The sequence below is a fragment of the Rhinopithecus roxellana genome, chromosome 3 (genome assembly GCF_007565055.1).
Source record: "Rhinopithecus roxellana isolate Shanxi Qingling chromosome 3, ASM756505v1, whole genome shotgun sequence".
NCBI classification, from domain to species: Eukaryota; Metazoa; Chordata; class Mammalia; order Primates; family Cercopithecidae; genus Rhinopithecus; species Rhinopithecus roxellana.
Genome location: NC_044551.1, coordinates 50,694,534 through 50,766,622, shown reverse-complemented (window position 1 = coordinate 50,766,622; position 72,089 = coordinate 50,694,534).

Here is a 72,089-nt window from a genome sequence, read left to right as displayed (position 1 = left end):
ATGGGCCTAATGTGTTGCCCTCAATAGAGAGAACAGCAGAAATAATTTTATGACCATTTTAGATAATGCACAGTACTGGTTTGCCTTGATTTTTCATATGTGCAGGAATGTTTACCACCAGCACAAAAGTTCTGTTCAGAGATACTCGGTAATGTTGCAGCATCTTCACCGGCCCTGTCATCTTCTGATTTAGATTGCTGCCTACAAATCATGGACTATTGGTATAGGAATACATAGTAGATTCCTTTCTAGACACAGGTATACCCCATTTTATTGTGTTTCACTTTACTGCACTTTGCAGATATGTTTTATTTCTTTTTTATTTTCTTACAAATGAAGCATCTGTAGTATCCTTGCATCAAACAAGTCTATCAGGGACATTTTCCCAATAATATGTACCTACCTTGTGTCTTTTTGTCACATTTTGGTAATTCTCACAATATTTCAAACTTTACATTATTATTATATTGGTTTGGGTGATATTTCATCAGTGATCTTTGTTATTTCTATTGTAATTATTTTGAGGCATCAGAAACCACACCCATATAATATAGTGAACAGTATCGATAAAAGTTGTCTGGGTTTTGACTACTCCACCAACCAGCTCATCCCCTGTCTCTTTCCCTCTCATCGAGCCCTCCTATTCCCTAAGACACAACAATATTGAAATTAGGCCAATAAATAGCCTTACAATGGCCTCTAAATATTCAAATAAAAGGAAGTCACATCTTTCTCACTTTAAATCAAAAGCTAGGAATGATTAAGTTTGGTGAGGATGCCTTGTTGAAAACCAAGATAGACTGAAAGCTAGGCCTCTTGCACAAAACAGTTAACTAAAATGTAAATGCAAAGGATAAGTTCTTGAAAAAATTGAAACTACTACTGCGGTGAACACATCAATGATAAGAAAGGTATGGAGACAGTTTCAGTAGTCTGGGAAAAAAGCAAACCACCACAATATTCTTTTAAGACAAAGACTAAACCAGAGCAAGGCCCAAACTCTCTCCTATTCTGTGAGGGCTGAGAGAGGTAAGGAACCTGCAGAAGACACGTTGGAAGCTGGCAGAGATTGGTTTATGAAGTTTAAGGCAAGAAGTCACATCCGTAACATAAAAATGCAAGAGGTTTAAGGCAAGAAGTCACATCCGTAACATAAAAATGCAAGAGGAAGCAGCAAGGGCTAATGTAGAGCCTGCAGCAGGATATTCAGATGTTCTAGCTAAGATCATTGATGAAGATGGCTAACCTAATAGATTCTCAATGTAAAGAAAACAGCCTTCTGTTGGTTTATGATGCCGTCTACATGGCTACCTTCATAACTACAGAATATGATGCCATCTACATAGTTACCTTCATAGCTACAGGATCAATGTCTGGCTTCAAAGCTTCAAAAGGCAGGCTGACTTTCCTGTTAGAGGCTGATGCAGCCGGTAACTTGAAGTTGAAGCCAATGCTCACTGGGTGTTCTGAAAATTTTAGGTTCCTTAAGAATTATGTTAAATCTACTCTGCCTGTGCACAACAAATTGTACTACAAAGTTTACATGAGAGTCCATATGTTTACAACATGGTTAACTGGATATTTTAAACCCACTCTTAAGATCTACTGCTCTGGAAAAAATAAGATTCCTTCAAAATATTACCGTTCATTGACAATGCACCTGGTCACCCAAGAGCTCTCATGGAGGTCTATAAAGAGATTAAGGTCGTTTATGCCTGCTAACATAACATCCATTCTGCAGCTCATGGATCAAAGAGTAATTTTGACTTTTGAGTCTTATTACTTAAAAATACATTTTGTAAGGCTATAGCTGCCACAAATAGTGATTCTTTTATTGGATGTGGGCAAAGCAAACTGAAAACCTTCTGGAAAGGATTTACCATTTTGGATGCCATTAAGAACATTCCTGACTCATGGGAAGAGGTCAAAATACAAATATTAACAAGAGTTTGGAAGAGGTACATTCCAACCCTTTTGAATGACTTTGAGTGGTTCAGGACTTCAATGGAGAAAGTAATTGCAGATGTGGTAGAAATAGCAAGAGAACTCTAGTTAGAGGTAAAGCCTGAAGATATGACTGAATTCCTTCAATCTCCTAATAAAACTAAACGATGAAAAATTTGTTTCTTACAGATGGCAAAGAATGCAGTTTCTTGCATTGAAATCTACCTCTGGTGAAGGTTCTGTGAACATTGTTGAAATTACAAAAGCAATTTAGGATATTACATAAACTTAGTTAATGAAGCAGTGGTAGAGTTTGAGAAGATTGGCCTCGCTTTTGAAAGAAGTTCGATTGTGGATAAAAATGCGATCAAACAGCATCAGAAGCTACAGAGAAATATTTCCTGAAAGACAGATTCAGTTGATGTGGCAAACTTCCTTGTTGTTGTCTTTTTTTAATTGCCAAAGCCACCTGAACCTTTAGCACACCACCCTGATCAGTCAGCAGCCATCAACTTAAGGCAAGACTGCCACCATCAATAAGACTTTTTGAAGGCTTAGAATAGCATTTGTGAGCAATAAAGTATTTTAAATAAAGGTATGTACAGTGTTATTTAAGACACAATGCTATTGCACACTTAATAGACCATAGTATGTGTCAAAATCACTTTTATATGCACCGGGAAGCCATGCAATGTTTGCTTTAGTATACCAGTCTGGAACTGAACCCACGTTATATCTGTGCTACACCTGTATACGTGTACATATGTATATACAGAAAAAGCACATATATATAGACCATATATATAAAGAGATGTGTGTGTATGTGTGTGTGCAATGGCATTGTGTCTAAAATAACACTGTGCATGCTTTCATTTAAAATACTTTATTGCTTAAAAAATGCTAACAATTTTCTAAGCCTTCAGAAAGTCTTTTTTCTGGTAGAAAGTCTTGCTTCAAGCCTGATGGCTGCTGACTGATCATGATGGTGCTTGCTAAAGTTTGAGGTGGCTTTGGCAAGTTATATATATATATTATATATAAATTTATATAACCATATATAATTTTATATAAATTTATAGAAAATATATAATTATATATAATTAAATGTTTAGTCTTTGAGTTATACTATCCACATGTCAAGCATTCAATTGTCACATGTGGTTCAAGGCTACAAAGAGATACAGAATTTCTTTCATTGCAGAAAGTTCAGTTTGACAGTGCTGAGCTCATCAAATAAAAGAAGAGGGGCAGAGAAAAAAGAGATAAGTTTTTAGGCTAGAGTTTCATGAAACAGCATCCTTTTCGCAGAGAATTGAAAACATTTTTCATTAATGAAACATAAATTATAATGTCAAGGTTAAAGGGAGATATAATTGAATTTTTAGCCAAAGGCAAGATTCCTTTTATGCCACTCTAAATAACTTAGAATTTATAGTCCAGGCCAGGGCGTATTTCTACAATAATGTTCCTGTAAGCAGGAATCCATGAAATATTAATTGGTGCTCAAAGTAAAGAAAAGATGAAGAGCAGGAAAAAGTTTAAAGACAAAACAAACATGAGAATGAATTTTCTCTAAATCTAGTTTTTTGCATCTGACCATTCACTTGAGCAGATGACATATCGTAAAAATCACAATCTCAAAACTTATCACTTGAATTTATTCTAAAGCTTCAATAAAAATTTGATGTTTGCCCGAATAGAATAACCCCACTCTTTACTCAACTAGTAGTAAAACCCAGTCCAGAAAAAGAGCATTTGGAAATAATGAGTCCCTAAAGGGTTCTAAGCGGAAGAGTGAGCTGCTTACTGAGCCTTCCATTCATGAAAATTCACGTGGCAGCTATGGTGGTGCAGGGGGTGGGGGAGATTTGTGAACACTTTGTAGAGGCAAATATTTTTCATTGTTATTTCGTTAATCTGTGGAGACATGACAAAATAATCAGAACAAGAATATTGTGCAGAAAGCAAACAGCATGAATTTAAGAAAAATGTTAGAAAATAAAATTGCACAATCTGACTGATAAGATGTGCATGAGGAAAGGAGAAGAGTCTAACGGGACTTCCATTTTTGGCTCAGGAGGACAGCCACTCACTTTTCTGAAATAGAGCATTATAGAAACATCAACAAATGTTACGGGAAAATACAGCCATTTATTTTGAAAATAAAATGATTTTCAAACACTTGTATATATCCTGGTAGAGCTAGGTAGTCACACTCACTTCCTTCCACTCTTTTTCTGTCCCAAACTGATACAGGTATAAGAGTTTTTCCCTCAATTCTTTTTTTTTTTTTTTTTATTACTACGTTATCACTACTTAAGACAGTAATGGGCATGCCAGATAAGAATGAAAACTGGGAACAATAGAAGGGCTTTGCATCAAAGCATTGCAACATATTTAAAATGTCTGACCTTTTTTATTTTTTGCTTATCTGCTGAACAACAGTCTCATATTAGTTGTTCTTTTATGGCCATCTGCATTGACTGATAAACCTCTTCTATTTCAGTTTATTCTCCTAATTCCCAAAATCATGTTAATTGATTATGTAGCATAAACTTTCTTTGGTTCCATCTTCTTCTAAGCATAGCAGGACTTTATGTGTTGCTTGTCGATTTCATCTAGGTAGATTTTCAACTACAGATAATACCCTTCCAATTAGTAAAAGAAGGCATTTTGTCCTAACATAGTTTTAAAATTTCTGAGATGTTTTGTTTAGTTTTAGAGTTGGCATTATGTCCCTTTCTGATTCTGTGCTATATCTAAATATCAAACCTATTTAGATTTACAAGAGATATTTTCAGGTCAATTCTGACATGTCAGTTTATCAATGCATACAAAATACCAAGTCTGCCACTATCAAGTGGACCCTCGGTGACAGCTGCACAAAAACTTCCAGAACTAATCATCTGGCATCATTCTGTTTGGTACTATAGCCCACAGATTTAATAGCTATAATTAAGTTTGTTTCTTAGGAGAATAGAATTACAGACACTTATTTTGTCCCTTATGATCCAACTGATTATGCTTCATCAAGTTTGAATTTGTTTGGATGTAATAGGAGTTTTCTCAGCTGGTGAATTTGTGTGTGTGTGTGTGATAAATTAGTAATTATACACACTATTGCGACTCCCGGCAAACAGTTAATATTAGACCACTTGATTTATTTGTTGCTATGATCATCCCATTTTTGTTTGCTGGTATTTTAAGTCATTTGTTTTCCTAATGAGGTTAAAATTTTTCCTTTTAACACCAGTTTATTGAATGTGAATTGCTTCTTTTATTTGTACATGTTAGTTGGGTGGCAATTGAATGTATACAAATAAGCTTTTATAAAGGCTGGATTTCCCTACGCTTATAAAGTGGTAATTTAAACTTCATATAGTGACAATAAATACTCATGATTCTTGACACATTTTTTCATTTTAAAATGAAGTAATTTTGCTTCTCTTTGTCTAAGTGTGAAGATGCAGAAATGTCTCTAGACAATGTAGCTTTTCTCTCTCATTTATATTCCTATCTACATAAGATGCTTATTCTAACAATCAAGAGACATGTCGGTTCTGAGAACACGTTCAAAATTTTATGTGTACACATATATGTGAATGACTCTATGTTTGTGTATGCAAAAACTACAACCTGTGGAAGACAAAAGAAAGTGTTGAGTCAATTTGCTACAGTGGACTCATATAAAAAGCAAACAAAAGTTAAATGAATTCATTTCCATCATACTAATTCCACAAGAGAGAAAATTATTCTTTCTGATTGAAAATTTAAAATGTTTTCTAGTCTGGATGGAAGAAATAATTGTTACTCTGTTTCCATAACCCCTTTCCATGCTTCCTAAAAATGTTATAACTGGCTACTGTCAGTTTACCTCCCCTTCTAGATGTGCAGGTACAAGGAGGCATAAAATCAACTTCATTTAGCAGCATGTCAAAGTCTAAGCACAGATATAATTGTCACTAAATAAATTGTTTGAGAAATGTGGTCCGCCTCGTAGACAGATTTTAAAAGATATTGAAGATCCAATCAGGTTTATGTTGTCATTTGGATGACCGAATAACATTTGGTGACATGACATTAAACTCCTTAATATGGAGGTATATTAAAAACAGGCACATCAACCGAATTCAATGTTATGTGTCACTTGTGTTGAATGTTTTAAAAAATATATTATGGGTCTTATGTAAACATTCAAGTCAATATAAGGATTTATTTTCATTTTTGACTGTGGTCTAGTGGTAAAATTGCAGCTTATATCAAAAAGTTCAGTTTGTATCCTGCAGCTAATGTAACATCTCTTTAGTTACATTGGCTGGCAAACTTTGTGTTTCACATCTTAAAATCCATTGTTCTGGGACTCAGATTTGTAACTAAACTTTCGATTTTCTGGAAAACTTTCAGAGATTTCAAGAGAACCAGTTATCAGTACCATTCAGTTCATTCTTGTGGTGGTTGACATTGGGGGAAAAATAGCATACTGTGAAAAGAAAACTTTGTTTTTTTCCTCAAAGTCTGTTCTCTTCAATTTATCTAGGATAGCCAGTAGGTACATCTGCAAAGTAGAAGAACAAAAAGACAATTCATCTTGAAACCTATCTTCATTTTACACACAATGAAGTACCTTGCTTTCTGAGGTGTGTATTTATTTATTTATTTAGACAGAGTCTTGCTCTGTCGCACAGGCTGAAGTGCAACAGCGCAATGTCAGCTCGCTGCAACCTCCACCGCCAGGTTCAAGCGATTCTCCTGCCTCAGCCTCCCGAGTAGCTGGGATTACAGGCACGGGCCACCATGCCTGGCTAATTTTGTATTTTATTAGAAATGGGGGTTTCTCCATGTTGGTCAGGCTGGTCTCAAACTCCCGACCTCAGGTGATCCGCCAGACTAGGCCTCCCAAAGTGCTGGGATTACAGATGTGAGCCACCACCCCTGGGCTTTTTTTTTTTTCTTTCTTTCTTTTTTTAGATGGAGTCTTGCTGTGTTGCCCAGGCTGGAGTGCAGTGGCTTGATCTCAGCTCACTGCAACCTCTGCCTCCAGGGTTCAAGTGATTCTCCTGCCTCAGCCTCCCGAGTAGCTGGGACTCCAGGCTGCCTACCAGACCTGGCTAATTTATTTTTTATTATTTTTAGTAGAGATGGAGTCTCTCCACATTGGTCAGGCTGGTCTCGAACTCCCGACCTCAGGTGTTGCACCCACCTTGGCCTCCCAAAGTTCTGGGATTATAGGCGTGAGGCTTTCTGAGTTTTATAGATGACAGACTTATTTCTTACTTTGGTTCCCACTCTTTATTGATGTTTTTGGATTAATGATTTTGTTGTAAATTATCTACTGACTTTGAACTTTATTCCTCCTCTTATTACCTCCTCAGTGCTGGTGGGAGCTATCTGTTGAATATTCTACACTGGTCAAAGCTCAAGTTTCCCCCACCTCCAACCCCAACTCTACCTATGCCATTCTTCCCTGGAATCCTACCTGATGGTAAAACTGGATAATAAAGTGATATTTGATTAATACTTCTTCATTACTGACAACAGTATAATAACCTCTGGATTTTTAAATGAACTTTTTCTGATCTAATTTAGTGTTCAGGGTGTTTATTTTTTCTCTGGGTTTCTTAGTAATTTTTAAAATTTATTTTCCTTTGCTATATTAAATTTAGCTGCTATTGGTTGTTTAAAGTATCTTTCGGAGGAAAACAGTATAAATTGAGAATAAAATATATAATCATATATTTAATTCATTCTCCCTATCTTTATTGATCATATCCTATTTCTAAAATATAGTATTAGATGTTTTGAAAAACACTGAGATGAATAAATCTTGGGATTATGTTTTAAAAAGCATATATACCAGTTATAGTGATAGAAAACTGATGTAAATAATAACAATGTAAGGTAGAAAGTACATTGAGACGTATTTAAGAAACTCCCAAAAAGTAAAGGTGACTTCAGACTTGATGAATTTTGAAAGTCATCTTTAGTCAATTGGAACTTAGGCTGAGATTTTAAAACCAGGCAACTGTATACAATTATAATCTCATGAAGGAAGGAACATGGGAGGCTTTCCCACCAAATGGATATTGTTCAAGTTGAGCTGAACTTCAGGATATACGTTAGTGCAAAGTGTAGAAGTATAAGTCACTATCAGATTATGTAATACCTGTTACAGGAAAATTGCCCATTGTAATTTGGCAGTGAGTATCAAATGCATTTTAATAAGTATATTGACATGGTTGTTTTTCTTAAAGCAGCTTATGATGGCGTACAACAGTTCTGACAGGAGCTAGAAAATAATGAGACTGAATCGAAGGGAGTTGAAGTAGCAGGTCTTGCAAGCACCCAGCCCAGCAGCAACGAAATCGTGCTAATTGAGAGAAGCACAGGCAGAAGCCGATTACTGGGGGCTACACCTATGAAGAATGTGCAAAAGCACCACAACAAATGATCTAGTCTTCTGCAAAATAAGAATAGCACATAAACAATTTGGTAGAGTGAACCGTAACAAACAAAAGGAAAATGCTGTTTGTTTTTTTGCCACATCCCTGTTTTAGATTACCCGTCTTCTATGCTTCTATAAGAGTACCTGTTTTTCTTATTGTAAAATTTATTTTCCTTTGCTGCAAGTATCTGTTTATTTCTTGAGACAAATATATACGGATCCTAATTCCTGGACCTTGTGCATGTTACTTTACATAGCGCTATGATTTAAATGTTTGTCTTAAATGTTTGTCCCCTCCAAAATTAATGTTGCAATTTATTTACCACTTTAACAGTATTAAGAGGTAAGATATTTAAGAAGTGATTAGGACATAAGGGCCCTGCCTTCATAGCTGGGATCAAAGTATTATAAAAGAGCAAACTGAGTTCCTTCTTGCTCTCTCACCCCTTGCCTTTTGCCATGTGATGATACACCAAGAAAATCATCATCAGAAATCAGAACCTTGGTATTTCCAGGCTCCAGAACAGTGAGCCAATAAATTTTTGCACATTATGAATTACCCAGTCTGTGGTATACTCTGTTATAGCAGCTCAAACGTACTGAGATATATGGCAAAGGAGACTTTGCTGATGTCATTAAATCAACGTTCTTGCAATGGAGAGATAATTCTAAATTACGTACAAAGCCTTGATGTAATCATAACAACCATTGCAGGTGGAACAGAGAACTGAGAGTCAGCAGAGAGGGTGATATGAAACAGAGACCGGAATAATACATTTTAAAGATGGAAGAAGGAGCCACAAGCCAAGAAATACAGGTAGCTACTTTTATCTGAAAAAGGCAGGGAAATAGATTCTCCTATCAGAGCCTCCAGAAAGAGCCAGTCCATTTGACATCTTTACTTTAACCTAGTAAAACTAATTTTGGACTTCTGACTTCCATAACAAGATAATAAATTCATGTTATTTTAAGCCACTTAGTGTGTGGCAACTTTTCACAGCAGCAATTGGAAATTAACACCCCTCTTTAACTTTCCACATCCTTCATTATACTATAAACTTTGTGAAACAGAATAAAAGTAATTTCTATCTCACTCATTTTTTAAGTTTTAAATCACATTATCTGCAGAGGCTGGCAAAATGCTTGGTACATGGTATGTATTCAATACTCAATGTATCTTTCATTAATTAAATGACCATATTTATTAAGAATAAAGAGACACAATTAAAATTCAGAACACTGGATTCAACAATGAGTTTCTTTTAGACATAACTCAGCTAAAAGTTATTAGGGATATGGTAACCTGAGTTGTAGAAATGTTAAAAAATGAATACTGGTATTCACAAAACAACAAACTAAATATTTTTATTTCAGTAGAAAAATTAAAATTTGACTAGTTGCAATTTTATAAATATATGAAGTTGATAGATACACTGAAACTCTCACTATTATTATAACTGGGAATATTTTAGCAGATTATACAAATTATGCAGCAACCAAAATTTCCGCTTAAAAGAGAGGATAATAAACAGGTGAAACTCGTTATTCTAGATATGAGTTTTATATCCAGAATAATGAGTTTTATATATTTATAATAATATTTTCTATGTAAATTTGGATATGTCAATGATATCCACATACAATTTGGGATGATTAATTTATAATAATAAGGAAAATAAGACATGGAAAAATGTACCCCTAAACAATGAGGCTGTTCTTCGAAGGTTATTAAATAATATCAAAAAGATGCACTGATGTCACCTTCAAAAGGAAATGGAGTTAGAGGGGTCACTGGCCATTTGTTTTGCTCCTTTTCAACATTCAGATGAGGCCTCAGACATGGAACAAGAATAGTATCCACACACAGCACTGCTGTTCTGCATGCATAATGTGATTTATAAAACTTGCTTCAAATAACAGGGAAAGGGCCCAGCACAAGGGTAATTACAAGCAGGATCATCTAAAGAATTTACAAAGGCAGGAAGCGTGCAACTGAGAATGCATAGGTCCATCAGTAACACAAATAGCACCACGTGAGACAATGATGTACAAATTATGAGGCAGAATGAACTTATTTAACAGCACCTGGGAACTTATCCAGGAATATTTTATGTTTTCTCTGAAAGAACATTAATGTGCATACAAAATAGGGCAATTTTCATGACAAAGTCCTAAATAGAGAGAACATTCAAATGTCATTGAATTATGCCTCCTTTAAAGCTGAAATATAAAATATCCTTTCAATTTTTTGACTAACAAAGTGTATATGATCTCTTTCTAGTTTCTTTGATAGACTCTTATCATAAAGGCACCCATTTTAAGACATTATGAAAAATGATGGTGATTGTATTATAGCAACTGTAACACTGTATTTATTTAATTATACAATTACTGAACTTGTTCAATATTAAAAAGAATGCCACAAACATCAAAGGCTGAAAAATTACTTTCCATCCCATATTTGAATACCAATATATGAATTAAATTTTAAAAATACTGCATAAATTTAGAAACAAGCACTCTTATTTCTTTTTGATATCATATTTAAAGTATGTTTGCTTTTACATGCATAAATTTTGATGTAATTTTGCTAATTAATTAGTATGCTTTCAAAAGCATATTTGCTTTAAGACTTTTAGAAATGTTTATCTTTTCAGAAATATTTTTTAAATGTCTTTTATGTAGGGCTCAAGAAGCTAATGGAGCTGCATACAGTCCAGGTTGTATACACAAAAATGAGGCAAAAAGTCCACTTAACATCAATGAGTTCCATAGATTTCTATGTTATCTATTAGTTCTATAACTTGTAGCCATGTTTGTAAGCCCTAATATGGCAACTACCCTTGACCACATCAGAAACATTTAGGGCTTATGAGTTAAAGATGAGAAATAAAAAAATTCAGAGAAGTCTAGAGCTATGAAAGTTACGCAAAGAAAAATAAATATATAAAAAGTGGCAAATAACTGTGCCCATAGTGATCTATGCCTATATAAAAGTGTTTTCCAACATATGGAAAATATATATCTAATATGTTGGCTTGTTGACTGCTGCCATTTAGAAATTTATATTTACTCTATAATAAAGTAAAATTGATTTTTTTCATAAAAATATTGAAAAATCAGGTTTTCTTTTTTTTAAATTATACTTTAAGTTCTAGGGTACATGTGCACAATGTGCAGGTTTGTTACATATGTATACACGTGCCATGTTGGTGTGCTGCACCCATTAACTCGTCATTTACATTAGGTATGTCTCCTAATCCTATCCCTCCCCACAATAAGACCTGGTGTGTGATGCTCCCCTTCCTGTGTCCAAGTGATCTCACTGCTCAATTCCCACCTATGAATGAGAACATGTGGTATTTGGTTTTCTGTTCTTGCCATAGTTTGCTGAGAATGACGGTTTCCAGCTGCATCCATGTCCCTACAAAGACACAAACTCATCCTTTTTTATGGCTGCATAGTATTCCATGGTGTATATGTGCCACATTTTCTTCATCCAGTCTGCCACTGATGGACATTTGGGTTGATTCCAAGTCTTTGCTATTGTGAATAGTGCCACAATAAACATACGTGTGCATGTGTCTTTATAGCAGCATGATTTATAATCCTTTGGGTATATCCCCAGTAATAGGATGGCTGGGTCAAATGATATTTCTAGTTCTAGATCCTTGAGGAATCGCCACACTGTTTTCCCCAATGGTTGAACTAGTTTACAGTCCCACCAACAGTGTAAAAGTGTTCCTATTTCTCCACATCCTCTCCAGCACCTGTTGTTTCCTAAAAATCAGGTTTTCTATGAATGGTGTCCCTGAATTTAAAACTGTCTTCTCCATACACTTACATTTCCCAAGTCTTCGTATCTCCTGCTGAGACTCCATTTCTGAGTCTAAATCTGAATTCCCATATTGTTAATAATCTACATGTCCAAAGGAGACTGGGTAACTTTATTTTGTTTTTGTTTGTTTGTTTGTTTGTTTTTGAGATGGACTCTAGTTCTGTTGCCCAGGCTGGAGTGCAGTGGCACAATCTTGGCTCACTGCAACCTCCACCTCCGAGGTTCACGCCATTTTCCTGCATCCCTCTCCTGAGTAGCTGGGACTACAGGTGCCCACAAGCACACCTGGCTAATTTTTTGTATTTTTAGTAGAGACAGGGTTTCATCGTGTTAGCCAGATGGTCTCGATCTACTGACCTCGTGTTCCGCCCACCTCGGCCTCCCAAAATGCTGGGGTTACAGGCATGAGCCACCGTACCCGGCCTGTATTCCTAAAATCTACTGTTTTTCTTCCATTTTCTGCATCACTAAATGGCACAAAAGCCAAGAAATTACAATAGACTCTTTTGCTGCTCTTTTTCTACCATATCCAATTGGTCATTTCATTTTTATAAAATTATCTCAATGTTACCTTCTCTCTATCTTCAGATCATTTTCTTAAGTCACAGCAATCTTGCTTCCCACTATCGTTCTAGATCTAGCATGGAATGGACTTCCATCTCTAAACTTATCCTGACTCAGTAACCCCTTTTGATCTACTGCCAGTGATTTTTGAACCTATAGTTATGATCATGTCAGTCACCTGCTTAATAAACTTTAAGGACTTTCAACCATCTTCAAAATAAAGTTTGTGTAGGAGGAATATGTTAAATCAAAACATTTGTGTTTCAGGTAATTCTTAGTTCCTACCTGATTTAAGGGTTTTTTATGCATCAAATAAAAGGTATGCCTCATGGGGTTGGCTGAATTTGATTGATTATGAGGAAGTTAGTGCTTCTCTATGAACATCAAAATAGTGTTGGGGTTGAGTATTAAAAGTATAGGTGAGAAAATAGGTTCCAACAAATGATCTTGATGTTTTACCGTTCTTTGTTAAAGAAATTTCTCACCCAAAATGGGATTTTCATGTTAAGATCCAAACCTAATTGCCCAAGATCATTGAGAGTTTTGTTGTTGGTTTTGTTGTTTGTTTTGCTTGGTTTCGTTTGCTGTTTTAGTCTATTAAGCAGCTAGATAGAAGCCTTCCAGGTAATCTAGCTATCTAATACACTCTCATTGAGTCCCCTTGGAATGACGATTGTGTGGCAGGCAGAGACCTTATTCCTCAATGAATGGTCCAGCACCATGGTTACCAACGTTTCATTCAGAATTTGTTAGAAAGCCTGGAGCCGGCTAATTAGGCTACAAAATGCTAAGCTCATCAAGCTTCTGCCTCTATCTGGAATCTTACGATTTGTCTCCTTGGAATCCAATCTTTTCATAGATTTTATTTCCCCAATCATTCTTTAAGCCAACCTTTAAGGAATAAAAACTCCTCACTAAACTTATGGTCTGTGTTTTTACAGTATCTACCCATTTGCACTTCCCTTCTTTCCATTCTTTCCTCTGACACCTTTGTTATGTGATTAATATCTTCACCTGCCCCACCCCAGGGAGTATGCTGGGACTTTGAAAAGAGGGAGTCCACAAAAGGTGAGTTGATATTCCCCCAGGGCCTCCACTCCTGAGGAACCACACAGACACTATAAGGAAAGACACTGCCTTCTATGCCGGGCTTTTAGTGAGAGGTCTTCATGGTTTATGTCTAGGATTCATGGCTCTAAGAAAAGCATTGAAAAAGATGAAAAATAAATGTTTCTCCTTGGGGTTTTAACAGTTTTAATTTAAATAGAAAGTCACGAATTTTTCAAAAGCAATTATCTTTCTTCTGTTGTTTAGCCACGTTTTTATCATTCAAGTCTAAAATAATGAGGCCAAGGAGTCTCTTGTAGATTTCCCAGGACTCTCATCCAACGTAAGTCCCTAAACTCTATCTAGAATTTTTAGATAGTGAGAAAGTCAGGCTGTCTCCAGGCAGTCCCTTCGTATTGGCTAAACAGAATGCCCCCACTTTGGAATTGAGGATTGGGCTTAAAGAACTAACAAGGGGTAGTTGGAACAAAACAATAGGACAGTCTCAGTAAGAAGAGAAGTGTGCAGAGGTAAAGTAAAAGGAAGAGTTATCTTGTCTATAGGAAAAATAAACTATACTCCCTACACTCCCTACACTATCCTCTCACTCTCAATACTTCACTTCTGACACCAGATGTGTAGAGTTTTCCTCACACCATCAATCCTCCTACCAGCCATGCAGAATCAACAGCAAAATTAAATTAAATTGTAAGATGCCAGCTCCATGTCTTCCAATTCAATTTAATTCTGATAGCAATCAGAGTTAGTGCAGACCCCACAGGTTAAGCACTCAGTCTTGCAAGATTCCTCCTCTCCGACTTCAAATCCCAGCTACAAGTAGTAGTATATTTGTCAGTTCTTGCATTGCTATGAAGAAATACCTGAGGCTGGGTAATTTATAAAGAAAATAGGTTTCATAGTCTCATAGCTCTGCAGGCTGTACAGAAAGCACAGCAGCTTCTGGGGAGGCCTCAGGAAACTTACAACTATGGTAGAAGGTGGAGGGGAAGCAGGGACATCTTACATGCCTGGAGCAGGAAGAAGAGAGTGGTGGGAGCTGCCACACACTTTCAAACAACCAGATGTCATGAGAACTCTATTATGGTGATGTGGTTTGACTGTGTTTCCACCCAAATCTTACCTTGAATTTCCATGTGTTGTGGGAGGAACCCAGCGGGAGGTAATTGAATCATGGGGGCAGGTCTTTCCCATGCTGTTCTCGTGGCAGTGAATAAGTCTTGGGAGATCTGATGGTTTTAAAGAGGGAAGTTTCCCTGAAAAGCTCTCTTCTCTTGTCTGCCACCATGTGAGACATGCCTTTCATCTTCCACCGCAGTTGTGAGGCATCCATAACTATGAGGAACGGTAAGTCCAATAAATCTCTTTTTTTTTGTAACTTGCCCAGTCTTGGGTATGTCTTTATCAGCAGCGTGAAAACAGACTAATACACACAGGAAGAGAACCAAAGGGGAAATCTGCCTCCATGATCTAATTACTTCCCACCAGTTTCCACTTCCAACATTGGGGATTACACTTCGAGATGATATTTGGGTGGGGACACAGATCCAAACCACATTAATAGATTTCCAGATAATCCACAACTTCTGTCTAACTTGGCTACAAAGCAGAGTTGCCTGAGATCTTCTTCTCATGCTCAGTAATTTGCTAGGGCATCTCACAAAGCTCAGAGAAATGCTCACATACATTCATTGGTTTATTATAAAGAATTTTATTAAGAATACAGGTGAACAGCCAGATAAAGAGATTAATAGGGCAAGGTATATAGAAAGGAGCTCAGATCATCTATGGCCTCTCCAGGTATACCACCCTCCAGGCACCTCCATGTGTTTAGCAACCTGGAAGCTCTCCAAATTCTATGCTGCTTAGTTTTTATGGAGGCTTCATTAAGTCAACATGATTGACTTAATCATTGGCCACTGCTATCAACTCAACCTCCATCCTTTCTTTCCTCCCCAGAGGTGAGGGGAAGGAGGGTAACACTTTCAATCCTCTAATTACACAGGTGGTTCCCTTGACAACCAGCCCCCATCCTAAGGCTATCCAGGAGCTGCCAGTCAGGAGTCAACTCATTAGCATTAGGGGCTGTGTGTCAGGAAGTGAAAATAACACCAAAGTTATTATAAATCAAAATATCACATATTCTACATTTTTCCTTTGCCTTTTCATAGTATATGTTGGTATCATTTCTGAACAATCAAAGATTATCAGTAGAGGGAAAGACATTGACAGGTAATGTGAAAAACCTGAAGTCTTACATTGTTTAACCTGCAATTTTTCTATCACTTGATTTAGGGTTTTGTTATTTTTATAAAGGCAGTCTCAAAAACACTGTACATTATATTTACAATATTAAAAACCCTTCCCAGACACATTTTCATCACATTTGTCCCCCTTGATGATTTCAGTGGAGGATGAATATAATAAAATTAGCACTTTATGGGAGAGCTCTTTGGGGTGAACATATGAAGATATGTATAATATGCTAACCAGCATGATTAGACATACTTTAAAAGTTATTTAGCAATACATCAATCATTTCGACCAGGCTGGAGTGCAGCGGTGTGATCCCAGCTCAATGCAACCTCTGCCTCCTGGGTTCAAGCAATTCTCCTGCCTCAGCTTCCTGAGTAGCTGGGGATAGATGATTCTTAATACTCTTGGAGAGTAACAATCACCGGCAGAACTTCTTAAATATATCCATGAGCAGACCTAGGCACAGAGCTACAGAATCAGGAGTCCCGTTATTCCATTGAGATTTTAAGCATTGTCTTTGTTTGCACATTTGCAAACAGATGTAGGTTTGGAAGTATGACCATTTTAACTCTTTATTCCACTTAATAGATTTACTTATAATTCCAGATTTATCTAAACATTTTAAGTTTCTTCTTATAAAGAATAAAGGATTTGATATAAATATATGTTATAAATTGTTTACTTAAATAACATGAAGTTTTGGAAATTGCTTCCTTATATTATCTTTTTAAATCTTCTTTAAACCAACAAGCACACTTGACTAGGAAGTTATCTTTAAGTATGCAGGGCTCATGTTTTCTAATATTTTGGAATTGTTCTCATGGTTCTTCATAATTTTCTCTTGTTCTCCATATATAATCACAAGGTAGAATAAAAAGTTAAGGTTTTGGGGCTAAGAGGATCTAGCTCTGCTAGAAAATCATCTGGCTTGCCCTCAATTTCCTCTGTGTAAAGTGTAAGCACTTGAAAATGAGGGGTTTTTTCTAAGTTTTGTGTGGATAGTAACCCACGTCTATCATGAAACTTCAACAAATGTGATGAAAGTAACTTGGCTTTCAAAAAACATATCTCTAAATCAAATTGGTACATATGCTGCCATTCAGCTGTCATTTCTAACAAAATATTTTAAACGAAACTTCTTATTTTGCTGTCAAAACTAGCTCCTCATTATGGCTTCCTTATTTCTGTCTGAGATCTTTTCTTTCCATCATTCTCATTCTACATTTTGGAATCTGCCCTCACCCTAAGTTGTTCTCACATTTTCCATACCCAGTTGCCCAGCGCTGTTGATGATTATTTATTAGTATTTTTCAACTATTTCATGACTTTATTTTCTTTACCCCTGCTGCTATAATCTATCTTAATGGCTACTATATACTACTCCAAATTAAAATGTCTAGTCAATAGGAAACATACTTCACTTGGAGGCCGGCGCGGTGGCTCGTGCCTGTAATCACAGCACTTTGAGAGGCCAAGGTGGGCAGATCACTACGTCAAGAGATCGAGACCATCCTGGCCAACATGGTGAAAGCTGTATCTACTAAAAACACAAAAATTAGGGCCGGGCGCAGTGGCTCACACCTTTAATCCCAGCACTTTGGGAGGCTGAGGCAGGTGGATCACGAGGTCTGGAGATCCACCTGGCTAACACGGTGAAACCCAGTCTCTACTAAAAATACAAAAAATTAGCTGAGTGTAGTGGGGGGCACCTGTAGTCCCAGCTACTCGGGAGGCTGAGTCAGGAGAGTGGTGTGAACCCAGGAGAGGGAGTTTTCAGTGAGGCGAAATCGCGCCACTGCACTCCAGCCTGGGCGACAGAGCGAGAGCCCATCTCAAAAAAAAAAAAAAACACACAAAAATTAGCTGGACATGGTGGCTTGCACCTGTAGTCCCAGCTACTCGGGAGGCTGAGGCAGGAGAATGGCTTGAACCCGAGAGGTACAGGTTGCAGTTAGCCGAGATCGTGCCGCTGCACTCCAGCCTGGCGACAGAACGAGACTGTCTAAAACAAACAAACAAACAAACAAAAAACTTCACTTATAGGCAGTCTTAATGAAATACTAAGCCCTTTAGCCTAGAATTCAAACATTTCCATAAGCACACCTCTCTAAGCTGCTCCATGAAATAGTTACAATGGTTAATATAGAAACACTATTATTGCCAATGTGAAGATGAGAAAACACTTCAGTTAAAAAACTTGCTCAATGCCATAATATATCAACAAATCCACTAAAGAGGATTTTCTTTAAAAAAAAAAAAAAAAAAAAAAAAAAACGGCCGGGCGCGGTGGCTCAAGCCTGTAATCCCAGCACTTTGGGAGGCCGAGACGGGCGGATCACAAGGTCAGGAGATCGAGACCATCCTGGCTAATACGGTGAAACCCCGTCTCTACTAAAGAATACAAAAAACTAGCCGGGCGACGAGGCAGGCGCCTGTAGTCCCAGCTACTTGGGAGGCTGAGGCAGGAGAATGGCGTGAACCTAGGAGGCGGAGCTTGCAGTGAGCTGAGATCCGGCCACCGCACTCCAGCCTGGGCGACAGAGCCAGACTCCGTCTCAAAAAAAAAAAAAAAAAAGAGAGAGAGAGAGAAAGAGAGAGAAGTAAAGACTTTATTTTGGTGAGGAGTTTGTAAACCAGAAAAATGCAGCCTTCGGTACAAAACAAAGGTGCATTCGAGAGAACAAGGAGAAGGACTGTCTTTATTTACAGAGAAGTTTCTACTCTGGTTTACTTATGCAAATGAAGGATGCAAAATTGTTTAGTTCTGATTGGCTGATGCTTGTTGAGTTTTGACTGCAGATGCAGGTCACAGTCTATTGATTGATTCAGGCTGCACAAACAGGAATAGGTAGCTATGAAAGTCCCAAAGTTAGGTGAGGCCTAGGGGTTTTCCAAGAACACAGAGTATGTGTATGGCCTCCAGTCACCAAATGGCTGCTTGGCTCTATTTGGAATTTAGGCCCACTTAGCCACTTAGGGTCTATCTTGAAGAATTGACTCTTTCAGGGTTCACACATATTATTACCATCAAAGTGATGATTCCAAACCAGGCTAGCTGAGTCAAGTCTATACTGTTAACTACATTAAAATGTCACCATTGGCCGGGCGTGGTGGCTCAAGCCTGTAATCCCAGCACTTTGGGAGGCCGAGAGGGGCGGGTCACAAGGTCAGGAGATCGAGACCATCCTGGCTAACATGGTGAACCCCGTCTCTACTAAAAAAAATACAAAAAACTAGCTGGGCGAGGTGGCGGGCACCTGTAGTCCCAGCTACTCGGGAGGCTGAGGCAGGAGAACGGCATAAACCCGGGAGGCGGAGCTTGCAGTGAGCTGAGATCCGGCCACTGCACTCCAGCCTGGGCGAGAGAGCAAGACTCCGTCTCAAAACAAACAAACAACAACAAAAAAAAAAAAAAAAAAAAAAAAAAACAATGTCACCATCTTGGGCTTTTCTGCCTCTGAATGCTTGTTCTTTCTAGAATGTTTATCTCAGTCCCTTCAGGCATGTATAGCAAAGCACTGTAGACTGGATCACTTATAAACAACAGAAACTCCTTTCTCATAGTTTTGGAGTCTGGGAAGTACAAGGTCAAGGTTTCAGCAGATTCAGGGTCTGGTGAGAGCCCACTTTCTGGCCCATAGATCACATCTTTTCACTGTGTCCTCATTTGACAGAAGGAGGAAGGGAATTAGTTCCCTTTATAAAAAGACACTAATTCCACTTATGAAGGCCCCAATCAAGATCTAATTACTTCCCACAGGCTCCATCTCCAGATACCATCACACTGGGAATTAGATTTCAACATATGAAGTTTGGAGGAAACTCAAACATTCATTGTACAGCGATGTCCTACATTTAGCATGCACTCTGCTTATTACCCGCTATGCAGACATGTATATCCTTTAAGACTAAGTTCAAGAATCTTTCTCTGGTCTGTCCTGGTCATTTATGACCTTCATTACATGTTGTCTCCTTCTTTACATGTTATCACCCATTTCAATAGGAACCCCTTATCACTTGAAAGTTATTTTTTATTGAAATGCAATTAAATTGCTTGTATCTCTTACCATCATGTAAGGATAGAATATGTGTCATATCACCAAAGTGACATGCACAGAGTGACATGCACCAAAGTGACATGCAGAAAGGGCTCTTTGATAAAAATGTTATAAATGCATGAATTCACATGTATTAACACAGGTATAAAATCTACACTTAAGATTTAAATATATGTTTTGCCCCTATACTGCCTATCTTGTTGTAAATAAAAAATATATATCTAGATAAAGTTTAAAAGTCTTAGTATGCATTTGAGAATTCAGCCCTGTTCTACTTCTAGATTTACAAGGAAAATTATTTTCTAACATACGAGTGATTTAGGAGACATAAATGTCACCTTGTTATTTTGTAGAGCAATAAATAATCACGTATCTACAGACAGTAACATGCTAGGCAAATTTATACTGATTATTTTCTTCCTTAATTTACTATTAATGTTGAGTTTTTCTAAGAAACTCAATATGTTACTCTCTTGAGAATGGTTAATAAAAAGTCATAAATAAATTTTCTTACATAATATTGTTATAATTTCTTGACAAATTTGTATCAATAAAAATGAAAAAATATATATGCTTGGTTAAAAGAACAGTGAGTAATTTAAAATAGCTTACTATGTAACTAGAATAATTGTAACAATTTATTCACTGTAAGGAACTCAAAATATTTTCTCCTACTCATTTTAAATATGAGGGAACTATTAACAAAAAGTTAAATAATATGCTTGAATTTACCTGAAATAAACCAACTTAGAGCAATTCTTATTTAGAAATGCAATGGTGTGTCATGACATTATACCTCACTATATTTCTAGTCCTAAATCCAATTTTGAATTGTTTTAAACATCTTCATAAAATATTTTTTTATTTCCACTTAATTACAGAATAGGATGGATTTAAAATACTTGCAATGACAGAGTTTAGAGTAAAACTAATTAGATACATTGCTGGTGCATTTCAGAGCAACACTACTTAATTGGAGATTACATCATTACAATTTTGTTTTAATGTAATTAAAGAATTTTGAATAATTTTAATTGAAATTAAAACCACTATATGTAGATGCTAATGAGATTTGTTAATCCCACATTAAGGCTACTGGGAAAATGCTATCCCATGTACAATCATGCACCATATAACACATGTATGGGGTACTCTCATAAGATTATAATATTGTATTTTTACTGCATCTTTTCTATGTTTTGATTGGCAGATGCATATCATTGTGTTACAAATGCCTACAGTACTTAGTACAGTAACTTGGACAGGTTTGTAGCCTGGGAGCAATAGGCTAAACCACATAGCCTAGGGGTGTAATAGGCTTTACCTTCTCGGTTTGTGTAAGTACACTCTCTGATGTTCACATAATCGTGACATTACCTGATTACAAATTTCTCAGAAAGTATTCCTGTCATTAGGCAATGCATGACTGTACTTTGTTTGACTACAACCTATAATTTTACTTTTCCCATGCTAATGTTAAAAACATAAACAAAACAACTAGAAATTTTTATTAAGCTATACTGATTTAGTTGGCTGACTTCTTTATTATTTCAAGAAGTCATCTTCACATTTATATACATCTTCTTCTTTAAATGTTAAAAACTAATCTATTCAGCTCTTTGGGCCAATCTACCCTCCATATTCTATCTTCATATTCCATTCCCTCATCTCATCTGCATGCCAATACTAAAAGAGGCTGTAAGTGAGTCATGGGGTAGATTATGTTTCTTAAATTAAATTTCAAATATCTAAGATCACGTTTTTGAGAAAATATGTGACTGAGTGAATTTAATTCTTCTACACTTCTACTTTGACTTAAAGGTAGACTTCTTAAACATTCTTTTGCCTTACATATGTGAAACACCAGAGTTCAAGAATTCATAGTTGAAATTTCACAGAGAAATAACAAGCATGAAAATGTGGCTGTGTGTGAAGGCAAATAGATCATGAGGCCAGCAGCCTGGAAAGGTTACCTTTTTATGACTCTAGAGGACAGTAGGTAAGAGGAAAAAGAAGGGTACAATATGCCAGGTACTCATTCAAACAAATCTGAAAACCACTGGAATTGGATAAACTACCATCAACAGTGTTGGATGCTATAAGGAGATGTTCAAGACTTCTGTGGAACAAAGCTTATTATGAAATTATTTTTTTCAAGGCATATGCTGATGTCTCTTATTAAAATAAACCTCATGTTTGATATTTATCTGTGTATTTCCATTACTCTCAAGCACAAGTATCTCATCTTGGGTGATGAATCCCACAGAATCACGGATAATTGACAACTTTTCACATAAAGAGCAATTTTACATAGTTCAACCTCCAGTAATAAACAAGTTCATATTTTCACACCTATTGTCATGTAAATAACAGTCTTCATTCACTCTGTTTAGTTCCTTACGTCTTAGTAACAGATTATCATATTCCTTAATGAACAGTTGAAAGGTCAATATGAAGATATTTTAACTGAAAAATGATGATTAATTGTCAAGAGAAACAGATAATGCAGTCTTGTTAACATAATACGAAACAAACAAAAAATTCAGTTGACTCAGATTAAGGTTTTCGGCCAACATATGGATTAACTGAGACTATTAAGGTGTTTCTATTTCAACCGTGTGTGTGTGTGTGTGTCTGTTTAATCAATACATCAACGATTTCTCTTAGTGATGTTTTGGAATCTATATTTAACATTCACAATTGCCTTCCATAATCATTTTAATTACTGTAGATATTCTGTTTCTAGTTTATAATTTTCTTGTGCACATTCTGCAAGTTTCTATTCTTCTTCCCCCTTAAAAAATTTTTAGGCCTTTCATTTTTTTCCCTTTCCTCTCAGTGGTATTTCTTCTATTAAAAATACTAGATTGACATTATTGGTGAGTTACACTTCTAATTTTTCTCTCTGTGCCCAATAGTCTAAGATTATTCAATTGTGATAGCACCATTTGCACCAAAATAAATTCATTTGGGCCTAATTAACTTCTGTTCATTAAAAATGACCTTGTTGCAATTAAGCAGGCATTAATACAGACTCAGCTGTCCCAGAGATAAATTTAGAAGTCCCAAAAAGAGAAGGGATCTTTTAGACACTCTGAGCCTTGCAGTCATATGACTCAGACAATATTGAATTCTGATGGCATTATTAAAATTATCATCTTTAATGAGACGATTCATTTGTCCAATAATGCTAATGACTGCTTTTCAACAGTGAACACTTTAATATTCACAGAGTTCTTCACTCTCCTTATGATGTCCGTGTCCATACTGCCTCTTATGATAAATATGTATGCTTCATTGAGTATGCAGAAATCACCAAGTTCCATAGTAAAATGTGTTGAATTATATTGCATTAAATACAATACATTCTCCTTTGGAAAGAAAAGAAGTTTAAAAAATGTATCAATTAATTGTCGATGTTTACATTTAATCCTCCTTCATCAGCAATTACCATTCTGTTAATCTAGAAGAGGTTAATTTACAGAGTAAATAGTGTACTAATGAAGATTCAATATTTACTTAGATTTGTTTTCTGTATACAGTCTAATTTTTTCATTTGAAATCATACAATTGTGACCACTACTTCACATTTATAAAAACCCTACCTCTTCAACCTTTTCCTTGCTTCTCTGCTATTTTCATTTTCATACTCTTGACCATATACTAAAGAAATGTAACAGACATGCTTATGAACTCTCTCAGTTATGTGGAGATATACCATGATTAGTAAATATAAGAGTCAAATCCTAGTATACATATAGGCAGATCAAGAGGAGCCCTTTCCCTATTAGAAAAAAATATTGTGCTGTGAAACTGGGTCTTACTAACAATTATACTGACTTTCTTGGCCACCTTGGGTAAATCATCTTACTTCTCTAGGTTTCAGTCTCCTTTATAAATTAAAGGTATTAGACTAGAATCAATAATCTCAAACATGGATGTATCTTTAAATTAATCTGGGAGCTTTTTAAAAACTATCCTTGCTCAGGCCTTATGATCAGAATCTGTCTTGGGTAAATCCGAGAATCAGTAAACGTTGAAAGTACCAAGATAATTTGATTTTATAGTCATGGTTGATAAAACTGGATTAGATGTTTCTTGAAGTTCAAAGAAATTGAAAAGAGACTAATAAGATCTTAAGATACTAAGGAATCTAAAATACTCCCTTCTGGAAAACTTGAAATGTATATGCTATTTATAAAAAGGTAATTCCTTTTTTTTTTTTTTTTACTATTATGCACTACTACTGGTGAGCACCAGCATGTACTCCTAGAAATAGATTCTGCCTGCAGTTTTTAATGACTGAAGCTTCCCACACTTGCCATTCATTAGAAACAAATGCCCTGCAGGCAACCACTGTACAGCTGCTCTTGTCATGAGAAGTCACAGAAATTCGCTACAGCAATACAATGAGTGCTGCAGACATAAACTTACTGTTTCAATTTCTCTGCAGTTCTTGGAAGATAACAAGAAAAATAAAATCTAGCCATAGTTTAAGTTTCAAAGACATTTCTCTGCCAGGCATAGGTATGTGGTTTAGAAGACAGAACTGAGAATTTCAAGGAATCTACAAAAGTCAACTTCTTCTAGTGCCTAATTTTAGCAAAAAAGAATAAAGCAATACTGAGTTTAATATGGCTGTAACTTGTAAAAACTATTACATTAAAATAAGGAAAACAATCTTCTTGATAAGTATAAAATAATGCAACCCATTTTGGTTTTATAAGGTTTAATTAAACATTTTAATGAGAATTAGAGTAATTTTCTTAAACAGCAAGAGGAAATTTAAATATATAATATGTCATGTATCAATATATAAATAGTATATTTATTTATACTATTTATACTTAAATATATACTATTTATATATTGATATATATTATATATGTTGTATAAATTTAGTATTTATATATTTAAATAAGCAGTACATATAACATATAATTTTACTTCATGTATAAATAATTATATATAAATATGTGTATATCAAATAGGTTAAGTACTGTATTTGTCTAACTTTAATGTATGGCCTTGTTTCCCACTGTAATTCATAATCTAATATATTTATATATTTAGAAAGGTATCAGTCACTTATTATTGCAAATGTCTTAAACACTGAGTAGCCTATATAAAGAATTGATCTCTCACATGTGGATCAGCTCTGAATGTACAGAGCTCATCTCAGATCAGCTATCTTGACTCTAAGCGATGAACTGAGTTCATGTGTGTGCACATTCAGGGATTGTCCTCCTACCTGGGGTATATTTCTCATGGCAGATGGCAGAGCACAGAAGAATATGAGACATTATGTCTCTCAAGGTCTCATCTCGGAACTGGGACTGTGTTACATCAATCATAATCTCTTAGCCACAGCCAGACTCATGACAAGCAGTGGACTAAATGTTTGCAAATGATATTTTATTTTACACAATTAGTTTATTTACTCATTCATTCAATTGTTTATTTAATCATTCCATTAAAATATATGTAAACTGAGAGCTGACTATATGGATGGCACCAGGCAAAGTACAATAGATAACAGTAGTGAAAAAAATAAACATGGTGTCTTTTGTTATGGAGTCCAAAGCTCAGTGGAGGAGTGAGTGATAACTAATCAAACAACCGCACAAATGCATCTATAAGTAAATTATTTTAAAAGTACAGTTAAAGGAAACAAGTAGGTGCTATTAAGTACATGATATAATATTGGGGTTCAAGAAAATTTTCAGAGCAAATGGCAAATGAGACATATATATTCAGTCTGCCCTTTAGGTCTGCAGGTTCAACCAACCATGGATGAAAAATATTTGGAAACATTAATAACAGTATAACAAGTAAAAATACATTATAATGACTATTTACATAGCATTTACATTGTTTTAAGTATTATAAGCAATCTAGAGGTGATTTAAAGTAGATTACTAAAATCATATACTTCAGTAATGTTATATGCAAATATAATATATATGGTTACATGCAAATACTGTACTATGCCATTTTATATTAGAAACTTGAACATCCATGGATTTTGGTATCTGGAGGCAGAAATTTCCTGAAACCAATTCCACATGGATAACAAGGAACAACTCTGTTATCTAGCCAAAAATGATGTAGTGGAAAGAGGAAAGAGCATTTGAAGCAAATGAGTGTGTGCAAATTCTTATAAAGACAGAAATCATGTTTGTGTGAAGAAATTTAAAAAAAAAAGAAATAAAAGATATGAGAGAGAATGATATGGGCTAGAACCATAAAGAGAGGCAGGGGTCAGATTACTTAAGGTCTCATGTTCCGCAATAAAAAATTTTTAATTTTTATCTAGGAGCAATAGGAAGATGGTGAATACTTTTAAGTAAAAAGCATGATGTGAAGTATTTATATTTCCATTTTTAAAATATCTCTCTGGATCCAATAAAAATATTGGAGGAGGGAGATAAGAGTGAATTTAAAGTATTTTCATCCAAGAGAAAGTTTATTCTTCTCTAACTTGATGCTTTAAAGACAAATGCAATGGAAAGAGATTTTGAAGATAAAACTCAAAGTACTTAGTGAAAAGTTACAGAATGTGAGAGAGAACGAGCTTTAAGGCTCACTCCTACTACTCAGGCTTACGTGACTTGGTATAAAGTATATGCTTAGAAGCTGGTTTTCTTGAGTCACTTGCTTCTTTCTCTTCTCCAATTATTATAGGTTGAGCTTTCAACTGTTGAAGAAACTGTATATTTGCTTTTCTTATAGTAGAGATTTCTTGAAATCACATTTCCCATGAAGTTCTTGACCCTGGTTCAGTTTCCTCCATGTCTTTACAGAGCTGGCAACATCAACGCCAGTGGCTTAGAGTAGACATAGTTAAAGAAAAGATCAATTTACACAACTGTCATCTTTTAAAAGAAGACATCTGGTCTCTTAACTCTGATGTTATTCCATTTGAGCCCGGTGGCTACTGTGTATAAAATTGTCAGCATATTAACAGTAATAATTTTCTGGGGAATGAGTTAACTTTAACCTTAAGTTCTCTCCATTGCTGAGGGACTCCACAATCCCAGAGGGGAAATCATGTTTCACACTATATTTTTAAAAAAGCATCTGTATGTACTATAAAATGCTTTATAACTCCAACATAGAAACTATTACTCACCTCTTGTTAGTCTTCCAAAGAGGCTAGATGGTGAAATGAGTTAGACAATTCCACTGTTCCTTTTGAAAAAAGAAAAACTCACTATATAAAAGCCTATATGTGTCTTCTACATAGCTGTGGGATAGATAAAGCTATTTCCAGCAATTTTTTAAAAAGATTTAAAGAAGTTATGCTACTGTAAGGAATTTTTTTGTCTGTATATTAAAAATAAACTAGAATGTTTGGGCAGAAATAATCTTTGTCTTTCAATTGTCTGTTTCAAAATATCACATATAATATTCATAATCATTTTAATATAGAAAGATTTCTAGAAATCAAAAATTATTGCTAATATTCTGAAAGTAATTACAGTTTAATTAACACACATAAAATCAACTACAAATAATAGAAAGAATCAGTCCATATTGTATTAGTTCATTTTCATGCTGCTGATAAAGACATACCTGAGACTGGGCAATTTATGAAAGAAAGAGGTTTAATGGACTTACAGTTCCACATAGCTAGGGAGGCCTCATAATCACGGTGGAAGGCAAGGAGGAGCAAGTCACGTCTTACATGGGTGGCGAGAGGCAAAGAGAGAGAGCTTGTACAGGAAAACTCCTGTTTTTAAAACCATCACATCTCATGAGACTTATTTGCTATAACAAGAACAGCATGGGAAAGACCTACCCCTATGATTCAATTACCTCCCACTGGGTTCCTACCACAAGACATGGGAACTGTGAGAGTTACAATTCAAGATGAGATTTGAGCGTGGACACAGCCAAACCATATCATATATGAACTATGTGATACTCCTTAAAAACCTGGATTACAGTCAGATTAGGACTATTTCTGAGAAATAAAGGGCAGTCATTAATCCTCAATTTTGTGTCAAAATGCTAGTAGTTACAATGGAATAACATTGTTGCCCACTTCAAGCTGATCGCTTTCTGAGGAAATGATTGCATATATATTTCCACATGTACATCATTTTATCTCTGAAATATATGACCATCCAAGTATCTGGAAAAACACTCTTCATTATTAATTTGTATAGTTATTCATATAAGCCATTGTCCTGTAAATTTTTTCCTCCAGTAATTTTTAGAGCTAAAATCCTTTATTTAAGAATAATTTAAAGTTAAAGGTAGAATTATATTACAGAAAAGATAGTAATTATAGCGACAATAATGATTTTGCTAATGTCCATCATTAATCTGATGGTGTAGCTATCTACAGAAATCATTAGGCTACCAAAATTAATGTATTATCCAGAGGCAAAGTTTCTTTTGAAATATTCACTGAGTTCCCAATATATGTCATGACCTATGCTGGCATTGGTGATACATTTGTTTTTATCTTCAAAGACTAAAATCTAATACTATAACAGAAAATCTTAAATATTTTTCATGTGTACAACCTGGACTTCATTCTTTTAATCTAACACATTAGGGCTACAAATACTGTTTATTTCACCAAGGATTACAGCGTCATATCATGTTCTGTTGACTATTATTACTTATGACTAAATTTTGAACAATAAATTATAATTCAAGAAGAAGAAATTAGGTAAAAATGATGAGGGACACTTAGAGCTAGGCAATACAAAAGAAAACCTTTGGAGGTGAATTCAAAATCTAAAGGATGACATTAAAATACAACTTGATTGTAAAACTAGTTTTGTAACTAGATAAATATCCTTATTCTTTTAACTTTTATTTTTATTTAAAGATAATAATTGGGCCAGGAGTGGTGGCTCATTCCTGTAATCCCAGCACTTTGGGAGGCTGAGGCAGATGGATCACTTGATCTAAGGGTTCAAGACTAGCCTGGGCAACATGGCAAAACTCCCTCTCTAAAAGCAAACTACATAAATTAGATGAGTATGGTGGTGCACATCTGTTGTCCTAGCTACTTGGGAGGGTGAGGCATGAGAATCACGTGAGCTCAGAGAAGGTGGAGTTTGCAGTGAGCTATGATTACACCACTTCACTCCAGCCAGGGTGACAGAGCAAGATCCTGTCTAAAAATAAATAAATGAATAATAAAAATAAGAATTATACTAGAGTTAACATTCCTAATGCTTCTATCTTCTAGGCTTTGAACTAAATTTGTTAAGTAAATTCTCATTCCTGAAAACTCTACCCTGAGGTACGTATTATTATTATCCATCACACTTTATAGAAGAGCAAACTTTCTGTAGCAAGTGAGTTCAAATTCACAAATTTAGTAGTGAGCAGAGCTAGAAATAAAGCACATGATAAATTCAGAGCACATGATCTAAACACTATAATAAGGTATTATTATAAGATAAGAATTTCAGATAAATCTTTTGAGCTCCTGAAGAGATTGAGTAAAATGATTGATCGGTATCTATCGGGGTTCAAAATATGCTATTACTTGTCCATCTTCCTATTAGAAATAAGATAAGGATATCTCTCAAACTAAAGCTTTCTACACTTAAAAATAAAAGATAAGTATATTTGTTATCTATTAACCTAAGACCAAATGAAAGGTTCACAAACTTTTATCCTGTATACCGAATCTGACAGTGGAGATTCACAAACATAGACAGACTACATTTATCAGATATTGCTACACAGTAGGGAGTATAAAGAGGTCAACATAAGCTGATGCAGGCACAACTCCTAAAACTGTATCAGTAGCACTGCAGCTTTTTTTCCTGCTGATTTCTACTAATTCCTGACCTAATAATATGCCAGTCTACATATGTGGAGACCAGATACACTAGGTCAGTATGTACTTCACTAATCATAGCACTCAACTTTTTAACCTTATGCTCGCTTTGATGTCTGGCACATATTAGGACACATACTTTTTTTTTTTTCTTTTTCTTTTTTGAGATGGAGTCCTACTCTGTCACCCAGGCTGGAGTGCAGTGGCACTATCTCAGCTCACTGCAACCTCCGCCTCCTGGGTTCAAGCAATGCTCTTGCCTCAGCCTCCTGAGTAGCTGGGATTACAGGCACCCACCATCATGCCCGGCTAAATTTATTTTTGTATTTTTAGTAGAGATGGTATTTCGCCATGTTGGTCAGGTTAGTCTCGAACTCCTGATTTCAAGTGATCCGGCCACCTCGACCTCCCAAAGTGCTAGGATTACAGGTGTGAGTCACCGTGTCTGGCCAGGATACAGACTTTTTAAATCAATTTATGGATGATTCTAGTGACTGTCAAATTTATACTTGACAGTCTTCTGGAAGGAAATGAAAAAAATAAAGACTTTAAAATAAAACACTGACAGAGTAAAAGTCTAAGTATTTTTCATGTGAATAGACTTGGCTTCATTCTTTTAATCAAATAAATTGGATAAAAACAGTAGTGTTCCTGTAGTCCAGGCTACTTTGTGAGCTGAGTCAGAAAGATCTCTTGACCCTGAGTCTAGCCTAGGCAACATAGCAAGATGCCACCTCTGAAATAATAACAATAGCAATGATAATAATAATAGTAATAGTAATATGCGGCTCCTTAGGAAAGACAGATTTTCTACTCTACCGATAGGTTAAAGTGTATATGTAATACCTGTGCACTAAGGGTATAGATCAGCAAAACATTAATTCTGTGTCTACTTGTTTATGACCATGTAGAATAGTTCAAACATATGCCTTTTTATTAGGAGTTAAGAAACCATCCAGAGACTTTTTTAGTTTTCTATACATAAAAACGTAGTGTAAATGTGCTGGACAATGCCTCATGATAAAAGGCACATGGTGATTTTGAGTGGCATCTCAAAATTACTACCAGGTGATTTTATGAACCACATGCCAAATAAGATGAGAAAATACATAAACCCTAACAGCAGAAGAAGTTAAAGGTCAAAGAAACCTCAATCATTTTTACTAGCAAAGCTTGCTTTAAAAATATTTAGGCTTCAAATGCATTCACTTTTCCCCAGGCTTTTCAATGTAAATAAAAGAAAGACCAAAAAACTGATGGAGCAAAGAAGTGAAAACCAGGAAACAAAAAAAAAAGAAAGAAAGAAAAGAGATAAAGGAGATGAGCATAGATTTCGAAATATTTCAGAGACTAGCACAAACTGGGTTATCTGTTCTTTCTTTGGGCATTTTTTATGTTTGAAGAGAATCTTCTGTTCTCACAGAGAGACTGACTAAAAACAGCAAAAGGAAAAGAGGGAGAAAGGAAAGAATAGCTCTCTGTATATTATTTATTTATTTTAAATTTTTTATTTTTGGAGACAGAGTCTTGTTCTGTCATCAAGGCTAGAGTGCAGTGGTGATCATACCTCACTGCATCTTCAAAGTCATGAGCTCAAGCAATCCTTCTGCCTCAGCCTTTTGAGTAGCTGGGTCTACAGGCACACCACCATGCCGAGGTCCGTTTTTTGTTTGTTTGTTTACTAGAAATGAGGCCTCACTATGTCACCCAGGCTGGTCTTGAACTTCTGGCCTCAAGTGATCGTCCTGCCTCAACCTCCCAAAGTACTTCAAAGTACTTTAGAAACATCAAACTAACATTTCAAATGGGTGGTATCACAGATAGCACGCTTGAAATAAATGTCTTCTTAGAAAATCCAACTTCATCACAGCACACTTTACATACAATAAAATTCACTAATTTTAATGTGTAGTTTAAGGAACTTTCACAGATGTATATAGTTGTGTTACCACCACTAAAGTCAAAATGCAAAAAAGTTCTATTATACCAAAGAGTTTCCTATTCCAGTTCTCAAGAAATCCCTTCCCATCACTTAGCCTGTGGGATACAGCAATGGGGCCAAGGTATCTCAGCAGAAAGCACAAGGAGGGGTAAGTCAATCAATATGTATTGAGGATCCACAGCACATATGGCCTTGTAGGTCAGAGGAGGTCAAGGACTTTGGGTTTACTCTAAATGAAATGGGAGGCATGGGAGGGTTTTGAGCAAAGGAGTGATCTGATTTAGGTTTTGAAAAGAATATGGAGAAACTCTATGTATATAAGGGTTGAACAAATAAGTAAATATACTATAGTTAATAAGAGCCAGGCTTCTCACTGCTGGAGAAAGAAGTTACAAATGAGAAATGATGGAAGGAAGGCTAGAATGATTTTTGTGGGTGGGAATTGGCGTCATCAGTATGCCCTCATGTGTGGATAGCTAGCTAGATACATAGAGAAATAAATATAGACACGCCTGTACACACGGGCTACATGTGCGCATGTGTGTGTGTGTATGTGTGTGTGTATATGTGTGTGTATTGTCATCTTAACAGTAGTATGTCTTCCAATCAATGAACACAGGCCATCAATTTAGGTCTCTTTAAAAATGTATTTCTGCCCGGGCATGGTGGGTCACACCTGTAATCCCAACACTGTGGGAGACTGAGGTGGCCGTATCACCTGAGGTCAGGAGTTCGAGACCAGCAACATGGTAAAACTCTGTATTTACCAAAAAATACAAAAATTAGCCAGACATAGTGGCACTCATTTGTAATCCCAGATACTCAGGAGACTAAGGCATGAGAATCGCTTGGACCCGGGAGTCGGAGGTTGCAGTGGGCTGAGATTGTGCCACTGTACTCAAGCCTGGGCAGCAGAGTGAGACTCTGTATCCAAAAAAAAAAAAAAGTGTTTCAACAATGTTTGGTCATTTCAGGGTATACTTAATACTTTTTTATGTATTCATACTTATCTTTTAAATCAATCTTTTTCAGAATACAGTATAACTGTAAGTGGGATTTAAAAAGTCCTCAAGGAATATAATGAAACATTTCTAATCTTTAAGAATTAAGTCAACAAGTGTTAATGAATGTTCATTATAGGCCTTGTTCTATGTGACAACATGAGATTATTGCAGAAGAAATGTCTTTTTACATCAAGACTTCACTAAATTTGAAAAAAAAACCCATCATTTATAGACATCATAAATAAAGTGACAGTATCCTAATATAAGCGGACCCCCTTAGAGTTGTGAGCCCTTAAAAGGGACAGGAATTGCTCACTCAGGGAGCTCGGCTCTTGAGACAGGAGTCTTGACGATAAACTCCTTCCTCCTTTAATTTGATGTCTGAGGGGTTTTGTCTGCGGCTTTTCCTGCTACAAGAAGTGAAGTATTGAGAACAGTGTATAAGTATTGAGAGTATAGTGTAAAAACAGTATGTATTCCTTATTCAGAGGTATGCCCAGAAAAATGCCTGTGGGGGCAGGGAGGTGAGTAGGATGGGAGGGAGGCAAGAGTTCAGATGTGATACATGATGCATTCACAACACCTGAGGTAACTCATCAGCATCATTCTTAACTGAGGAAGGCAGCCAGTCCTCCCAACAAATGGAAACTGAATTTTCATTCCTGAGGGTGAGCCTGACTCACTCAGCACAATGTCAACTACACAAAAAAATCCAAAGTCTAGATTTGGAAATGAAAACTATGCAGCACAGGCACACTATGCAAGACTATGCAGACATAAAAAAGGATGAGTTCATGTATGTTTTCCTTATTCAGAGGTATTCCGAGATAAACTCATTTATCATTATTCTTAGCAAACTAACACAAGAGCAGAAAACCAAACACCACATGTTCTCACTCCTAAGTGGGAGTTGAACAACGAGAACACATGGACACAGGGAGGGGAACAGCACACACCGGGGCCTGTTGCAGGGTAGGGGGCTGGGGAGGGACAGCATTAGGAGAAACACCTAATGTAGATGATGGGTTAATGACGCAGCAAACCACCATGGCACGTGTACACCTATGTAACGAAACTGTACGTTCTGCACATGTAGCCCAGAACTTAAAGCATAAAAAAAAAAATGTAAATGAAAAAAATAAAAAGAAAACTATGCCCTGTCTATCCCTAATATGTTTATATTGTTTTATCTTCTACAACTCCCTAGTACAAATCCAAGTTATCCCAGTGTATTAGTCCTTTCTCATACCGCTATTAAAAAATACCCGAGACTGGGTAATTCATAAAGAAAAGAGGTTTAATGGACTCACAGTTCCACAAACTCTACAGGAAGCTTGACAGCTTCTGGGGAAGCCTCAGGAAACTTTTGATCATGGCAGAAGGGGGAGCAGCGTGTTTACATGGCCAGGGCAAGAGAAAGAGAGAAGGAAGGTGCTGTCCACTTTTAAACAACCAGATCTCATGAGAACTCTATCACCAGAACAGCACCAAAGGGGAAAATTGACTGCTATGGTCCAATCACCTCCCACCAACCCCCACTTCCAATATCAGGGATTACAATTTGTAAACCAAAAATAAAATCCTAAGCCCCCTCTCCACTCCCCTCAACAATCATCTAAATGGACTTCCTCCTCAGCCAGGGCTCTTAAAATTTAACTTGAAAGACTGATTCAGGCCATGAAGGGAAGTGGGGGTCAGACATGCTTCATTATAACTCTCCAGCATCAACATTAACACGGACTTTAAGTCTGATAAGAAACATTTTACAGCCTGTTTCCCTCTGAAGCCTGCTAGCTAAAAGCTTCATCTGCATGGTAAAACTTTGGTCTCCACAACTGTTACCACAACCCAAGTACTCCTTTCTACTGATCTCAGGTCTTTAGACAAACTCAACCAATTGTCAACCAGAAAATGTTTAAATTTACCTGTAGCCTGGAAGCCCCCACTTTGAGTTGCCCCAGCTTTCTGGATTAAGCCAGCGTATTTCTTAAATGCACATGGCTGATGTCTCATGCCTCCCTAAAGTGTATAAAACCAAGCTGTGTCCCAGCCACATTGGGCGCATGTTGTCAGGATTTCTTGAGCCTGTCATGGATGTGTGTCCTCAACCTTTGCAAAATAAACTTTCTAAATTAGCTGAGACCTGTCTCAGATTTTCTGGGTTCACCTTTTTGGTAACCACAGAGGGATTCTGAGTGGAGATGACTCTGACCTTTGACAAATCTTCTATCGGTGCTTGGTACCAGCATGAGATTTTATGGCTCACACACATAGGAAAATTTGCTGAGATATGAGAAAATCTCCAGAAAATCTCTGATCTTCCAACGTTTTGTCAATGTCTAAAGTTTATTTTGCCGTACAACTTCTCTTTTTTGGGGGGAGTTTTACTTGCTTAACAACGAGGAATGCAAGCTTTCCTGCTTCCATGGTGATGGAAGGCCAGTAACTAGTTTGAGCTCACTTCCAACAGGGAAGATTAGTGTTTTGTTTTGTTTTGTTTCCTGCTTCTAAGATGGTGGACAGCAGTCTATAACCTGAGATCCAACATCAGGTAAGAAACTGATTTGGGATTCTGTCTTCTAAATTATTCTTACATGACTAAAGTTAGCATTAACAACCACCTGGTGTTAATTTCTGCTTACTCTTAGAGCACTCAGAAATCTTTTAATTTGTGTGATCATTGTTAGCTTTGCTTAACTGTTTTGCTGTTTGTTTTTGCCTTGTTGGATTTTGTGTGTGTGTGTGTTTTGGTCCTTTCCCTTATCGGATTTGACCAACTCATAACCCTCTAGCTCATGAATGTGGAATCTTCTACTCCAAATAAATAAGAGCACCTCACTTGCCTCACCCTTTTGGGGCATTCTCAGGCAACTGAGAATCACATGAGGGTATTTGGGAGGAACACTCCCTAAGATGTGCAGTGGCTCTAAATAGATTTCCCCCTGCAAAGAATATACTTAGGGCTGGCAGGTATGTATAAGGAGATGACCCCTCCTGCACCTTTTTGTCAGCCAGACCAACCTGAGAGAGCAATGGCTGTACTTCTAAAAGAGCAGCATTTTGTCCTAGCCAAACTATGGTAATGAGATTTTAAAATATTTATTTAAAAGGAGCTCAATGGTTAAAAGTCAGCTTAATTAAAAGGCTAACATCCATGATGTTTGCATGTATGTGTGCATGTTTGTATTTGTGTTTTAAAAGCTTTCATGTTTTTGTTTTTTTCTTGTTGTTGTTTATCTCTTCCAAGACCTTGTCTTTTTTTTTTTTTTTTTGAGCAAAAGTGTTTTTTTCTTCTCAGTTGACTGAATTCTGTTTTCACCTGAGTTTAGCATCTCTCTCTCTAGCACCACCAGACTTTTTCTCTCTGTACCTTATGATTTACTTACGCTGTTTGACTTTACTTAAGTTGTCTCCTTTATTATGCAAGTATAAGACTGCTATCTGACAACTGCCTAGGGTTGTGAAGCTGGTATCAAGAATCTGAGTCTAAGATAGGAAAAAAAAGATGGAGGGTCTTTATTAATTGATAAAATGTACTTCTATTGGCATGCCTGTTATGTCTATGTATTTATGTATTGTGTACACAGTGTTTCACTACTAAAAATACATAAAAGAGCTCTAATTAATTGGCTTAAAAAAATACAAGTGCTTAAATCTGATACTTTAAAACAAGACTTAGTCAAATGCTTTTTGTTCACATGACTTAAGTAAAATCTTTAATAAATAAGGTGGCTTTAAAACTATTGATAAAATAATATTAGTAATGTCTTATGAATTGTTAGCATTTTTTTAATCAAATGGTTTCATGTTTATTCCTGCAGAATACTATAATATTTGTCATAAGGGTTATAAAACTATAAAACCTGGCCCAAGACAGAATGATCTTTGCTTATGTATGCTTATGAAATATTGTTGGCTTAATGAAAACAGCTAAATCCTGAGTTATTGGAATAAGTACCCTTTAATGAAACAGTATGTTTTATTACTTAAGTAAATACCTGAAATTCACAGCTATAAAAAATGGTTAATAGGAAAATAACTTTAAATATTGGCTTTCACAGTTTTGGTAAATAATCTATTTAAACTATTAAATTAATCAGGTAAATAATGGAATAAATACGTGTAAATGAACATCACGATTTAAGATCAAAGGGCATTAATTGATATTAAGTACCTGGGTCATTTCCAATTTAAAACATTGTTTAAATTTCTCATTCAAAGGTAAATATCTTTGTCTAATTCAAAGCTTATTTAAGGGATGTATATAAAACAAGGTATCAGGAAATGAGATATAAAGAAAGCTAAAGATACAAAGAGGTATTTTTTGGTAAAGAAGGTAAAAAGGAAAGGAATTTTATGGAAGAAATAATTTTGTGTGGTGTATTTTTACCCTAAAATAAAATGACTGATTTGTTCAAGAAAGGGGGATATTAAGGGGAAAACACAAAGTTTAAGCATATTGTGAATGGTCTATGTAGGTTGTAATAAGATTAATAAAAAGTAATTTTTAAAGAGATTTTATAATTCAGTTGGCTGTGATAAAAGAGAAATTATAATATAATTATATTATATAATATATAAAATTATATATAAATTATAATATAGTCTTTCTAGAGATGAGTGTTGATATATAAAAATGCACTAATACAAAACTAAATAATTGGTTAAAACAAGTTTTATTACAAATATTAACTTATCTTTAATATGAAAAATTGTTAAATTTTAATATCTGCCTCTTTAACATTCTTCAGATTGATATCTTAAAAGTGCCACTTTTATTCTTTTGAAAAGACCTTGAATGATGGCTCTACCCTTCACCTTTTGTTGGCTTCTGTAACTTTTAGTAATTATCTAAAGTAAGAGAGAAAAAAATTTTTTTTGAATATGGGCAAGTAAAGTATCTTTTGGACATACATTTTACTCTGAGTCCCTGTTATATCCCTGTCTTTATTTGTGTCATGTGGAAGTCATATTTCACTACCAAACCACATGAAAGAGCTCTAATCAAGTAACTTAAAAGCTGTAAGTGCTTATCAGATTGGTAGAAACTAACCCAGCTGACTTTCAATTCACATGACCTCAGTGCTTTGGTAAAAGTAATTTGCTAAATTTAAACTCAATAACCTCCAGTAATTTAAAATCTCAAAGTCATGTTAAACCCTCAGGTTTCCCTCCTGCCACTGGAGATTTGGGTTACTAAAAAGTTAAAAAAGTAGGAGATAAAATATGCTTTTAGTAAAATTTTATAAAACACAAATATGTCAATATTCAAAAATGTAGGTTTTCTTTTGGTTAAGAACCTATTATAAGGAGTTGCTTTATAATGAAGAAAACTATACAAATAAAACTAAATGAATTGAAAAAACCCACAAAAACAAAAAGCAAACAAACAAAATAAACAAGCCAGGGCAATGGAAGTTTACTCTGAACACTGTGGTTCCCAATAAAATAGTCGATATGGAGGAAGGGAAAAACAAGTAACTATGTAAAACCTGAGGGTATAATGTAAAAAAAAAAAAAAGTTTCATTACATACATTGGTATCATTCAGCTTCTTAATTTTTTTTTTTTTTTTGAGACGGAGTCTCGCTCTGTCACCCAGGCTGGAGTGCAGTGGCCGGATCTCAGCTCACTGCAAGCTCCGCCTCCCTGGTTTACGCCATTCTCCTGCCTCAGCCTCCCGAGTAGCTGGGACTACAAGCGCCCGCCACCTCGCCTGGCTAGTTTTTTGTATTTTTTAGTAGAGACGGGGTTTCACCGTGTTAGCCAGGATGGTCTCGATCTCCTGACCTCGTGATCCGCCCATCTGGGCCTCCCAAAGTGCTGGGATTATAGGCTTGAGCCACCGCCTATTTGGGGCATTTACTGTCTTGCTACGGAACATTAACTGAAGCTCCCCCTATGCTAGTGGAAATAATGTTTCCCAAAAGAGTTCCATGATAAAATAAAAATGGTTTACATAAAATGTTGCCACCTAATAAGCAGGAGACTCTTTCCAAAGACTAATTATGAGGAACTACTCAATCCTACAGTGCCTAATAGACACCTCTCCTGAGCTGCTTGGTTTGTAAATGGCATTTCCAAGGTAAATAAACATCTTGTTTTAAAAGCTGCTGCTCTAGTTAAAGAAGGGTCAAAAAATATGTTGCTTTCAAGTTATTTGGGTAGCATATGTTTTTATAAGCAAGTTTACTTTTTGTCTAAGTTCTAAAATTCAATTTGTAATTTTATGACAATATTGTTATCTGCATAAATTCAATGAGAGTATCTTGAAACAACTGGAGGCACTAGTTATTTTTCTAAGAATTTAACTAAACTAGCATATTTGTAGGTAAAGTTCAGGCAAGGCCAACTTTAAAAAGCCTCTATGGCCAATCCTTGCTGCATTCTATGCAAAATAATCAGACCAAATTTAATAAGCCTAAAAGTTACTTTGTACACAAAATGGTCTTGCTATAATATCTCTTTAACACACAAAAAAGCAGCTCGATAAATTGTTTCAAGGGAAAAGCATAACACTTAATGGTAAATCACAGCCCCAACTATTTTTGAGTGCAGAATAGATCATTATTTATTGGCTACAGTAATTCTCTAGAGAGTACCAGATTATAATTTTTCTTCATCTTTTTAGTTGGTGCCCTAATGGAATAGGTTCCTTTTCCTGTTCGGTCATACAAATTAGTCTTATAATTGTCAAATTACAAATGTTATTTATCTCTCCTTGTTGTGCTTTCCAGGAAACCAAAATCATGGTACCAGAGATATGAATCTCCTTCATTTGGCATCCCACGAGGCCTGGATCTGTTTTACTGTGAATGTTCTGCTGCTAAAACCATACAAGCACCCTCCCTCCAGACCCAGAGGTTATTGCAGAAGAGGTGGGTGCGTTAAGATTATAAGGGCCAGTTTTGAGGGATAAAATTAGGTCAAGGTGAAACCCTCCAAATCAAGAACGGGTACACATATGCCTAAACAACTAGTAAAACAAGTTTAGTTGCCTTCTAAACAATTATGTATCAACTTTGCATCCACCCCAACCACAAAGAATTTCTTGCTTACAGTAGAATTAAAGAAAAACATTTCCTTACAGGGTAAAAATACTTTGTAACAAAGCTTCCTGGGTATAATATTCTAGCTATAAGTTATGAAGACAAATATATATGCATATTTTTAATTATTTTCAGAACAATGCTTATTTTGTATCTAGATAATTGCCGTAAGTCTGTAACAAATCCAAGCTTACAATAACTAAACACATAGAGGTTAAAAATAAGTCAGTCTCATAATTTTGCCTTTTGGTTTTGTTTGTTGGCTTTTTACTTAAAATAACAATATTTTATATTATACTTTAAGTTCTTGGATACACATGTAGAACATACAGGTTTGTTACATAGGTATACACGTGCCATGGTGGTTTGCTGCACCCATCAACCCATAATCTATATTAGGTATTTCTCCTAATGCAATCCCTCCCCTAGTCTCCTCACCCCACAATAGGCCCCAGTGTGTGATGTTCCCCTCCATGTGTCCATGTGTTCTAATTGTTCAACTCCCATTTATGAGTGAGAACACATGGTGTTTGGTTTTCTGTTCCTCTGTTAATCTGCTGAGAATGACGGTTTTCAGCTTCATCTATGTCTCTGCAAAGGATATGAACTCATCCTTTTACATGGCTGCATAGTATTCCATGATGTATATGTGCCACATTTTCTTAATCCAGTCTATCATTGATGGGCATTTGGGTTGGTTTCCAGTCTTTGATATTGTGAATAATGCTGCAATAAACATATGTGTGCATGTATCTTTATAGTAGAATTATATACTCAGTAATGGGATTGCTGGGTCAAATGGCATTTCTGGTTCCAGATCCTTGAGGAATTGCCACAGTCTCTTCCATAATGGTTGAACTAATTTGCACTTCCACCATCAATGTAAAAGCATTCCTATTTCTCCACATCCTCTCCAGTATCTGTTGTTTCCTGACATTTTAATGATCGCAATTCTAGCTAGTGTGAGATAGGGTATCTCGTTGTAGTTTTGATTTGTGTTTCTCTAATGACCAGTGATGGTGAGCCTTTTTTTGTATGTTTGTTGGTCTCATAAATGTCTTCTTCTGAGAAGTGTCTGTTCGTGTCCCTCACCCACTTTTTGATGGAATTATTTCTTGTAAAGTTGCTTTAGTTCCTTGTAGATTCTGAATATGAGCCCTTAGTCAGATGGATAGATTGCAAAAATTTTCTCCCATTCTGTAGGTTGCCTGTTCACTCTGATGTGAGTTTCTTTTGCTGTGTAGAAGCTCTTTATTTTAATTAGATCTCATTTGTCAAATTTGACTTTTGTTGCCATTGCTTTTGGTGTTTTAGTCTTAAAGTCTTTGCCAATGCCTATGTCTTGAATGGTATTCCCTAGGTTTTCTTCTAGAATTTTGTATGGTTTTAGGTCTTACGTTTAAGTCTTTAATCCATCTTGAGTTAATTTTTGTATAACATATTAAGAAAGGGTCCAGTTTGAGTTTTCTGCATATGGCTACCCAGTTTTCCCAACACAATTTATTAAATATGGAAACCTTTCCCCATTGCTTGTTTTTGTCAGGTTTGTCAAAGATTAGATGGTTGTAGATGTGTGGCGTTATTTTTGAGGCCTCTGTTCTGTTCCATTGGCCTATATATCTGTTTTGGTACCAGTACCATGCTGTTTTGGTTACTGTAGCCTTGTAGTATAGTTTGAAGTCAGGTAGCATGATGTCTTGAGCTTTCTTCTTTTTGCTTAGGATTGTCTTGACTGTATGAGCTCTTTTTTTTGGTTCCATATGAAATTTAAAGTAGTTTTTTCTAATTCTGTGAAGAAAGTCAGTGGTAGTTTGATGGGGATAGCACTGAATCTATAAATAACTTTGGGCAGTATGGCCATTTTCACCATCTTGATTCTTCCTATGCATAAGCATGGAATGTTCTTCCATTTGTTTGTGTGCTCTCTTATCTCCTTGAGCTGTGGTTTGTAGTTCACCTTAAAGAGGTCCTTCACATACTTATAAGTCGTATTCCTAGATAATTTATTCCCTGTTTGTCTATCATTAGTGTATAAGAATGCATGTGATTTTGGCACATTGATTTTGTATCCTGAGACTGCTAAAGCTGCTTATCAGCTTAAGGAGATTTTGGGCTGAGATGGGGTTTTCTAAACAGATAATCATGTAATCTTCAGACGGAGACAATTTGACTTCCTCTCTTCCTATTTGAATACGCTTTATTTCTTTCTCTTGCCTGATTGCCCTTACCAGAATTTCCAACACTATGTTGAATAGGAGTGGTAAGAGAGGGCATCCTTGTTTTGTGCCGGTTTTCAAAGGTTTTCCAGTTTTTGCCCATTCAGTATGATATTGGCTGTGGGTTTGTCATAAATAGCTCTTACTATTTTGGGATACATTCTATCAATACCTAGTTTATTGAGAGTTTTTAGCATGAAGGGGTGTTGAATTTTATTGAAAACCTTTTCTGCAACTATTGAGATAATCATGTGGTTTTTGACATTGGTTCTGTTTATGTGATGGATTGAGTTTATTAATTTGCATATGCTTAACTGGCTTTGCATCCCAGGGATGAAGCCAACTTGATCGTGGTGGATAAGCTTTTTAATGTGCTGCTGGATTTGGTTTGCCAGTATTTTATTGAGGATTTTCACATCAATGTTCATGAGGGATATTGCCCTGAAATTTTCATTTTTTGTTGTGTCTTTGCTAGGTCTTGGTATCAGGATGATGCTGGCCTCATAAAATGTGTTAGGGAGGAGTCCCTCTTTTTTTTATTGTTTTTTATAGTTTCAAAAGGAATCATACTAGCTCCTCTTTGTACTTATGTTAGAATTAGGCTTTGAGTCCATCTGGTCCTGGGCTTTTTTTGGTTGGTAGGCTAATAATTATTGCCTCAATTTCAGAATTTGTTATTGGTCTATTCAGGGATTCGACTTCTTCCTGGTTTAGTCTTGAGAGGGTGTATGTGTCCAGGAATTTATCCATTTCTTCTAGATTTTCTAGTTTATTTGCGTAGAGATGTTTATAGTATTCACTGATAGTAGTTTGTATTCCTATGGGATCAGTGGTGATATCCCCATTATCATTTTTATTGTGTCGATTTGATTCTTTTTTCTTTTCTTCTTTATTAATCTGGCTAGCAGCCTATCTATTTTGTTAATCTTTTCAAAAAGCCAGTTCCTGGATTCATTTATTTTTTTGAAGGGATTTTTGTGTCTCTATCTCCCTCAATTCTGCTCTGATCTTACTTCTTTCTTGTCTTCTGCTAGGTTTGGAATTTGTTAGCTTTTGCTTCTCGAGTTCTTTTAATTGTGATGTTCTTGTGTTAATTTTAGATCTTTTCCACTTTCTCCTATGGGCATTTAGTGCTATAAATTTCCCTCTAAACACTGCTTTAGCGGTATCCCAGAGATTCTGGTATGTTGTGTCTTCCCAGAGGCTTTGTTTACCCTGTGAGGGGAAAACCGCCTATTCAAGCTTAAGTAATGACAAGTGCCCTTCCCCATACCAAGCCCTAGCATCCCAGGTCGACTTCAGACTGCTACGCTGGCAGCAAGAATTTCAAGCTAGTGGATCTTAGCTTGCTGGGCTCTGGAGGGGTGGGCTCCACTGAGCTAGACCATGGCTTCAGCTGCCTTTCCAGGTGAGTGAACAGTTCTCTCTCGCTGGCATCCCAGGTGCCACTGGTGTATGGGAAAAAAAAAAAAAAAAAAAAAAAAAAACCCTCCTGCAGTTAGCTTGGTGTCTGCCCAAACAGACACCCAGTTTTATGCTTGAAATCCAAGGCCCTGGTGGCATAGGCACCCTAGGGAACCTCCTAGTCTGTGGGTTACAAAGACATGGGAAAAGTGTAGTGTCTGTACCAGAATGCACTGTTCCTTGCTGCATAGTCCCTAATGGCTTCCCTTGGCTACAGAGGGAGATCCCCAACCCCTTGAGCTTCCCCGGTGAGGCGATGCCCACCTGCTTCAGCTTGTCCACCATGGGCTGCACCCACTGTCTAACGAGTCCCAATGAGATGAGCTGGGTACCTCAGTTGGGAATGCAGAAATCACCTGCCTTCTGCACTGATCTCGCTGGGAGCTGAAGACCAGAGCTGTTCCTATTTGACCATCTTGACAGTTACCTCCTAAAATTACAATTTTAAGAGGTAATGAATGCCTGTCTACATCCAGTTCTATCTGGCCTACAACAATTAATTGGCTGTAAGTCTTTTGACTCTTAAAGTCCTCGGCCATAGAGAGTCCCATCAAGGGACAACATGGACCCAGGGTAGGCAGTCATGCCACTCTGCTAATGCTATGGGACAGTATAAATATTCCTGGCCTTTGATGCTGCCTCTGGCAAATCTCAGCCAGAAGAAGGAGAATTTAAACCAAAATAAAATCCTAAGACACCACCCCAAAATCATCTAAAAGGACTTCCTTCTCAGCTAGGGCTCTTGAAATTTAACCTGAAAGACTGGTTCAGGCCATGAAGGGAAGTGGGGGGTCAGACATGCCTTATTATACCTCTCCATCATTCACATCAACACACACATTAAGTCTGATAAGAAACATTTTACAGCCTGTTTCTCTCTGAAGCATGCTAGCTTCAAGCTTCAACTGCATGATGAAACTTTGGTCTACACAGTCTCTTAATGCAACCCAAATATTCCTTTCTGTTGAGCCCAGGTCTCTAGATAAACTCAACCAATTGTCAACCAGAAAATGTTTAAATTTACCTGTAGCCTGGAACCCCCCGTTTAAGTTGCTCCACCTTTCTGGATCAAACCAATGTATTTCTTAAATGTACTTGATTGATGTCTCATGCCTACTTAAGATGCATAAAACCAAGCTGTGGCCCGACTACCTTGGGCACATGTTGTCAGGATTTCCTGTGGCTGTGTCATGGGTGTGTGCCCTCGACCTTGGCAAAATAAACTTTCTAAATTAGCTGAGCCCTCTCTCAGATTTTCTAGGTTCACAAATTTGACATGAGTTTTGTGTGGGGACACAGATCCAAACCATATCACGTAGAAAAACTAAACACACTCCATTGTTTCATAAACCCCTTCTTTTTCATATCTTTGTTGTCTTCTTAGCTCAGTTTGAATACCACTTTCTATATGACAAAAATTCCAATCAAACAAGTAAAAATGGCGTTTCTTGTGTCTGAATTCTTTGAGAATGTTTTAATGTAACCCCATATATTTATGTCACTTTCCTCTACTAGAATTATTATAAGTAAATCTTGTCTCATTATGAGACTGTGACTTAAGATGCTCTATAATAGTTACTAAAGTAATGGCTGAATGATATTTAAATGAAAAATGTTGAAAAGGGAATTAAACATTGAGATATGTAGATAAGGCTGCAGGAAAGGAGATTAGATTTGAATTGGGTTTTGCAGTCTTAGTGAGTAAGCACAGCTTTCCTCCTCCCCTAGGAATCCTCCAGTTATATAAAAACTTGCTATTTTGTGTTGTTTGTAATTATGGGACTCAGGTCCCTTGCTCCAATATGTAATTGCTGTGTGACTTTGGTTGTGTTATTTACCTTTCTGAGTACCAGCTTTCTGGTCTTGAAATTGTAATTATGGATGTGTAAAAGGGTTAAATTAGACAAACTTTCAAAGTTGCTCTTTTCTAATAGTTACTGGTGGACTCCACTTCCACATCAAAACTCATCTTCAAGATTTGATTATTAAAGAAACCATGAATGTTATAAAAATTGCATTTGAGTCATTCATTATCTTCGTTGTCCATATTTAATGTAGTCTATGAAAATAAGAGAGAATGGCAGCACATAACTTGCCTCCCATTTATCATTCTAGTCAGTAAAGGTTGCCTGATACAGCAGGAAGAGAAAGGATATTATGAATTAGCAACATCTGCCATTGTCACAGGGTGGGGACCTAGTAGTATGCCTGATATTTGCTATTTCTCTGAAGAAATGCTGCCTACAAATGTGTCTTGCTAAAAATACAATAACGATAACAAGAATAATATAGGAAGATCTAGTTGACACAGAATACTTTATGCACTGATGAATGCCATGATAAGGTTTAAGTTAAGGACTTTATATGTACTGTCTGACACATTTACTTTTCACTATTAGTTAGGAACTACTACACTCATTTCTCCATGAGATATATGAAGTTCAGAGAGTTTAGGCAGTTACCAAAGTGATAAAACCAGTAAGGTTTAATCCTAGGTTTGTTTTGCAGCATGCGCCATATCACCTGCCAGAAAACAGCATACATACACCTAAATGGTGTTTTATGGTTTTTAAAGTACTTTCCTATACCTCACCACATTTATCATTTCAAATTCCTGTAACAGGCTTGCGGTTGATAGGACAGATGATACAACTCATCTGACATGTCACAGGGAGATCAAAGGCTTTCCTTAAATTGATATTCATGTGCCTAAGCTAGAAGCAACCTAATATAATAAAAAGAGTCAGAAGGTCAGACACATTATAAACTGACCGGCTCATTCATCTCCCATGTAAATATGCATCGAATATCTTCTATGTCACAGGCGCTGAGTTTTAATTTGTCTTTTACTTCTTTTCATCTGCAGGACATTAAGCAGTTTGCTGCATCATGATTTTTTAATATAGGAGGAAAGGATGCCTATTCAGACAGATCCAGAGTCATTCCTACTCTGGATTCATCCATTAGAAAAATAACCCATTCACACAGTTCTGGTTACCCTTTTAATCACCTGTTAACTTTAAAATTGTTAAAACAACCAATATTATTTAATGCTCATTATTTGCCAGATGGTAATCTAAGCATTTTTTTAAAATAACTGATTTAAATTCCCTAATAACTCTACAGTGTAGGTACTGTTGTTGTTGTTACCATCTTTCTTTCCTTTTTACAGTTTTAATCATCAAATCACAAAGGAGTTAAGTGACTTACACAAGATTACACACCTTAGAAGTGGAGTCACAGTTGTAACCCAAAGACTCCGTTTTCAAAGTATGCTCTTACCACAATTTATGATGAATCATATTGTTGCTCTGAAGGTCAAATTAAACTAGATGATAAATGTAAAACACCTAACACAGATCCTGAGATACAGTAGATATTCAAGAAATGCTTATATCCCTTTCTTGTGAGGCTACATTTTATGACTGTAAAGCAATGCCACACTGCTACCTCTAGAAATAGTTACAGAAATAAGAATAATTTGCCAGAGAGACTCTGAACAAAAGATCATCTAATTTATATCATAAAAACATTGAAGAAGAAAATGTGGTTTCCGATAAGAAAATAATTCCCCTGTAGTCCTTTTATTTTTTTCCCTTTCTAGTCTGCATTTTTACAATACCAGCTCATTAAGTATCATTTCAGTGACTTGTGTTCATACACTATTTCAAATCTAGGTAGCTAATGAAACAATAAATTATTTACCTAGAAAGAAAAAGCAATATATATCCCCATTCTATATTGAAGTATCTTGGAAATGAGGGACACTACAATTTGACTATAAGCCTTTCCCTTGAAGTTAATTGACCATTTATTCAGACTGCTTTTGAATTCAGAAGGTCTGCTGAGCATATATGCATATTACTATAGTCCTCATTCTTTGAAGTCCTGGCTAATTCACACCTCATTTGTTTATTTATTTATGGTAACATAGTTTTGCTTATTATATACTTCCTTTACTAATGTTTGTCCAAAGTCTATTTCCTTTGTCATTTGTCAACTGGGAATTTGGACAATTGTAACATTAATTCTAAGAGCTCTAGAATATTCTCAGACTCTTTCAGGGAACACACTACATGCAGTAATCTCATAAAGAGGCCAGACCACTTCACTGTAAGTCATTGTGAAGAGTTAAAGGATATCATGTAATCCATGAAAATTGAATCAAGACTGCTTAATTCTTCCATAACTTATTTTGAAAGGACCATAATTTTTTATTTAAAAAAAAATTCAACTTTTATTTTAGGTTCGGGCATATGCGTGCAGGTTTGATATGTGGGTATGTTACAGAAAGCTGTATGAACTCAATGTTTAGCTCTCACTTGTAAGTGAGAACATGTGGTATCTGGTTTTCTGTTCCTGTGTGAATTCAGTTGGTATAATGGCCCCCAGCTGCATCCATCTTGCTACAACAGATATGATTTCATTCTTTTTTATGGCTGCATAGTATTCCATCATGATTTTATCTACCAAAAAATAAATTAGAAATACCATTCAGCTTCATACAAGCTAAAAACGTTCCTTACTGTTGGAGAGCTATTAGAAAAATATCCCTCCATATTGCCTTCTTGATCAAATCAAATAAACAAGACTTTGTTTCACTGGAAAGAGTAAAACAGAGGGGGTAATATAGTGTAGAAGTTTCCATCTGCCCCATCACTCAATGATTCTACAGCTTGCATATGAGAAAGGCATTCTAATAATTTGTTCCCTTAGTTGGCCTCATTTTATTTATATTTTGAATAGTGTACACATTTCACCATGCTGCATAGGATTCCAGGTTTTAAAGATACTTCTGCGTCCTGGCACGGTGGCTCACTCCTGTAATCCCTGCACTTTGGGAGGCCGAAGCATGTGGATCAGTTGAGGTTAGCAGTTTGAGACCAGCCTGACCAACATGGTAAAAACTCTAAAAATGCAAAATTAGCTGGACATGGTGGCGCATACCTGTAATCCCACCTATTTGGGTGGCTGAGGCAGGAGAATCACTTGAACCCAGGAGGTGGAGGTTGCAGTGAACTGAGCTCGCACCATTGCACTCTAGCCTGGGCAACAAGAGTGAAACTCTGTCTCAATAAATAAATAAACTTCTTTTTTATAATATGTCTCTCCAGTGAAAGTCAATTGTTTCCTCTGATGCTCAACAAAGGAATGATATCTTCTACATGCTGAAGGAAAAAGAAAAGGCATATTTTGGACTACATGAGCAAAGTTACATCTAAATAATTTTTCGTATAATTTACAGGTTATGTTTTCAGCATCTCAAGGAAAAATAACATTAGTGGAAAATCTTAGTAGAACCATTTGAGAAAGGTTAATGCTATTGCCAGGTTTCTTAGGCTGAGTTCCTCTAGAAGTAGAAACTGAGACAATGGTTTGAGTGCAAGGAATTTATTTGGATGGCAACGATAGAGTGTAAAAATGATACATAATAGGCAAAAACTCAATAGAATGTGCCAAACAAATTACTGCTGTTGGTCCTGTTAGTGAGCTCAGGGAAATGGAGCAAATACCTAAGCCCCTCATGGGGTCAAGGAACACACTCCATTTGCCATTAGTTGATGGGTTGATGGCCTCTATGGCTGCATAGTATTCCATCATGATTTTCTGCATCGAAAAACAAGTTAGAAATACCATTCACCTCTATACAAGCTAAAAATTCCCCTTGTTATTGAAGAACTATTAGAAAAACATCTTTCACTTCTCCAACATCCATTACTTCTACAACATTCCAAGAGTGTCTGAAGCAGGTAAAGGACATGATCCCATGCCCAGAAATAAAGCTCTTAGAGAGTCACAGGTATCTGCAGCAAGTGACTTTGCCTCATGCAGACTTGCATTTGGTGGGAAAGTAGCCTCAATAGTGTTGGCTCCCCCTGGTTAAAGGAAACAAGACAAATTACTGAAAATCTCTTTACATTCTTTACACATCTTGTTGCCACCCTAATAATAATAACAAATTAAAAAGACACTAGAGAAAATAGCCTCTAAATATGTTGTGTTTTACTCAGAAATAAAAATAAGAAATATAACCTGGAATGCATGAAGTGCTAAGCCACCAGTGCATTTGGGGAAGGAAAGGTAGGGGGAGCTTTCACTGGTGAAAAGAGAGTTACATAGCTGCTTAAAAAGAGAGCTCGTCGGTTTCAGAGGTTCGAAGCCAGAGTTATTTTCTGCTCATCGGTGGAGATGCCCTTGTTGGGCAGGTGTTCTTCTGAGAACATCTTCTCTGAATTACTGCAGTACTAAAGAATGTCTTATCAAAGCATGAGATGTGTGAAGGACTCAAAAGGATTTTTAGAAAGTCTTTGGAAATAGTTCTTACTCAGATATGTAGGCATGAGCCTCCTCTCCTTTGGGCTTTCCAGGCCGTATTTTGTTGGGATCTGACAAAAGTGATTTCACCCAGGTATCTGCAACTTTCACATGATCATGACAACTTAAGAAATTTTTTTTTTTTTTCAGCTTTTAGCAGTCTGTTCACTTAATTTTGAGGTTTCCCACTGTATTCTTACAAGGGCAGGTAGGCTCTTCTTTGTGGATTATGCGTTGTAACACAAGGGAACTAAGCAAAGAAGAGGAGGGATATGCGGAATGCTTCCTAGAGACATCAGACAAAGGCTATTTGGTTGTACTTGTTCTGCTGACTTTGTTTTTACATCTAGGAGGTAATTTTTTATGTACTCCTGGCCATAGCTAAACTGAAGGGGTTAAGAAAGTGAACGTTTTAGCTACACAAGCAACAAAGGTAAAATTTCCACTTGAACTTGTCTTTAGCCTAACAACGGTTCTCTTTCATTGAAATTGAAGAGAAGATAATAGCTCCTGTAAACTAGGAGCACCCACTTCTCAGTGGCTTCTCGAGCTTATCCTTCAGGGAGTTTGATATTTAATGTGGGAAGAGTTTTTTCATTGTTCATTATGGAATTTTCATCAGGTCGTTGCTTCTTTTTCCAAAATTCAATCTTCGCAGAGGCTTTATTTAACATGTAGTAGGATGATTTCTATTAATGTATGGTAGGGAACAAATACCTCAGTCAAATTGTTGACAGCAAGTTTATTTTTAACTCTATGTCTTGTATCATAAGATAATAGGCTATCTAAAATAGGGTAAACAGTGCAATTTTGACTGGAATGTAAAAATGGGAAGTTATTATGTTATACTTTGACAATAGGGATTGTTGGATAAAATAGTCTCATCCTATAAATAAGACCTACAGCAATGAACAGGTTGATTCAAAAATGTAAAATAGGAAATATTTTGAGTTCAAAGGTTAGTTTTTTGCTTATTGAAGACAATATGGGTATAGAGTTCTAAAGAAACCTATAAAATGATTAACATGCTTATTTTAAATAATTCTTCTAAACCAATGTGATTGTTGCAATTAAATTTTGTTATTAAAATTCTGGGGACATGTGTTTTTATAGTTCCATTTAAAAATTATTTTCGAACTTTGGGCTTTAAAGAGTCTGGAGGTGAGTTTAGTTTACTACCTTAGACACAGGATACTTAAAGGGGTTAATTAGGATTAATTAGGATACTAATTAAAGCGGTTAATTAGATAGGCATGAGATTATAAACATAAAATGTACTACCCATTGCTGTTATCTAGACCCGATGAGACTTTGGAAACCACTGTGTAATGAATCATATACAGCACATAAGCATTTTGCTTACAATATTAGCATATTATATCTATGTGCCAGTAAATGTGCTACTATATTGACATAGATCATTCACTCTTCATTATGACAGCTTTGAAGAGATAGCACTATTATCATCGTTTTATCCATGAGAGAATTAAAACTAAGAGAAGTTAGATAACTTGTACAGCTTACCTACTCACTGTCACTTGCACCTAAAAAGTTTAAGGGGTGCTTACAGTTCTATATAATAATTTGAAGAATACATGTAGATATATATCCATAATTTTAAGATAAGTTTCAATTTAACATTCTATTCTAACATCTTTTATTTCACCTTTTATATTTCTTTACTCCTGCTGCACATATTTTTGAACTTAGATTTTAATTCATTGACCCTTTAGCTACATAGAGAGCTTACCATTTACTTCTACGTCTATACCCATGATTGCTATTTACATTTGTACCAGTTATTTACCGCTGCAGTAACAAATTACTCAAATTTAGTGACTTAAATCAACATAAATTTATTATTTTATGTTATTATGCATCTATCCTAGGTTTCAATGAGCTAAAATCGAGGTGTTGGCAAGGGAGTGACACTTTCTGAGGGTCCTAGAAAGTAATCCATTTTCTAATTTCAAAAGGCTGCCCACATTCCTTTGCTCATGGCCTCTTTCTGCCTTCTTCAAAACCAGCAAAGCTGGATCTCTCTGACCATTCTTTCATCATCACATTCTTCATTCTTTGAACAAAACTGGGAAACATTCTCCACATGTAAATATGTATTTAATTCGTTTGGACCACCTGAGAAAGCTATGATAACCTGTCTGTGAGTTCTGTTGAGTGTAACTGACTCATCTTTAGTCTAATAATGTTGTCTCTGCCAAAGCCTTCTCTTTTCTCTGAGGTGGAGTGAGGTGGCATGAGGGCACTGACATATGTGGCCCTCATCCTGGGAGAAATACTAGTTGACTGCTGGCAATGTCAACCATCTTTGAGTGATGAGCTAGCTCCCTTTATTTTATTCCACCCTATCCAGATAACATTCTAATTATAATTTGGCACCCCTTTTAGGTTTGCCCACCATGACAATGAGTTGGATCTACTAAGCATGTTTTCAGGTGCTCAGTGCGGGCAAGTAATCAATGATTTACACCAATACTCATTCTCATTTTATTGTTTTGTACCCATGATGTATTGATTATTAAGTAATTTGATCATCAACTGTGTACTTTAAGTTTTACTTGTACCAGTCTCTGTGAATATGGTTAATAAGAATGTGATTTAGAAAGAAGAATGCACCATACGAGCATTCTGACAATTCAGAATAGACTCTGGCTCATGATAGATTCACCTTGATAAAACCATTCTATGAAGACTTTGGGTCCATTAACTATGGGAAGTAATACTTAACACCCAAAATACAATACGAGTCAACAGTCTGAATTCGTTTATGATTTGAACTATATAATCATAATAAATGACTTGGCTTAACTTTAAAATACATTCCTTACTTAGAATTATGCAATCAGAAAAGTAGAAAAATCATAGAATGATAAAAGGTCGTAGTAAGAATGCTCTTAATACTCTAACTTCCTCCATTATTTTTTCCCACATTTGTATCACCTCGGGAACAGTTTTGAAGATTATAGTAAATGTGTCTGTTAAATATTTTTATAACTATTTTTTGTACCCTGCACTTATTCAAAAGATAGTATTTGCCTAAACGATAATCATTTTTAACCCCTCAAGAATCACAGAGGCAACAAAATAATTAGAATTACTTAACATTTATTTTGATTGTATAATGGAACTCAGGCATAACAAAATGTTATAAGAGAATGATAAATCAGTGTTCATCACACATCTATAGTATATATAATATTTATGCATTTGTTGTTATTGTTAATTATTTACAATTCTTTTAATCAGGCAAATCTGTTGCATTCCAGGATTTGAACTGTGGGTACTTTATGCTCTTGCAGAGATCAGATATCTGAAAACGTGTGCACAGAGAAAGACTCAAGTGGGCCACCTTCATCTTTTATGACCAAGCAGTAAAGAAGTTAAAACTTCCTATTTGTCTATAATGCTTTCTTTCTTTTCTCCACACACACAATTTGAATGATATTTTAAACATTTCTATCCTATTTTTCCCCCAAATCTTCATTAATGGTTTATTGAAACTTCAAATCCATGAAACAGGCCTAAACAAAATTTTATACCAATTTTCATTTGAAAGCATGTGTATTATTTTGTAATTTGTGTCAGACGTCTCTTCTAGAAAAGCTTTTACAAAGGTCATTTTTTTTTTTATTACTCTTGCAAGAAAACAACTTAGGAAAGTTTGGAAAATAAATTTATTTGCAAATGAAAGGTCAAAGACAGTGGCACTGATTTTCAATGTGCTTGAAGAAATAAAAATTCTTAAAAGTGATAAAAAGTTGATTGATATTTAAAGTGATTTCATTACTTCGTTTTTAGAATTTGAAAATAACAATGTTTTATTTTTGCTGTTTTCCTCCACATTTTTTGGTGCTAGGGAAAATTAGCATATTCAACTGTGGGTTTTTCCCATATATGAGACATAGAAATTGCATATTATTTAGTGTGGTTGCATAGTTAGTGTTCTACATTATTTATTCAGGTAAAGAATAGCTCTTAGGCTGCTTCCCTAATCAATTTAGTATGAGAACTGTGTTAGTCCATTGTCATGCTGCGGATAAAGACATACCTGAGATTGGGAGAAAAAAAGGTTTAATTCGATATACTGCTTTACATGGCTAGAGAGGCCTCAGAATCATGGCAGGAAGCAAGAGGCACTTCTTACCTGGTGGCAGCAAGAGAAAATGAGGAAGATGCAAAATCGGAAACCCCTGATAAACCCATCGGGTCTTGTGAGACTTATTCACTACCACAAGAATAGTGTGGGGGAAACCATCCCCATGACTAAAATTATCTCCCACTGGGTCCCTCCCATAACACATGGGAATTGTGGGAGTAAAATTCAAGGTGAGATTTGGGTGGCGACAAAGAACCAAACCATATCAAGAACTTTGCAGTTATAACTCAGATCTAATTTGAACCAAATCATAAAAAGTTATATAAGATGGTGTTATGCAGGAAAAACAGAAACAGAGAATACAATTATTGGTTATCTGATGTTATTCCACTAATACATTTAAGAGTATTCAGAGTTCAGCCTCTCAGAACATAATAAGCTATAAAACGATTATATTCAACATTTCTCAGATAGTCTACCTCAAATTTTTCTTTTTTTAAAAAAATGCATAAGGTAAGTATGAGGTTTTTTTTTTTAACTATTCCAGTAAAAAGTAAAATGTAATAGGAACTAAAATATAAGTTTTGGGTAACATGAAGTTGAATGACATTAGATACTAAAAGTGAGTTAGAATACAGACTGTCACAAATTTAAAATTAAGTCAGTTTTGTTTAGATGACTAACCCATATCAGGAGGGTGAAAAGTTCAAACTTTTGAAAATTAATGAAGTATTTATTAGTGAAAAATCTTATTTTAGAGAGAGCAGTGAATTCCAATATAGTACTCCTCTGTCAGAGGATACAAAAATGGAAAACAAAAAGCTAGAATATTCTCTCTGTTGTAGGATTGGAAATTAAATTTGAGATATTGTGAATTTGGTTTTTGAGAGATAATATTTAAATAGATGGATAAATAGATTAGATAGACAGATATAGAAATAATTATAATTGTAAACCTCTATATGTGTGTTTCCTAATTATCTGTTCTTTGAGAAAATGAGAGAGCCAGGAACATAATTAGCACTGAAATCATGGACTCTAATTTTATTCTCCACTAGAAGGAATCAGGGTTCTTTAGAAGAATAGCTCAATGTATTTAAAATTATGTAATAAATATCTTAATATATAGATAGGTAGAAGAGAATGCTATTAAGTTAAAAAGACAACTAACAAATTTAGAAGAACTGTTGGAATTTAAAAATCAGCACCTGATAACTATTGGAATGATTATTGGTGGTACAAAATGTCAAGGAATGAATATACTGTGAGTAGAAGTTTCATACAAATTGAATACTGGATAGTCTCAAAATACTTTCCACAAAGCACTTTTTTTTTTTTTTTTTTTTTCAGACGGAGTCTCGCTCTGTCACCCAGGCTGGAGTGCAGTGGCCGGATCTCAGCTCACTGCAAGCTCCGCCTCCCGGGTTCACGCCATTCTCCTGCCTCAGCCTCCCGGGTAGCTGGGACTACAGACGCCCGCCACCTCGCCCGGCTAGTTTTTTGTAGTTTTTTTTTTTTTTTTAGTAGAGACGGGGTTTCACCATGTTAGCCAGGATGGTCTCGATCTCCTGACCTCGTGATCCGCCCGTCTCGGCCTCCCAAAGTGCTGGGATTACAGGCTTGAGCCACCGCGCCCGGCCCACAAAGCACTTTTTAATTACAAACAGGCAATTACTTTACAGTGGAGAAACTTGGCTTACTTCACCAGATCAAGTGATCAAAATTAGCACATCACTAATGTGAGAAATTGAAATTGTATATCACTTGAAAGGATGACATGATATTCTTGACAAAAAATGCATAATCTGAATATAATTATGATATAACATCAGATAAAACAAAACTTGCAAGTATCTTAGAAAATCACAACATTACAAAAATCAAGGAAAGTCTTAGAATTTTTCGGCTTGAACAAGACAAACAAGACAGGACCCATAAATGTAACACATGATCCTTTATTGAATTATTTGACCTCAGGGCAAATCGACATATATGACCATCCAATGAATGCTTTTATAACAAATTATTTTTGTTCTAACTTATTTTTATATCAAAGTCCTATCTACATCTGTTTAGTCAGGCTTGCTAATAATGTTATTTCAATATTACATATCATTGTATTACTAAAATACATTCATCTTCAATTTATAGATTTTCATATTTGTCCATATTTTCTGATAGTTCACATATTTCAGGACTATAGTGTTATAGACACACATGTTCAGGAGGGTTGTGTCAACTTAGTTTAGCCTTCCTTTCACAAACATCAGACATTACCCATTTTACCCTTTAACATTTTTCTTCATTATTTTGTCATACATTAAAATTTATTTTCCATCTTTCTTTTGGTGCATCTATTCCTTGTATAAATATCAAATATTACCTATCTTCCATTATCTATATTTTTCTATTGTCTATCTTATCTATCTTCATTAGCTCTGTTCATTAGTTTCAAGCAGGTTTCCTAAAATAACATAGCACCAGGTCTTTTCTTGTTGGTTTTGTAACACGTGAGACTATCACATTTTTAATCTCTTAATACATTTATATTTGTTTTAATTGTTGACATTAGGGCTTACGTACTGATATCTTATTTTGTAAATACTATTTTTCATGCTTTTATTTCTTTATTTTCTTCCTGATTGTTTTATTACCTTGAAAGAAGTTTCTAACTTTGTTTTAACTGATTGATAATTGTACATGTAGATTTAATATTTACTTATAAGTTACTAATTTCCATAGTAATATTTTTCTACATATGCAAAAAGCTTACCAGTATCTATATTTTCTTCCTAAGCAATGTAAGTATTTTAGCACACTTTTATCTCTCTCTGATAGTCCTCGCCATCCCATTTATCCTTGCTTAATATTTACTTGTCTTAAATTCCAGATTGTTGAGAGTATATCTTTTATGTTCATTATTTATTTAAGAAATGGTATATTTTAGTGATTTTTTTTTTTTTTTTTACTTCCTGCATTAGTATTTCATTGCTATGTAACAAATCTCCACAAACTTAGTGGCTTAAAACAACACAAGTATTATCTCAAGTTTCTCTGAGACAAGAGTCTAGGCACAGCTTAGCAAAGTCTTCTGTTTAGGGTTTCATGAAGCTACAGTCAAAATGTTGACTGAGGCTGTGGTCATCTCACGACTTGACTTGGCAAGGATCCACTTTCAGGATCTTCAAGTTCTTAGCAGAGTTCATTTCCTTGTAGTTATAGGATTGACAACACTGGTTTCTTGCGGGCCCGTCAGCTGGAGGTGACCCTCGGTTATTAGAGGCTGTCTGCTGTCCTTAGAAACCCTTTACATGTGGCTTTCCAACATGCCTGCTTACTTCATCAAGACAGCAAGGAGTGTTTCTAAAGAGAATCTATTAGCAAGATAGAGTCTTGAATGTATAAAAGTAACCTTGTCATGTGAGTAACATCACAAGAGCTTTGCTGCGTTCTGTTGTTTAGAAGCAAGCCACAGATTGTACCCAAACTCAAGGGGAAGGAAAACACAGTGACATAGCACTAAGCTTGGGATCATGAGGGACCACATCTGAGTCTATCCATCACATTCACGCTTGATTCCTTCCTTATTTTTCCCTTTGTATACTTTTTTCCTTGCAGGAGCACATGCTTGTAAGATGTGTAAGATGTAAGATGTGCTTGTAAGAGCTGTCTCAAATGTCCTTGGAAGCTTTCATGAGGAAACTTCACAACAATTAATTTACTTGTTTATGTGTATGGGGGATTTCAACTTTTAATCGGTCCAGCTATGTAGGATTTTAATAAAAAATGTGCTTGAAAGCTCATCTTAGAGACTACTTCTATAGCATCTTCAAATGATACATTTTGTTTAATAATTTACTTCCTGCTTAACTTAGCTACAGTGGATTCCGTTTGCAGCTAAGATGCTTGACCAACACACTAACACGTAACTAGGAACATGGATTAATACTGATATATTTCATTACATATTCTTGACTAATTAACTCTAGTTTGAACTTTCAGTACAATGTTTATACAAGTAATGCAAGTGAGCATCTTTGTCCAGTTCTTGATAGTAAAATGGTAAGTAAGCCTTCAGTCTTACACAATTAAGTATTTATGTTAGCTGTGGGTTTATTGTAGATGAGATGTTCTTTATCAGATTGAGGAGTTTCCTTTTGTTTCTAGTTTCCTGAGTGTTTTACCTCTTGAAGCAGTGTTGCAATTTTAAAATAGTATTGTGTGCATCCATTGAGAAAATGATTTATTTTCTTCCTTTTATTCTATTGATATGGCATATTATATTAGTTGATTTTTAAATGTTAAACCAATCTTGCATTTGTAGGAAAAAATCATACTTTGTCATAGTCTGTATTCCTATTATATTTATTTTTATATTTACTGAATCAGTTTATTATTTTGTTAAGAATTTGTGTATGTATATTTATAAGAGCTGTCACACTGTGTCCTTTCCTTGTGTCTTTGTGTTATTCTGGTTTCGGGGTAATCCAATAAATTTTGATGATAGAATGGATTATGGAATCTTTCCTCTAGTACCATTTTTTGGAAGACTTTGTGAAGAACAGCGATCAATTATTCTTTAAATGTGTGGTAAGATTCACCAGGGATACATCCACATCTGGGCTTTTCATATGGGTAGAATTTATTTATTTAATTTTACTAATTCAATGTCTTTCTTAGTCTGTTTGTACCAGTATAACAGAATACCACAGACTGGATAATTTATAAAGAACAGACATTTATCTCCTCAGAGCTCTGGAGGCTAGGAGGTCCAATATCAAGGCATGAGTAGATTTGGTTGTCTGGTGAAGCTTGTATCCTCTAAAGGGAACAAACGTTATGTGAGGAGAACCTCATGGCCTAGTCACCTCTTAATGGACTCACCTCTAAATACCATCACATTGGCCATTAAATTTTAACATCTGAATTTTGAAGGGTACACACTCAAACCAAAACACCTATTACATAAGTAAAGAAGTCCAGATGCTTTATTTTGTCTTGAGTTACTTTGGACAGTTAGTGTATTTCTAGGAATGGTCTAATAGTAGTCACACAGTTACTCTTAGCACTTTCTTGTCGTTTTTCTTTCTGTGAGGTTGATTGTAATGCCCTCTTTAATTTGAATCTTTATTCTTTTCCTCTTGGTCAGTCTAAAAGTTTGTCAACTTAGTTGATCTTTTTAAATAGTCAACTTTTGATGTAGTTGATTTTCCCTGTTTTCATATTCTCTATTTCATTAATTTATTTCAATATTTATCATTTCTCCCCATCTACTTATATTGGGTTCCATTTGCTCTTCTATTTATATGGTCTTAAGATGAAAGGTGAGGTTATTGCTTTGAGATTGTTCTTTTTTTAATTTAGGCATTTGAAGTTGTATATTTCTCTCTAAGCACTGATTTAGCTAAGCACCATTAATTTGTGGCATGTTTGTCTTCATTTGCTCTCATTTTAAAGTATTTTCTAATTTTCCTTGTGATTTCCTCTTTGATCCATCGGTTATTTAGGAATTTGTTTTGTAATGTTCACATATTTGGGATTTTTTTTTCAAATTTTCTTCTATTATAGATTTCTAATTCTGCTACAAGTGGTCAGAGAATATTATATTCTTTCAATCCTTTAAATTTTTTGAGAATTATTTTACAGCCTATCAAGAGTTCTATCATGAATCATATTAATGTGTTTTTGAGGAAAAAATTATATATATATATTTTTTCATGTTGTTGAGTGTCATCTTCTATAGATATCTGCTAATTATAGTTAGTTTATATTATGTTCAAGTAGGTTATTTTCTCTTGATCTTCTTTTTAGTTCTGTCAGTTACTGAAAAAGAGGAAGTAAAGTTCAAACTGTCCTTATTAACTTGTTTATTTCTGTCAATTATATCAGCCTTGCTTCATGTATTTTAGAACTCTGTTGTTCTGTAGATACAAATTTATGATTGTTATTATTTTTCCTGAGGCATTGATACATTTGTTATTTTAAAATGTCCTTCTTTGTCTCTAGTAACTTTATTTTTTGTAATGTCTATTGACTCATATTAGTATAGCCCCTCCAGTTTACTTAAGGATGTCCTTTGCATGATATATATTTTTATATTATTTTACTTTCAAAATATTTGGATTTTTGACTCTAAAACATGTCTCCTATAAAAAGCATGTATAAGGAACTTGATATTTATCCAGTCTTAGAGTCTCTGCCTTTTGACTTTGTTGTTTAATTCACTCTCATTTAATACTTTTATTGATACAGTTACATCTGCTATTTTATGCTTTTGTTTTCTTTGTCTCATATGTTTCTTTATCCTTGCTTTACTGTATTCATTTCCATTATTTGAATATATTCTAGTGTAGCACTTTCATTCCCTCAATTGAATGAAACCAGTGAAACATTTTAATCATTTGTTTTCAATTTTTTCACTACATCTTAAAAGTTTATTTTCCTTGTAGTTGCTCTATGGTTTACCATGTAGACCTTACCTTACTGGGATATGCTTCACGTGCTTCACATTTATACTGATGTAATTCTAATACTATACAGAAAGGTGACTGCTGTATAGCTCTATGTTTTATTTTCTTTGTGTGTGTGTTGTTGTTAAAAACATTACATCTACATATGTTACAAAAAATACTTTGTTATAATTATTACATCACAAAATTGTATCACTATTAACGAAGTTAACCAAAACAGACCAATTATATATTTGTAATTATTTTTACATTAACCTTTTAATTTATCTTTTCTGTTATTATTATTTGTTCTTATGGATTCGAGTTAGCGTCTTATCTAGTGTTGTTTGTCATTTATTTTTGTCAGTACTGCTTCCTCCTTATTAGTTTTCTTTGTGCTGTTAGTCAAATTATATTTCTATACATTGTAACACAAACCGTGCAATTATTTACATAAATTTTTATGCAATTGCTATTTAAATCCATCAAGAGATGATATACATTTCTAATATCATTCATAATTAAACAATTCCTTTTTTTTTTGCTCTTTTTATCATGTGGATTCAAATTAATGTCTGAGGTTACTTGCTTTCAGCATGAAGAACTTCTCTTTAGTATTTATTTCTAGCTGGTTTTGAGAGCAACATATTAGTTCAGTTTTTGTTTATGTAGGAATTTTTTATTTCATCATCAATTTTGAAAGGCATTATTGATGGACATAAAAATGTTGGTTAGAATTATTTTTCTTTTCAGAACTTTGAGTATGTCATCTCACTTTCTCTTGATGTCATTGTTTCTACTGAGAAATGAGCTGACAAATTTATGAGGGTTACCTTCTGCATGTCATGTGGTTTTTCTTTTGCAGCTTACAATAATTTATCTTTGTTTTTGTCTTTCACCATTTTTACCATGATGTGTCTAATCGTGGATCTCTATTTATTCTACTTGGAATTTTTTTAGCTTCTTGAGGTCATCAATTAATGCTTTTTATATAAAATGTTTTCATCTTTGGTGTTTTTTTAAATATTTTTTCTGTCCCTTCCTCTTTCCCTTCCCTCTGGTACTTCCATTACACTTAAATTCGTGTGTTTAATGTTTTCTCACATGCCTCTGAGAGGCTATGCCATTTTTTTCTTAATTTTTCTTATTTGTGTTCTTCAGATTTTATAATTTATTGATCTATCTTCCAATTAACTGATTCTTCTGCCAGTTCAAATACCTTATTGAGCTAACCTAATGTATTTTTCATTTCAATTATCATACTCTTCCATTCTGGAATTCCACTTTGACTTTTTAGAATAAATTATATCTCTTTATGCCTATTCCATATTTCATAGCATATTGTCTTATATTGACGGGGTGCAGCTGTTCTTACCTCTAATCCTAGCACTTTGGCATGTTGAGACAGGAGGATCTCTTGAGTCCAGGAGTCAAGAGGAGCCTGGACAACATGGTGGGACCCTACCTCTAACAACAGCAACAACAAAACAGTAGCCTGACATGGTGGTGCACACCTACACTTCCAGCAACTCGGGGGACTGAGGCAGAGGATGACTAGAGCCCAGGAGGCTGAGACAACAATAAGCCATGATCATGCCACTGAATTCCAGCCTGGGTGACAGAGCAAGATTCTGCCCCCTCTACCCCCCACAATATATTGTCATATATATTGCTTTACTGTTTTAAACACGGTTTCCTTTAGTTCTTTAAAAATGCTTATAATTGCTGCTTTGAAGTGTTTATCTTCTAATTCCAACATCTGTGCCCTCTCACAAGCAATTTTTGTTTCCTCCTCTGTTATGTTTTGGTTTGAGTTTTGGCTTCTGCTCCTTTGTATGAATCACACTTTTCCTATTTCTCTTTCTTTATATGACTTACAATGACTTATGATTTTTGTTGTTGTTGAAAACTGGAATATTTATTTCTATACACACACATGCACATACACACACACACACACATATACACATTCCACATTCTATAGCGTTGTCATTGTTTTTGTTTGGGTATTAACAGTTATATTACTTGGTCTATCTTCTTCCATTTTCCTTCACATGTAACCAGTTAAGCATTGTGTTAACAATTAAATTTGTGACTAATTTGTATAGTAGTATATAATTTGAAAATTTTTATTATAATGATAAAGTGGTCAATTCATCAAGAATACACAGCAATCTCATTTGTTTATGCACTTTGTAACAAAGCTTCAAAAAAACTAATATAACCTCAAGGAGAAATAGACAAATCTACACTTGTAGTATAATAATAGTTTGACAGTTTTTCCTTTTTTTTTTTTTTTTTTTTTTTTGAGATGGAGTCTTGCTCTTGTCACCTAGACTGGAGTGCAGTGGTATGATCTCAGCTCACTGCAACCTCTACCTCCTGGGTTCAAGAAATTCTCCTGCCTCAGCCTCCTCAGTAGCTGGGATTACAGGTGCCTGCCACAATACCCAATTAATCTTCATACTTTTAGTAGAGATGGGGTTTTGCCATGTTGTCCAGGCTGGTCTTGAACTCCTGACCTCAGGTGATTCTCCCACTTCAGCCTCCCAAAGTGCTGGGATTACAGGTGTGAGCCACCATGCCTGGCCTGATTTTTCAATACTGAATAGAAAAATAGGTCAGCACTTAAGCAAAGACATAAAGAATTGAAGAAAACTATCAACCAATTTGATTTAATCGAGCATTAGAGAATTTTCCAAAAATGCACATTATTCGCAAGTATTCATGGGGAATTTGCAAGAACACAATATTCTGGGTCATATCACAAGGGCCAATGAATTTTAAGAGATTCTAATCATATAATTACTTCCTCTAACCATAATGTAATTATATTAGCAATCAGCACATATCTCAAAAATCCCTAAATGTTGGAACAAAATGTCATAATTCCAAATAAGTCATGGGTCAGATAACAAATTAAAAGCAAAATTAAAAAGTATTTGAGTTTAATGAAAATGAAAAAGAGTTTATCAAAATTTTAAGATGCAACTGAAGCAATATTTATATATTTTTGCCACTGAGCATCTGTGGTAGAAAAGAGGAAAGATATTTCAGTTTCAACCATAAAAACTAAAAAGAGAAGAGCAAATGAAAACCAAAATAAACAAAAAAATGAAATAATAATGATCAGTGAAGAAATCATACAAATAGAAAAGCAATAAAGAAATCATAAACTGGTTCTCAGTGAAGATTAAAAATAAATTGATAAACCAGTAGGTGGGCTGATTAAGGGAAACAGAGAAAAGACAAAAATTACCAATATATTAATAATAAAACTGATATAAATAATAGTATCAGCTACAGATAAACTATCCTGCTGCAGTAGGAGCGCTTCAAATCTCATCTTTAATGATATCACTACATATCATACCTATTTTAGATGGATAATTAAAAATAGCATGAACAACTTGATTCTAATACATTTGATAATTTAGTGAAATGAACACACAAATACTAAAGAAGGCTCACTGAAAAAATAAATAATATAAATATTCCTATATATGTTAAATAAATTGAATGTGTTGTTTAAAAAAATCTTCTTATAAAGGAAACACTTCATCCAGAAGGAAGTATTTTTTCTGAAAAGTAACAAGAAATACTTGAGGATAGTCTCATGTTCATTTTCTTAGTAATCAGATGATCATAATATAAACACACAAACTAATAAATACTCCTCACATTGAATCATATATAGCAGTGAGAATGAATGAGGTACATAGCATGCAAGAATATGGAGGAACCTTCCAATTATAATGTTGAGCAAAAGATGACAGACACTTGTTATCTGAGTCTATGTATATAAAGTACAATAGTAAATACAACTACTTTTGCAGTTTAAGAGTCAGGATAATTGTTACCCATCATTAGTCTGGTAGTGACCACAAGGGGTTATTGAAGTGTTGTCAATGTTTATCTTTTTCTCATAATGTCCATTACATGAAGTGTTCATCGATTTATTAAAATTAGTTGAAAAATTTAGTTAAGACATTTGCACTTTCCTATACATGTTATAGTTTGATAAAAAAGTTTTAAAAATAGAATAATTATATCTGTTTTATTAAAACACTGCTCCAGTAAACCACCTGCTGTTGATCTTTCTTTCTAATACATCTTTCTAATACATTTCTAAGTATATCTGTGCCTTCATTAATAAGACTTGCTTCATTGGGTAGAAGAACAAATGAACAAATATTTCTAAAAATATAGGATAATGTTTTTCTAAAACATAAACACATTCTTAGATATATATTTACAAATAGGCTAGGACATCATTAGGTTTCATATTTTCTACCACACGAATCATTTTTACATATAAGTCATAATTGATTAGATGATGTTCCCATTGTTGCAAAAGTTTTTACTTGTTCATAAATTTTCCAGTCACTAACATGGCACATTGCAACTTTTAGGACAGAAAAAAAAGAGTTAACATAAGCTGAAAAACATGTAGTTTAGACTGAAATAACTAAATAAGTGCAAATACATTTCTGATAGTCTTATGAAAATCAGTTTATTATTGCCCTGATTGAAAAAAAAAGTGTGATCTTAAAGATCTCTTCAAGATATTAAACAACAAGCAAATATAAAATACAAGACATGTGATTAGCTCAGTTCATATTCCTCTACCAGAAAAGGAAGCTGAAAATTATTACTGAATAGTGTTTCTTTTCTTCTATTTTGGGGGAGAAATTTGTAGTTTTCCACTTATTTTTCCCTTGAAACTTTACGATTTGTAATTCTGGGTTAATAATTCAGTTGAAACAAAGTTTGGAAGTAGATGAGATATAAATAATAAATGAATGGGTCTTAGTTGATAAAATACTAATATATTGGTCAAAAGTAGATAATGATTAATTCTGCAGACCAAATTTCAACACTCTTGTCAGGTGAGAAATTTATAGGATGACAAAACAATGATATACTGTAACATGCCATGAACTATTCTTACTCAATCACGACCTGCACTGGAGAAAGAGCAGTTAATTATCCCCACCTTGGTGGAAATAAATAATGGAAAAACATACTGCTGAAAAACAGTAGATGTCTTTAAATCATTAATGAATGTGGGAGAGTTTGCAATAGAACACTTCAATTTGGTTGAACCTCTATTCTGAAATGCCAAATCTCTTTTATCCAGACATTAAATGTATTACTTTAGGAATTCCTTCCTTCGTGGACATTTTGGGCCAGGGTAGAAATCTTAAATCATTAATTAGATTACCACTAGGCTGTCATTTACAATAGTATCAGCTACAGATAAACTATCCTGCTGCAGTAGGAGCGCTTCAAATCTCATCTTTAATGCTATCAGAACAGAATGCACTTAGGAATCTCACTACACTCAAGTTCAAAGATTTATGAGCTTCCACCCCAAATACAGCATGTATTTTGAGTATCTTGGGAAATGAGTCAGTCAACATCATCTATTCGAGCTGGCATTGGCATTTATCCTCAAGTGAATAATAGGACCCCCAAAGGTGAAGACAGCAAGGAGCAGTCATTTTAAGTTTTGAAACATGAATATTGGTCTAACACCAGGGGGAAAAAAAGTAAAGATTTTTAAAATTAAACAAATTTTAAACTTTTGCAATAAACAAATATATGTTTATTGTCTCCTGTTTGTATACATTTCATAATTCCATGTTATACAAAGTAGTAATCTTCATTTTAATGTCATCACTTTTGGTTTTATTTTATCATATCTTCTTAGATATAATGAAGTTCTAATCACCTAAAGGCAAGTTGTCTGCAGTGAGTAAAAATGCTCAGGAATAAACATAGTGAAAAGTAGGTCTTACTTTGATGTTGATATTCCCCAGGACCCAAATTAAAATGAAAATGTGTTAAATATAAAACTAATAAACCTAAATAAACTGGATACCATCGAGTAATTTAAAAATATTTAAACTATGGCATTAACTCTAATAATTAGCTCTTCTTTTTTCTTAACCTTCCTTCTCTCCTTCTTTCCTTCCCTCCTTCATTCTTTCCCTCCCTCCCTCCTTTCTTTCTCTCTCTCTCTCTTCCTTCCTTCCTTCCTTCCTTCCTTCCTTCCTTCCTTCCTTCCTTCCTTCCTTCCTTCCTTCCTCCCTCTCTCTCTCTCTCTCTCTCTCCCTCCCTCCCTCCCTCCCTCCCTCTCTCTCTCTCTCTCTCTCTTTCTTTCTTTCTTTCCTTTTTCTCTGCCAAGTACAAGTTAGGATTAGAATTCACAATATCTGATGAGCTCTGGAAAAAATTATTCTGGTACCGAAAAAAAGTACTGCTTGTAAATACATATAAAGCATTGGAATATAGAATTAAAAACTGAAGAATAATTATCAATTAATATGATTTTAGAAAACAAACATTTCTAGTAAATCGATAAGATAAAGACAAAGAACATAATTCAGTAAAAGCTTAATAATAGCATGTATGTTCTTAACCTACCATCATTTACATTTTTAGTTAAGTGAAACATGGTTAGCTACATGTTAAGTATGAGACTGGTGGCTCCATCATGTACAATACGTATGAGTCCCAGAACTACCACATTGATAAATAAAACTGTAAACCTACCACTTTCTTCCCTCAAAGTAACTTCCAGGATAAAAATGATTTTTTTAAATTAAACTTCATAGCAATAAGAATACAAGGACATTTAAAAATAAATAATTTCAGTATGATGTTTTTCAAAAAATGAAAATTAAAAAACTGTAAGCACTAATTACCTTGATAAATTGTATTACATAACAATTTTAACAACTGGATGATGATGTCAAAATGTAAAACCAACCAGAACAACTACTGCAGTTTTTAAAAGTCTTTAAATGGTAAATGCAAATGATAAGTCTAGGAAAGTAACTGAACCCAAAATGACAAACTAGGGTCTAATTTCTAGAAAATATAAATGAATGGACTAAAATAAGTGGTTCAATTTTTTAAATATTGAGAAAATATCTTGAAAAAACTCTCTTGCATACACACACACACAAATACACAAGTGATTATAAAACAAATGAGAACATAATCACCAATAATTAAATCTATGGAAATGCAGAAAACAATAATAGAATGATGTTTTGGCTCATCATGTTAGTTACATTTAATTAAAAAGGTTTAATAATTCACCTTGGTGAAAACACAGCAAAAATGTACATAGCTATCAGTCTATCATTGTTTATAACAGAAACACACATACCACCAAATTTTAACAACAAAAATGCACATAAAGAGAAGAACAATGAAGAACAATTGTGATGTATTCATTGCAACAAAATACTGCACATACCATATTTAGCAAAATGAAATACATCTATATGTTCTGATTGTGAAAAATTCCCCATAACATTTGATGCTGAACATGATACAAAATATGACTGTCCATTGTGTTGTAGTTGTATCTATATTAAACATTTTTCCAAAGGTAAAAGAATAAATTATAGATTTTAATTTTTGTTATTGCTCTCTATATTAATATTCTTGTTATTATTCTATCATTACAATATTTTAGTACTAAACTTCTGTGTTATTCTTATTTAATTATTAGTGATAAACCAGTTTACATTTTTTTAAAATAACATATTTAACACATTTTTTAAAAATCATGAAGTTGTTGTGATTCCATTTTTGTTGGGAGGAGAATAGATAGCCTGAGTACATAGGCTGCTTGGTTCGCTGCGAGACATGGTGGGTGAGAGAGCAAAATAAACAGTCCCAGTACTAGGAGATCAGGAACAAGAGGAAGAGAGAATAGGAATCACTAATGCCCTTTACACCTATCAGTGTTTACCTGGTATTTTCTTGTATAAAATGAGATTCTGAAACTAAGAGCTCATGAAGAGTCCTTCGAAAGCTATTATTCTTTTATATAATCTATGAAAACATCATGAACTGAAAAAAAAACTTTCTATTTTCTCTGAGGAGACTATCTGGGAAATAGATTATTGCTTAATAATGGAAACTACATCGTCAATATTATCATCCAAACGTCACCTGTGTATTCTTGCCAAAAAAAAAAATCTTAAATTTAATCAAGAACCCAGAAATTTAATATAGTTTACAGAAAATATAGTGGATTACGGAAGACATTAAATGTGAAGAAATAAGCTGAGAAATTAAGAATGTAGAACTTGACAATTAATGTAAAATCTTCTAATATCACAGTCACCAAAAATGCTTAAAAAGGATAGAGTCACTAAGAAACCATTGTATCACAGGCTAAAAACACAAAATGTTACTTAAAGCAAAGCAATCAAACATAACTCATGTTGCTTTTTTGTTTGTTTTGGTTCCCGGTTTAGAAAAGCAAACTCTATGAAAGATATTTCTGATAATAAAACAAAATTCCTGAGAAAAATTTGAGTTTGGACTTATTGGATGATAAGATGATTATTTTAATTTAGTCAATTGTGATAATTATATAACAGATGTAAGGATGTAGGGTTTCTTTATTCTTAGGAAATATTTAATAAATATTTAGAGATGAATTTTCATGATTTTTCTGACATAAATTCAGATAGAGAGAGAGAAAACAAGAGAAAGCAAATATACAAAAATAATAGTTGTTGGATCTAGGTGGAAGACATATGGGTGTTTATTGTACAGTTCTGTCAACTCATTTATATCTAAAAGTTAATAAAATTTGAGAAATAAATATCATTAAGTGCTGACATGTAACTAAAAGTTATATAGAACTTTATAATCTAAAATTTGTCTCTAGAAAAATTATCAGCTACTTGATAACGCTAATTGTGTTAAGGGCTTATTAATGATCCTGTGGATTTCTTTGAATAACAGGTTTTCCAATGGGAAGACTAAATTTTTTAAGTTCTTTGAATTCAGTATTTTTAACAGGTCAATAGCTTGTTAATTAAAATATATAGCTGTAAACTTGGCATGAGGTCATATTTCTCCCTAGATAACAAATAACTTTCCTTCTTTTGTTATGGAATGTAAGTCACGCACTTATGTGAAGATAGATGGATTTCCCAATAAATTCACAAACAGTTTAAAGTACAAACAAGGCTTGAAGATACGCACACACCATTACCATCATAATATTTGATAATGATTATTTTTAAAAGACATGAAAGAAATTAGCATATGAAATCTGAGATTCCTGTGAGTCTTTTCACAAATATTATTTTAAACATTTTTTAAAACATTTTTTTCCACCATGTGTATGTGGATACCAGATTTTAGATAATTGGTACCATAGTTTGTTCAGTGAAGTTCTTAAATTATAACTGAAAACACAGGCTTAATGACCGCCAGGCATGACAGACACTGAAGGGCAGTAGACCCGTCATGAGGCTCAGAACAAATGCAGCATTTAATTTAATTTTAATAAAGTGAGAAGCAAGACGTATAAATCAGAATTACACTCAAATCTAAGGAAGCCTTGGTATGTTTTTTAGGAAGGGTCAAGGCCTATGTATCTGAGTGAACCTGAAAGATTTAATGTTTAGAACAGCTGGAATACCTCTACAGGAAATTGTTATCCTCTCTTTGGAAAAGTGTCACCAAAGATTCACTTAAAGTCAGCCTTTGCCCAGCTCCCATTTATACTTTGTTGCTATGCAAATGACCCAGTCTCCACTACTCCTCACATTCTTCTCCAAGCCCAGCATCCTTTACAGCACTGCCCAACTCTCCCATGTACTTATATTTACAGAGAAGAAAATTAGGGTTCCAAATTGCCTAAATTTCATCTATCTTGTGTCAGAATTAAGTGTTGAATAAAAGTCCTGCTCAGTTTCGCTATTCTGTGGTTAGGAAAAATAGTGGGCAGTTGTGGATGAACTGGAGAGTGATTTGTCTATAGTGTTTGGGGCTATGGGCAGTTGGAGAACCGGAACGAATCTGTTAGATCATGGAATCAGAAAAACCGTATCATCAGTAATCAGCACAAGGCCATGGTTAGGAAGCATTCTCTAATCATAAAGAATGACCCACATCATGACCATATGTTGAATACTGTCATTTTGATTAATGTAAACCATTTTTTTGCTCTAAAAAGATCTGGCTATGATTCAGATTTTAAAAGCTAGTCATGTAGAATATTAGATTTCCAACACATCATGCAAAGATACCTGTACAAAATTGAGATTTATTTAAAATATTTATCAAATTATTCAATATGTCATTCCAGACATTCACAGACCAATGATTAAGTTTTATTAATAGTGAATAAACTCAAACTCTGTCAATGTCATGCATAGACAACATATAATTCATTAATAGTGGATAAGTCAACTTTTCTGTCAATTTCATGTGCAGACAAATGTGCAGATTTGCTTGCTTTTAAAGTCCATTGTATTTATATTTCACTTACAGTTAGGCAAATTGCCTTGGCAAATAAATTCTGTGTAACAAAAACAAATAAAAATCTTCTCTTTAGTCCCTTTAGCTTATCATTCTAAATCGCATAATATGCGAATAAGGAAATAAATAAATAAAGTATATTCAATCAAATATGGCAATTTGAGTAATTTATATTAACTTTAAAAATAAAATGTATGTCACATAAATCAACCCATAAAAGAAGCATTACAGGTATATAGTTATTATATAATATCTTAATGTTAGACCTGAAAGAGTCATCTAATCAATATTATTTTATTGGAAGAATTTGAGACATGGAAGGCTGAACTGATCAAGATCATAAGATTAATTGGTAAGAAAGCTGGGAATAAAACTAATATTCGCCAACAAACTTTCTAAGTGCTCTTTAAGATTATACAATACAAGTAGAACAGAGTGTAAAATTATAGTTTCCAATCATATGATGCATTTTTTCCATTTGTAAGTGAAGACATGAAGGGAAAGATTGAACTAAAAATTGTTCAGGTGTTTTATTCAAATTGATCAAAAACTCAACTCCTGTTTAATGCAACATTGCTACATGTTATCCTTTGTTGATAGGTAGAAATGCTTCTATTAAAAGTTCCAAGAGGGTCAAACGTATATTCTGTAAGTATAACAGCTGCATGAGCATAAAACATAATTTACCAGATGAATTCATTATGCAAATATTCTAACAACATATATAATTATTATGGCGCCTTTTACTGTCTGCTTGCCAAGAAAAATTCCTAATATGTGATGAAACCACTTTGCATCACAAGAAAAATGAAAAATAAGTTGGCACAATTGGGTATAAAATTTAATAATCATTACAAAGGACTGAGTGATGCTACTTCAGTCTTACTGTTGAAAATGGGAATTCAATGATAACATTAGTTTATGGTTTGAGCTTTGTGGATCTTCCACCAGTTAACACTAATCAAATTTTATTTTCGAGACTCGCTGTTTGCTGTGAAACGTTGATTATTAAAATCACTTTCAGGCCAGGCGTGGTTGCACACGCCTGCAATCCTAGCACTTTGGGAAGCCGCGGTGGGTGGATTGCCTGAGTTCACGAGTTCAAGACCAGCCTGGGCAACACAGTGAAACCCCGTTTCTACTAAAATACAAACAAAATAGCTGGGCATGGTGGCGGGTGCCTGTAGTCCCAGCTACTCGGGAGACTGAGGCAAGAGAATCGCTTGAACTCAGGAGGCGGAGGTTACAGTGCGC